Consider the following 72,089-nt stretch of genomic DNA (forward strand, 5'->3'; position numbering starts at 1 on the left):
TTTGAAAATAATTTGCACACAGATTCGGATGCGGCGTTTCCTACAGGTAACATTACGGATGGCTTTACATTTTTTGCAAAACAAATTTCGAGAAAAAAGTGCTGCAACTTCACAAGAACCGAAAAGGTGGAGGGATAACATTAAATTTCCATTAAAACAACGCCTTTATTAGGGGAGTAAGGAAATTTTTTTTGCAAATTTGACAATTTTGCGTCCTCCCCGAGAGGTTGATTCGCATTTTGTTTGTTGGTATTCGAGTACTTTCAAGTTTGCACAACACTCGAGTAAGTAGAGAAACGGTGTGTTGCTTAATGGCCTCTCATCTCGAAAGAGTAGGAACCTCTTGACTGCAGCTCACACACTGCCAAGCACGCTTTTCACACGTTAATGATCTTTCTTCGTAGACCCTCTTAAGCATTGATATTATCCAGCAAATTTTGTGTTGACCCAATTATTTATTTTCAGCCTTGAAAACCAAACTTGTCGTGCGAAAAATATGGCATTTGCTTTTCGTAAGAAGGTAAAAAAATGTTGGTGTATGGTTTATGTATTATAATCACTTCCCTCCAAAGCAGGCTTCTAAAGTTTCACCTCGGAAAATATAAATAAAATTAAATATTTACATTTAAATAAATTTCCGGACCAAGTTCGAAATGGTTTGTGACCAATTTACGACAAAATTCGTGACTTTCGACAAAACAAAACTAGTTCTTATTTAGAGGGCGAGTCCGCTCTAATTTCTGTTTAGAACAGAAAGACGAAGACGGGAAAAACAATATTCATTTGTAGAATGGCCTTAATTATAAACTTTATATTTGCTGGAAAATTAGAATTTTAGGTTAAAATAAGTAAAATCGTGTTAAGAAATCCTTCAGTTAAAGTGTAAGAGAATCTTTTCTCACGTCTCAATTTGTTAGGTGGTGAGAGAGAAGAGAGAAAGTTTAGAGTCAAAGTAGCAGAATAAAGCGTCGGCCGGCGTAATTATATCGTTGACAGGACATGGAAGCGCTAAATAGCTGCGATGCGAGTGGGTTCACCCCCGTCCGGGTAGAGAAACCAGTTAGCAGCTGCGTGATTATAACACTGAATAATGCGATTAAAATTTAGATGGAGGATAAGAGACGAATACCTGCGATTCCGAAAGGTTTTAATGAAAAGATTCCTCCTCCCCACTTTTTCTCCATTAATGACACACGTGAAAGGAAAATTAATTCTTGGGCGTTTGCCCATCGCAATTTAGCTCAGAGGGCCCATTACCACACTCGAGAACTCCACACGCAACGGTTTCAACAGCAAAGATCACAGATACTTTAAGCAAAAGTGTAATTTTTCACGAGTTTTCGTGTGAATGTAATTAGTTCACTTTGCACAGTAGAGCTTGATAAAGCGCCCAATTTTGATCGAATCGCGATCAAGAAAGCACTTAATGCACGGAAAGGAAAAGCGGTTTCTACAACGGAGCCTATATTGTTAATGTTTACGAAACGGTCCTACAACCGGCAATCTCTCACATAAAGTAGTAGTAGAGGCGTCGGGCCTTACTAGAGGAGGTCAGTGAACAGGAAAACATTCGCACAACTCCGTCCTAATAGCTGGGTGTGAGCTGCCAAGTAATTTAATTTTCTTAGGTGGCTTTAGTTTCTCACCTCTCGTCCACGTCCGAGTTCCGTGCCGAGGGGTGCAACTTATAGGCCTATACCTTTTTGACGTCACGCATCTAGCCTCTGTAGCACTACAGGCGCGCCTTTCTACGTAAAAGTCCGAAACTATAATTAAATTAGACCTCACCGATTTGCTTTCGATAATAAATTACGACAGGAATAACCCGGAATATTTACTATTAAACCATTGACGCCTCCGAGTGCCAAAGCCTCCCCGTTTGGGCGGAGCGTCCATAAATCTCCCAGGCCTTTTTTAGGCAATGGAGATTTTGTTTTTTCCTCTGTCCTCAAACGGATTTTAAAATTTTATACATCATTCACGAAAGAAGCTAAGCTGTCCAAGAATGCGTTCTTCTAGTTTCCAATTAGGTAGACATTTTTGTCCTCGGGACGTATAACGAGGATGCAACAATGCGAATTGGCTTTTTTGGAATGGCTAACTTTGGATAATTGTTTCCGAAGACAATCGAAGACGTCCGCTTGTCATTACTTGTTTAATGAGTGCAAACTCATCCGAGAGATAGCTACTATTTGTAGATAAATGTTCCAAATAAATTTCCAACGCAGGTGTGCTTCCCGCAGGTGTTCTTCCAAGTGACGTCGACACGCGAGATCCCGCGAAACGATACGAGATCCATGTTCATACTCATGTGTAACACTAGTTACGTACCGCAATGTACTCCCGTAACAGTACACATTCAGTACACTTTCGACTTCGAACCCGCATCCGAATCAATCTCGAATTTTGATTTATAAGTCTACAACAATTCCAATTCCTCGCAAATTTTAGGAGCAAAATGTCACGTGTGTTTGACCTTCCTTCCGGTTTTGGTAGAGCGTGAACTTTACCGTTATTAATTCCAAGTTAAATTCTTCTCCGGCCTTTTCCATTGCTTCTTCAAAGTCATTTAAGATTCGAAATTTGATTCGTTTATCTCTTTTATCGATCTTGTATCTCATTTTCAAGTTTTCGTGCCCTGACTGAAGTTCAACTGTCCAGAAGACGGAGAGGTAGAGGACAAAAAAAATATATATATTCTTTCACTCACCGGACCTGTTACTGTTAACAGAAAGAAGATTTTTCTAAATAAAAAAAATGTAGTCGAACGCAGGTGTACGGAGACACGTGTATTTAATTACTTCTGGTCTAAGAAAAAGCGCAGGTAGACTCCAATTAAGTCCGACTGCCCCGGGTTATAATTAGTGATTTTAATTAACCGATTGCCAGCCTGAAAGAAATCTTTAAAACGATGACACGTCCAGGAAAGAAGAAGATTCCATTCCAGGCATAAGCGCAACTAAACTAATATGGCCACGGGAATAATTTCCACCTGAACGGAGTAGCATATTCAGTTGTTAATGAAAGAAGTTCTTGTTTTGCTTCTGCTTTTTGCTTCGTTTAATAAATCGCCTTCCTAACAGACTCTACTTGTTTGAAGGTGGATGCAAACACCTGCAGCTACTAGCCTACCTACCTGGTCGAGTTTGAAGCACAATATGCCAAAATCTGCGAGGTTTAATTAACATTTCTTTCTTCTTTTTTGTGTTCAGTTTCTTCTACTAATTCTAAATCCCTATAGGCGTTTACTAAATGTAGACGAGGTGCGCGGGGCGTTGCTTAAGTAGGTAATAAAGTTCTTATCGAGGTTTATAAGGAGCAAAAATTAGGAGGCGCCGATGAACGTATCGGATTTGGTTGTAGATGCAGTAGATTGTTTGTTATTTCGTACTCCAGCTGGGAAGCTGTAGACTAAAAAGGATCTTAAATTATCATTTAGAGACAAATATTTAGTCTCCGTGTCCATTAATGTGCCGGTGCACGTTTCAGACAAGCAAACACCCGGCCACTAGGCCACACCGCGCAAAACAAAGGTACATAAATACGGTCGGATAGAAATGCAGCATCTGGACCGGATGTTGTTGCACATCCAGACGCGTCACGTGACGAGTGGCTTTGGACTATGTTTAGCAACTGGCAATTTAATAGCGGTTCAGGTAGGGAGAAGGGGAGAAGAGCGGCTTCGCTTGTGAACCAATGGCGCTTGTTTATATAGAAAGTGTCACGTGTCATCTGTAGTAGCTGATCCGCGATGAGGAAGTGTATTTCGCTTCTGATTAAAAACTAGATTAAAGTTCGCGAGATGCGAAGTTTTCTTGTTTTTAATTTTTTTCTGATTCTTTTTTTTCTATTTGTAAATAGTGGAAGTTTGGAACTCAGATGGAAAGAGGAGGTTACAATCGAAACGGAACGAAACGGCTTAGAGTAAAGGGAAAATCGCAAATTTCAAATTCTCGGTCGCGTTATCGGTAGCATTTCACCGCAACAGATAAGGCATTTGGCGGAGTATAAAGTCGTCTTTCCGGAGATAGACAGAGCATCCTCTGCACAGAGATATGGGATGAACAAAGGGGAAGTTGACGCTTTGATAAGGCGCAGTTGTCAAGTGCACCAGTGTGTGCAGGGTGACATATGGCGGGGCAGACAGGCGACGGATCTTTTGCTTTATTAGTTGTTTAATCATGCCATACTTTTCACAATCAGTATTCGAAATTAATCGTATGGTTATACCACACAATTCATTAATATTGCTGCCTTTTATCTCTGCTTCGATTCACCTTTATTCTACTTTTTTCTTTTCTTTTTTTTTTTTGTATTCCCCATCGGGCAACAGCTGTAAGCATGAAATTAAATGAAATTTTTTCCCCCTTCCCGTTTCAAATTGTGAAACCAAGCGTTGGAGACAGAGAAAGAGAGAGAGAAAAACTTCCATCGTATTTTTTTTACCCCTCTTTAATTCGCTTTTGTATCGAGATTGTTCTCAATCCCCAATTCCAAGGTGTGAGAAGATTCACTTCGTTTCTCCACTATCAAATCGGGAATTAAGTCAAATGCAAAAATGAAAATCTTTTTTCTGTCTTTTTCAAACGAAATCGATCGAGTTCAACGTCACTCGCCATCATTATAATGATAAGTTACAACTCTGATTTAGAATTTTCAGTTATTTATCTTCCTCCCGTTCCAAATTTTGATTCCAAAAAAGCTAAGGTTTTATTGACAAGTAGTTCATTTTTCAAAGGTCGATATATCATCCGACAAATTTCGTTTTGTTCCATTCACCTACGGAATGGAGTTTACCCTCACTCCAACTCCTCCAAAAATTCGGTTACAAACTACAGAAATACGTATGTCGTTGGAATCGGAACGGACATACCATAAAATCCAACAAAACGTAGTTCTAAAAGCCTATTTTACAGAATTATATGACTAAATCATTCTTTTATCCATAAACCACAATGCGATGAGCAAAGGGGTGATTTCTAAACAATTCTAATCGATGACAATTTCTCTTTCAGATCTATCAGCGCGTATTTCGTCACTCTAAGCCACGAAAATCGAAGTGAGTTGTATAGTGTATAACCTAGAAAAGAGAGATAAATAGCGCAATTAGTAGAAGAGCAGGGTGCTAATCTGTCAGCGGATATTTAGTTTAGAGGGGAAGGCCTTAACTGACTTGTCGACGTCACCTTCTTGATGTAGAATAAAGTAATCCCTGACATCTTTGTTGACGCAACAGAAACTCAAGAACAGTTAAACCTCGACGACAATAGCTTGCAAACAACACCCCACCGGGTCCAACATGATCTCCCCGGTGGTCTAAGGATTCAATAGACCTTCTATTTGACTGTATTGCTGTTTTTCTCTTCTGTCAGCTGCCCAGTTGGACAGTACACAATGAGGGACAGTAGAATTACCACGTTCCCATACTTCACCCCACCTCGGGGGAGCTGGAGATGAATCCCAATATCCCCTATCTTCCAGAGATCCCTTAATGCCCTCACGGGGGTTCTTTTTTGGTTAGCGTGTCCTACTTGCTCTCAATACGCTATTTCTTTCATCAGTTATTACTACTCCCACAATGGAAATGATTGTTTCTTAGGAATCTGTACAACTGTCGATCTGTTTATTTGTTTAGAAGAAAACCTCACCAATTCGGGCTACTAGGTACTGCAGGAAACCTGTTTGTATTTCCTGCTCTTAAAATAATGAAATATTTATTATTCATTACCCATAGACTCATCACATTAACTCTCTTCTCTTTTCTTTTTTCCTGCCCTTTGCACTACTAAAATATTTCTCCGTGACTTTTACATAGCCTCCGTGTGCCTTTTAATTCCTCTTTCTATGCCCTTTAGCAATAGAACTTGTAAATGTTTCTATTCTCTTTAACATCAAGTGCAAAATCTTTTAATTTTACATCTGTCAGTTTTCTGTGAGGGCTTACACCTATAATTAATATGTTCTTTATAAAACCTGTAGCAATAGTAATGACTTTATTAATATAATGTTAAGATCAGGTTAGGATCATTCGTTTAATCTAAACAATGAGAGTTAATAACGTTAACGTTTCCTTTAATTAAAAGTAATTATTTCTTTCGGTTAATAACGCAGCTGTTTGTCGCCATTTTTTAAAATATTTCTAATTTTCTAAAAACGTTTTAAAAAATAAAATAAAATTCCATTTTATGCATTTAACCCGAGGAAATACTTTCACAATATTCAGAAAATAATCGCATATAATACAAGAATTTTTGTTTTTTTATAGACATTTTTAAATTAAAATCTGAAAAATCCAATTTCTAAATTTTTTAATCCTAAAATATTGGAATTTTTGACCATTTTTGTTTTTTAATTTTATATATGTCAAAGAATATAAAATCCAATTTATGTATTGAATGATACTGAGTGTGTTTTATGAATGTGAGCAAAATTTTAAGTTTCTAGCTTAAATGGGTGTATAAAAATAACATATTAATCATGATAAGTAACAAAGTAACAGGTTTGCTTGTAAAAAAAATTATAAAAATATTAAAGAAAGATAAAAAAAAAAATATTCATTTTTCATTCTTTAACATTCATTACGTTTCTACAATTGATTCCCCAGAGAGATGGAAAACATTTCTTTGTGTTTGGTTTATCAAAAGAGCCAGAAAAATTGAAATTTTGCATAAGAAAAGGATAAAATCTGGCATATTATTTATCTCCAGTAACGCGTTAGGGACAGACTATATAGTAATTTAATTTCATAAAGTTTTTCTACATTAAAAATCCTCTTTTTTTGACCAAAAATATATATTTCTGAACCCTTATTTTAGTATATATTAATGAGTTTGTACGCTTATATATTTTGAATCATTATCTTTTAAACTACTTGACTCGTGACATTTTATATATTTTGAACCATTAATATACCAATAATAATATGTCAGAGATTATATAGAATTTTGCAGAATATATAATCAACGCTCTATAATTTAACTACATTTTGATCTTTCTACTGAGTAATTACGAAAAATCTTTTTTTTCCATATAAAGAAAGAGGGAAAACCAGAAATTTTGTGCTGCAAACAAAATTTCTGGTTTTTTTTTCATCTTTCTGATTGCAATCCCGGAAACTCGTGGCTCAATTAGAAGACTTCCTGCGCCTTTGAAGTGAACGTCGGCAATGCAGTTAGCTCTCAACAAATATTTCTCTGTAATTATCTGCAATGAAAAGGAAGTTCAAGTGGACAAACGCCAATCAAAACCCGACATTAAGTCGAATTAATTTGTTTATACAAACAAGAATGGTGAGAACTCGACATTTCTGATTGTTAAATTGCCTCACTTCCCACTTAAAATGGCCACTTCCAGAATTTTCTAGAAGGGTCGATTCGACGTCTGCCATCTGGTGCCGTCTTTTACAACTGATAAATTACTATAATTAAACACCGTCGTAATTATTAAACTTAATTACAATTTAATTTAATTTATTTAAATTAAAATATATATTCTCCATCCAAAATTAATAGTGGCTTGTCCCTGTACGTCNTTTTTAAAAATTAAATTATAATGTCGAATGATTTTTTAAATAGTTTATATATAGAAAAATAAATTAAGATAATTAAAAATATTTGGTATGAATTAAATAAACAGAATTTTTATAAAATTTAATAGTGCTGCCATCTGCTAGATTAAAAACTCAATTGTATACACGAATAATTTTCATAGTTTTTTTTTTAAATATAAAAAAATATCTTTTTTAATTATTAAAAACGCTGTAATAATAATAGTAATAATTTTATTGCTAAATTATAATTATTTAAATTTAAAATAATATAATTACACACAAAAACTATTCAAATGATTGAAATTACATATCAATTATTCTCCCTGTTTAATTACTATTATTTTACATTTAAGAATATTACATAAAAATGTAATCATTTCATTCAAGAAATAATACACTTAAAAATTCGATAATATTTTATAAACGTAGTCGAACGAGATGACATTAAAAAAATAACTATCTTAATGATAAATAATAGTAATTAACTAGGAAAATGTCTAGGCCAGTAATTTAATAACTCGAATAATTATTGTTATTAACTCAAATTATTGAAAACATTATGCGTATCGGCATGTGAAATAAAAGTTGCAGCAACAGGAATTACAATCGTAGAAAAGAAAAATGATTTTGTATGGAATAAATAATTGAATTCGTTCGTCATGAATGTCTGAAAGTTCCCAGAAAATTGTCATGTGAAATCGTATCTTTTAAATCTAAACAAGATTATAAAATTATGCAGGCCAAAGTACTTAAGCTTATAAAAATAATGCGTGGTGAAAAATTCCTTTACAATTCGCTTTACTGCGTTATATAACGGTAAAAAAAAGAGAAAGGGGTGACTAAAATTACATTATAGAGTACATTTCAATTTAAATTATGTCATCATATTAAATGAAACGCATACTAGTTATTTATATTAGCATTTATACACGTAATTTGATTTCAGAGAATAAATTCTACCTAGAAAATTGCTTTATAATGTTTATTTTCCACTTATTTCGAGGGAACAGACATTGACAATTTAGTTTTTTTATCAGGAATTTACCATACCGAATAATTATAGTTTAAAATATACTTTATGTATAGATTTACTAAATGTAAATTTGAATAAACCTGATTGAAATGATTAAAAGATTAAGTTTTTTGTTCGCTCTTTGATATTATCTACGACGTAATAGGCAGGAAAAAATGTCATTAGATATAATAGATATTTTAAAAATAATTCAAAGAAAACACGTAAAAAACTAGAAATTATAGATGAAAGAATGGACAACTGCCAGCTTATTTCCGAGTGTTGCGCAAATATCATGTCGTCATTCAAAATTTCTTGCAGAACTGTTTGTAATTACAGATATAATTTTTAAAATATTAAAAATGTATATATTAAAAAATAACACTTTAAAATAAAGATTAATTTAAACAATCGTTACATAATATTCATAATAACGTTTCAATGAGACAAGATTTATTGTAATCAATTGCGAACATGGATAAAGATTAAGAGCAAAAACTGTTAATTACTTCCTTTTCCTGTATTTAACTATTCTGAAAATAATATAAAACTGGTTTTTTAATATTTGAATAAGACTGGTTTTTTTAATATTTCAATACAAAAACAAGTTTTTTTATTGAAAATTATTTCTTTACATAAAGCCATTTGAATGGCTTTATGTAAAGAAAATATTTTACATTAGCTTTACGCAAATATTATTTGGAAATTAGTGAGTTTGTTTTTAAGAGATCTCAGAAACAATACCATATAAATTTTGAAAGCTCAATGATATTTTTTAATGGAAAATATTATTTTCTATAAAATATATATCATATAGGATAATAAGCTGTTAAGTTTAAATAATTCTATAATAATAATTGAATAAATAAGTATATAATGAAGTCTCTTCCCAGTACGAAAGATCAAGTTTCTAATCTTTTCTTCGCATATTTTATGAGTAACTAGGACCAGGTTTTCATTTGCTTCATTATCTATAATTATATTAGCAGGCTTCAATAGAAATCAGATTCTTCAAAACCGAAAACGACAGTACGATCAAACATATGACTAGGGATTTTTCATGTGATAAACTGAATTTTTTCTTGTGATTAACAATAATAAAAACAAATAAAATTTTATTTACGATTGATATTTAAAATATTAATATAATTTGTAAAATTTTTCAGTTAGTGATCCACTAAAAATTATTTCAACAGAATAAAATAAGTAATTAACCCATTAACGAATGATTACGATCAATCATCGTAACTTCGATTCCTTGAACTAACCTTGAACGTTCTTTATTATTTTCATTTGTCTCTCCCTGTGAAAGTTTTTTAGCGATATATCCATTATAATTTGTCAAATAAGTAGTCTACGTTTTAAAGTAGAAATACAAGTACTTTCATCTTTACGGTAAAACGTACTTTTCATAAAAATAAAAATGTTGCCTGCTATATATACGAAGTTGCCTCCAATATTATAGTGTAATATTACGTAATACAGGTAACCCCCGTATAACACGGCACTTCTATAGCACGGATTCACTCTAACACGGTTCGAGAATTGGTACCATCCCCCGTATAACACGGTACTTTTATAGCACGGATTCACTCTGACACGGTTCGAGAATTGGGTAAAACCCTCGTACAACAGGAAATGTAATAAATTTTTACATACTTAAGTAATAATAGTTCACGAAAATTATTATTTTCGTGAACTATTAGTACTTAAGTATGTAAATTTTCTCTTCTCGCCTTCTGTCGATACACGTGGTCCTTCTCGAAACTTGTTTCAATGTTGCCAGATCGCGACGCTTCTGCTTCTGATGTTGCCGAATGTTTTTCCCTTATTCCATACTTGCTTTATTCTTCATAAGTGCTTAGCACCATATAAGGAAATTTATAAAGACCTTTTAACTAGAAGCAAGCAATCTAAAATTACATACATTTTGCAAAAGGTAAAGCATGGATCTGAAGATAATGCAGAAAAATGCTCAGAGGATAAGGATAACTTGCCAAAAAGAAAACGCTCTCGGTTAATTAATAGTGTTTTTAGTGATGACGAAGAAAACATTGTTTAATTTATATTAATATGTATCACTTAAGAAAATTTTAATAAAGATATTTACCTTAATTATGAAAATATAGTAGCATGTTTTTTAATTTTTGGAACCTAACACTCCTTTTCGTACTAGTTCTTTGTTTCGTATAACACGGATTCGCATAACACGGCAATTTTTTGGAACGTAACTACCGTGTTATACGGGGGTTACCTGTACATATATTGTCACATTGTGTTTGTAATTATTTCATTTTTGTGTTGTTATATTTTTAACCCAAAGTGTTTCTTGTGACCAGTTAGAATAAAAAAAACCAAAAGATAACAAAAACAAAATCAGATGTAAAGAAACCATTTATTTTTATGCGTTTTTTGTGTAGTAAATTTTATTTTTGGATTTTGTAATAGTTCTATGTTGTGTTTCATATAATCTTACAGTAACAAAATGCTGTATTATTTTTTTTACCTCACAACATGAAGGTAATGTTGTCTTGCAGTATTTCAAGACAATATTTACAAATTCATCATCTGGATGATAGAATAATTCAATTTGAATTTCTGCATAGGTAGCATCTGCTGTCTTCACAATATCATATACTTTCATGCTGGGATATATTAACCAAAATATTTGATATTTTGAGTATGGAAATATTGCAGTATGGTGCAGTGTTTTATGGTGCAGTATGGTGCAGTGTATATTTAATAGTCACTGCACTATTAAATATATAAAATCATGTTATTGTTTCAACAGAAATATNCTTTCATGCTGGGATATATTAACCAAAATATTTGATATTTTGAGTATGGAAATATTGCAGTATGGTGCAGTGTTTTATGGTGCAGTATGGTGCAGTGTATATTTAATAGTCACTGCACTATTAAATATATAAAATCATGTTATTGTTTCAACAGAAATATAATCTCTCAAATATTTAAACCCTAGCATTCGAATTTGATGCGTTTTAGAACAGCACAGACCGAGAAGTTCAAATTGTTTGTAAGTGAAAGTGCTTTTTAATTAATCATTTTCGTTAAATAGTGTTTATATTTTAAACAAACTACTCAGTATTACGTTTTATTGTAAATCATTCAATGTTTAATTATTTCCAATGTAATGTGTGCATTATCGTTTTAAATTCATTAAAATTTAATTAATTATTGATTTCTTAACTCTATGAAAAAAATATAAAATTTTATGATTTTAAAGAGCTGGAAAAACAAGACTTATCAGAAAGAACAATAACGCTGCTTAACACGTGGTATGTATTATGAATGAATCGTAACGTTTAATTTTACAAAAATATATATTTTATCATCTGAAATTCGTCTGTTTTAAGTTAATGTATACCATATTCAATACATTTTAAATATAATTTAAACAGTATTCAGAGAAATTCAAAGAGAATATTCTAGAAAAGTTTCTTCTTCTTTGATTTACTCTTTATTACACTTCATTTCGTTTAAATATATTTCTTATTTATCAATATTTTAATTCCATAAAGTCTATATTATACTTACATTCGTGTAAATATTCAAAATTTATATTTAAAATTCGAAAAATTAAAGACATCGTCTGCAATTTAGTTCTAATATTGGTCACTAGAGGCGACATAAAATATATATAATGCAAATTCAATTTTCATAAAACATTTTTTAAAAATATAATAATGTCGGAATTAGTATTTGATATAAATCTAAAAATAAAAAAAATTCAATGAATTAAAAATACCTGTTTACGTCTACTATGCCTTAATTAAGCGGCCGGTGGCAGCCTACCGCTCTGGGGGACCCGGGCTCGAATCCGAACGGGTCGAATAATCCCCAGGAATTTTTCGGGGGTGGTCCGTTCGGATATGTCGGGCCCCGTCCCTCACCACCCGGCAGCCTCATTGTGGGCCTGGCCGAACCCATAATGGGCCTGCAAAAAGAGGCCCTCTTAGTGCCCACAGGGCGGAAAGAGTTAAAAAAACTATGCCTTAATTAAATGGCCGCGCGACAAACTCTTTTTTGACGATCCGTCTCGTCCCTACAATCATTCCAGCAATCAAAACCTTCTAACTACCGATGTTCCTACTATCGAATGATTGCTGCCCATCGATAGAAAATTGTCGAATGATTTGTATAAATGATAATACAGTATCACGATAGTGTAGTGAGTTTTTTTTTAAACTCTTTCCGCCCTGTGGGCAGTAAGAGGACCTATTTTTAGTAAGCCCATTATGGGTTCGTCCAGGTCCACAATGGGGCGGCCGGGTGATGAGGGACGTGGGTCGACGTATCCCATCGGAACACCCTCGAAAGATTCCTGGGGATTTTCCGACCCGTCCGGAATCGATCCCGGGTACTCCAGAGCGGAATGTTATCGCCTTGAACGATCGGTCATCCGGCCATAAATAGTGCAGTGACTATTAAACGAAGCGCTCGGTAAATATTGCCAATTTTCTTCCAGATTTGTTCGAATATGGCTGATAAAACCTGCAATAACCAAAACTCTAGCCATGATTGAAAAACACAGAAAAATTTTAATCTATTTTAGCTAAAACTGTCACGTAATCAATATTGCCGGGTTTAAAAAATTTCCTTGAATATCAAAAATTTACACACCAAAAATAACGAAGAACTGAAGAATTTTTAAGACTTCATAACACTAAATATTTTAAGAATTTTCAAATGCCGAGTTTTATAACTGGCTTGTGTTCTACTTTAAAAACTAAATAAAATTTAATTTTGAGTATTTTTGTTATTTTAAATTGCAAATCAGTTATTGTACTGGATGCAATAGGCCTGTACCTGTCTTACATTTTTATTATATCTGTCTTCGACGTGTAATTGTGCATCTTTATTTTCAGATATTATTGTTTATTGGTTGTCGAAAAATAACATAAAATGTGTTGTATGCGGAAATAGTATCTGTGCTAAGAGTCTGTGCCAAAAAATTTTCTCTCTCTGATTCTACAGACAACAGATCCTGTGTACTACATACACACCTTCTAATATATCTATTTTTTTCTCATTGAAAATGAAAAATTTATGTACAGATCCACTAAATCTAATACTCTAGATTTAAGACTGACACACATTATTACATTGTTCAGCTTGCCATCAGCTTTTTTTTTTCTTCTTGATATCATCACAATATAACTGATATATCAATAGCAATATAATGTAGTACATGGTTTAGATAAATTCTTGGTTTATAGACTGTTTTTATTTCTTTATTTATCATTTAAACAACAAACTAAATGAATATTAAAATATAGAAAAATAACGCAAATTCTGTCACATAAATGAACAAATAGCTCAGATCTGTTCAACACTTCTTAAAGTCGTTTCGAGTTGTTTTATTTCGTCTTCGTGTAAACGTTCGATCAATCTCGGGAATTTGTCGAATGAATATTTCATATCAATTGTCGAAGAAATGGACGAAGGTCGAGTGTTTTCCTCAACTTCGTCTGGTTCTAATAGAGGTTGTTGCTCAGGTTCGGGTGAGAGTGTTTTATCCGGTTTCCTTTTTTTCACTTTGTCTTGTCTCTGTCCGGCAGTTCGACGTATTTTCTGATTGGATTCATTGTAGCAATGTCGTTGAATCAACATGCCACAAAAGGTGATCGTTGTTATAAAAAACAAAATCGATAGCGACATTGTTAATGTTAAATATCGCCGTTTTATTTGTTCGTTGATGGATACGGTTTCTGGATTGTTCGTAGCTGGCTCTGTAACGACGGATTGTTGTGTCAAAATGAGATCTAATTCTTTCATCTTTTCATCCCTTAATTCTGTTAATTTAGATTCGGGCCAACTCACCGTGAAAATGAATCGTGGCATTGGTCGTTCGTACGAGGTAGTGATTGCTTTGCGAAGGAGGACATTAAAAGGCATTATCTTATTCCTCTCTGACTTGATCGAATGTCTTTGTTTCTTCATTATCTTAGGGTAATTAGGATTATGTTCAAATCCTGAATGAAGTGTAGATGCCTCCTTGAGCTTGTACAAAAATGGATTTAAATTCACTTCCTTTGCTTGAAGATGTGATTTCTGTTTAAGTCTTTCAAGAGGAAATCTTCTATATTTGTCATTGATAGGGCGTATATTGGAAAAATTGTCCATATCCGTGTGGATCCTGTTCGGTATCGATGGTAGCAAATCCATTGTTTTCGCTTCTACGATATATCGAAGGATCATGTTTCGTCCATCTACGACTGGTTATAGCAATAGTCAGAATTTCTTTAAATAATAACGAAAATACTAGAATTCGATACATGCGAAAGAAAAATCGCTGCGAAGAGAACGCATTCTAACAATGAAAACGTTTTTCTTCTATTCTCACTCAGATTCTTTAACAATATACAGTTAACACACCTTAATACTGAGAACGCACATTTATTCAGCTAAACAAACGTTTTCAACCCATTTCATGGGCCATCATCAGGTTACAGACGTTCGAATCCATGCCATTATCGAACACGTTCAAATTTAAATTATATTAGAACATATGTTGAAATTAAATTACGTAAACAAACATAACGAAATTAATACAATAAATACGAAAAACAAAATAATATAAAAAGGAATACAAAATACGGTAATTTCCCGCAATACAATATGTAAAAAATGTTTTTTGCACAATTATCAAAAGGTACACCCACCAACATTTAATATTTAATTACAATTGAACGACATCACCATCCTCTTCCTGTTCCAGCACTGTTATGTTAGGTTAGGTAAAGACTTTCATTCTTTCCTGTCGATTTTCCTCCTGGGATCATCTTTCAGACTTTTCCTATTGTATTCAACCCTTTTTAAATATCTTCTCGTCTATTTGTAGGCTACCTCACATCGTCAAATGTCTTATTTTCTGTTCACAAGGTTTCCTGGGTATATTTTTAAGGCCATACGTTTTATATGCCCAAACTGAAATACGAGGTACACAAACTTTACTTAAATGTGATATAAATGGCTTCAAATATCAATTTCAGTTATAATATGATCAATGTGGTTAGTTCAATCACAAACTTCCTCAATGTAAGCCGAAAGTTTGGGAAATAGAGAAAGTTTTACTTTGATAGATGACTCGAACTCCTCCAGTGTATTCAGGGGCGGATCTACATAGGGACTAATAAGGCTTAAGCCTTGGGCCTCAAGTGTCAAGTGCCCACAAAAATTGAATTATCATCATACATTTTTAATACTTTTTCATTAACAATGAGCGCTTATCGTATAGTAAAAATAGTTAATAATATAATAATAATGATAATTAATAGTATTATTTATTTTATTGTAATCAATGTAACGTAATTGGTCAGGTCACCAAGTTGCAATTTTAAATCCCAATCTAAAAATTCTTAACCTAACAAAAAATGGGGTCTCATTAGACTTTAATAAGCCCATGGCCTCGAAAAACCTAGATCTGCCCCTGAGTGTATTTGGACTGACTTTGTACACCATCTTCAAGATAAACCCATGATAATTTCAAGGATTTGGCTCTTTGTAAAAAGGAAAGCATTTTGATACAAAGATGATTGAAATTAAGTGCAAACACATCTTAATATAAGTCGATTTATTTGAACGATATTTGAGTAAGATTTGCATAATTCTCATTCAGCGGCAAGTTATCCTATGGGCAAAAAGAGCAATTGCCTGGGGTCTCCATCAACAAGCGGCTCCAAACCAATCTTATATTAACTCATTACAGTAATGAGTTAATAAAAGATTGTAGTAAGAATATTGAAATTAAAATTTGGTGCCGTATCTGGGGACCGCAAATTGCTGGTGAAATGCAGGCACGTTAAAAAAAAAAACTAACGAGTTTGGTGTCATGTTGTCTCGCATGCACCAGTTTTTATTTTGTATCCATTCCCTATCTTTATGTACAGTATTGGCAAAATTTTTGTTTCAGGGTTTGCATGCATTGGCAACACTATTATCTGGTGGTTTGGGGTATAAAAAACGGATAATAAAAGAACTCTGATTCTTTGTCTAGCCAGTGTCTTCCAGGAAAATGATTTACATAAATTCTCGATAAATAAAGAGATTCATTCAAACTGCATTGAATTGAAACGAGGCATAATGCTTCTGCAGAGTAAAGGAAAATTTGAGTTAATTTAAGTTTTGCAATGAGATATTCCCTGGATATCATTGGCTTAGGATCGATTAAATCTCATATTTATAATGTTTACATGAAGATAATATGATGTAACAATAAAAATGTGGTTAGAATTATTGCAACAAATAAATTGTTTCTGCAAATACTTTTGGTTCTTTAATAAAGTTTCTCGTTTGATTTGGCATCAAATTATTTCGAAATGATAAGAAATTGTTACTTTTTCTTTTGCTGTTTTAAATTAAAAATAACATTAGACTAAAGACGTTTAAAAGCGGTGTATTATTTTTGACTCTTTCAAGGATTCCTGTATCTTGAATTTAGGAATGACTAATAAAATACAGGTTGGTTATAAAGTTGACCTACTCAGATCTGTATAGAGCCCGTTCCGTTTGATGTATTTTGATAAAACTTCGTGTATACGTTATATGAACCATGGGGAAAGGAAAATGCAAAAAAATAATTAGTTCAAACTTCTACCACTAGGTGAAAAAATGGCGATGAAGAACAAGAAACACAAAATGGAAACACGCAAAAGGTTTTTATTCACGACATTTGTTCAATGTGCAATCCATTTGCATCAATCATATGTTCAAAGCGCTTTACAGCGTGTTCAACAGTAGCCCGATAGGTTTCTTGATAAATTGCAGCAATATGGCGTGTTATGCTTGCATTCAATTCAGGCAAAGTTCGTATGCCTCCTCTATAGACACAAGTAGAATTTGAACTAATTATTATTATTATTTTTTCCTTTTCCCCATGGTCTATATAACGTATATACCAAGTTTCATCTAAATACAGCTCTCCCTTGATAGTCCGACGTTTTTTAATCCGACATGCTCAGTAGTCCGACGCACCTCCCGTCAAGGTACCCGTCCCCGTTACGTGTCTGCTTACACAGAAGCATGTCGCGACGTTAATCTCCCCATCCAATTCTTACACGATGACACACATTTCGTGTGTTTTCTGTGAGCAGTTATGTTCGAACAGTTGGAGTAGGGAATATTGTAAGCTACTTCTAGCAAAACAATGCAAAATATGTAATCATTTTCGGTAATCCGGCCACTTTTGGTAATCCAACACCCCTTTGGTCCCATACCTGTCGGACTATTAAGGGAGAGCTATAGATCAAAGAGAACGGGGTCTATACAGGTCTGAGTAGGACAACTTTAATTACGAGGCATGTCCGGAAAGTAAGTACCGTTTTGGAAAAACTCGCATAAAAAATATTTTTTCAAAACAAAATTTATTTTTACATGAAAGAGCATGTCTCAAACTATTTTTCTACATAGTTACCACCATTGTACAGACATTTGTCATATCGGGAAACCAACTTGTCTGTACCCTCTTCAAAGAAAGATGCCGCCAGTGAAGACAGCCACTGCTGAACATCGGTTGTTGCAACAATCTCATGCAAAACAGTACTGTATTTGAAATTTGTGGAAACTCATCACAAAGCAATCTTATTGTGAACCGTCTGTTTTCAAGAATTTTTTCATTCTCTTTTGCAACCAAACCATCATTGACAACAGAAGGCCAGCCACTCCATGCTTTGTCATGAACATCAGTGCGTTCAGCATTGAATTGTCGAAACTACTTTTTAACCATTCCATCACTCATTACATTTTCACCATAAATCTCTACCAGTTGACGATGAATTTCAACTGGCTTAACATTCTTTGCGTTCAAAAACCGTATTACAGAATGCACTTCACAGTCGGCGGGATCGGCAATAGTCTTAAACATTTTGAACGCTCACTAACACGTGGAAAAACAACACAATCCGGCTGTAATGGCGTCACTGGACTGACAATCAACCAGAGAGACTTGAGCGCAGGCGCTGAACTGCGATACTACCACTGCAATGGCGGTAGAACGAAACGGTACTTACTTTCCGGACATGCCTTGTATAACCACCTGTATTTAGTAAATATACTATATTCTATAATATATAATATAGTAAAAACAGTATATTCATGATATACAGTATTAAAAAGTCTTATCAAAAGTAAAATAAATTTAAAATGTGACAAATGTGGAAGTAAATCTACGAGAAGACTACAAAATTAGCCATTTTCGATATGAAGTGAATTTTGTCATTCTGTCAGCATCACATTAATTTGATGATAAGAAAATTTTGAAATTATTTTTGCAGATGAACTACTATTTGTTATTTTAATGTAAACAGAAAGTTAAGCTTCTATATCAAAATTGAAATTATTTTTATATTTAATTATTTTTAAACTCATTCCAAGAATAGTCACATTGAAGTCGTTAACAGCGGTTAGCCTAACATCGATTTTTAATTTCCGGCTGTTATACATAACAGAGGGAAAGTATGACAATCGGTCAATAAATGACGCGCCAAGACTTTTACGTTTTTGGAATCAGGACACCTTGAAACATCGAGAAATTAAAAAAATCGTTCGGGTTTTTTTCTATACGTATTGATGTTAGTGTATGTTCTTATGGGATAAACGATTTTGTTCACCCTCTTTGAAGCTTAATAAATCCTGTTCTTTTTGTCGAAAATTTCTGAAATTTTGCAGGGAGGTTCGTTTATTAGGACGATTAATAGTATTAAATTTGATGCTTAAAAGTCCAGGGGTGAGGAGCTAAAGGGGGTCGTATGTATCTCCAGTAGGGTCAGAGTTAATGAGGATTTTACTTCTTAGCATTTACAATTTATTATAAAACCCTCTCCTACCCTCTAAATTAAGCATTTTGCCATTTTATAATAGTTAAAAATATTTTTAAAAATTTAATAATAAAATATCATAACAGATGGCACCACCAAATGTTGCCGGTAAAATTTTTTATTTTTATTTTTAACTCATTCCGCTCTGTGGGCACTAAGAGAATTGTTTTTCTATGCCTATCGTGGTTGTGGTCAGAGGCTTACCATATTTTTTTCCAAACCGAGACAAAAAGAGGACTAAGTAATAATTCAATTTAATAATTGTAATTTATTAATTAACTTATTATACAGATATCCCTCGTATAACACGGTAATTACATTCCGAAAAAGTACTGTGTTATGCGATTCCGTGTTGTACGAAACAAAAGACATACAGTAGAGCCTCGATTATCCGACCCCGATTAACCGACACCTCGGTTAACCGACCGTCCTAGTCGACAAATTTCAAATGCCTGCTAGTGATGTGGCGCTACAATATTTGGCTATGTCTTGGCTACTTTAATATTATTTTTACGTGTTTTAGCTGGCAATACTCATTCGACCATGAAAGGGAGCCAGTATTTAAACGAGGCTTAATTTTCTAATTTTTAACGATACAATAGCGACGATTATTATTTTAAAAAATTTTTGTTAGGCTTAACATCGATGAAAATTCAACGCGAAGTAGATTAATAGCGATATACTAATATACTAATTACATGGGATATAATAATATACTACACTAATAATGGATTTTTTCATACTTTTCGGTTATCCGACCAACCCCAGTCCCCAATTGAGTAGGATAATCGAGGCTCTACTGTTTCAAAAGTTAGCAAAAGCATACTGTTTTCTCGTTACTAAGCGAAATATGTTTATTAAAGTAATCAATAATTTATTTCCAAATAATAATTAACTAACAAACAATTAAAAGTACTGTATTACGGGATAATATTAATTTTACAGTATTTAAACGAGGGTGTTTTTTACAAAGTATTGTCATCTTCTAAATTTTTTTTTGGTTGTTGATCTTGATCAGAAATATCAGCAACGACTTCCTTTTTTTTAATGTTTACTATAAAATTTTTTTATGTATGACAAAATTTAAAAAAATGTTATTAATCGAAAATGTGTTCTAGTTGGTTGCGTTTGTTCAATAGAGGAACGGACGATTTTTTCCAGAATTTATGTTCGAATAACGAATTGTTCGAGTTAAAAACAGCTCGAGTACGGAGATGTCGCTGTATTTCGTTCGTCATTTTTACGAATAGTTACTTAAATTAATTAAGGTTAAAAAAAGTTAATAACACTTATCTAAGGATGTTTAAGTAAACTTTACTAAATATGAAGATTAATCTATAAAAACAAAACACAGTGGCGGTCTTAAAGATTAAAGCACAGGTGTTAGTCTGTGATTAAAGTCTGAAAGCAACGACAACGACACCTGGTTGAAAGGAAAGCAAGGACAAGGAAGAAAAAATGTTACTATCAGTTTTTATTATACCTGACGAAAAACAGAAAACATATTGAAAATTTCAATGTTCTAAAATTCATGTACAAATTTGAGATAATGTGCATGTTTACTCGAATAAAAAAATATTGAAGAAAAAAGTTTACATTAAAAGTTGTGAAATTTTGTATGGAAGATCTTCCAAACCGTGTTGTACGGGGATATCCCCAAATTTCAAACTGTGTTGTACGAGGATACCTGTATTGCAAAAGACAGAAGAGATCAAAAAACAAACAAAAAATTTTTATAATTATTTTCTGAGGATTAAAACTAATTATATTTATCGCCAGCATGAAATTATTTCAGTAACGGCTTGTCGTTTTTAATATTTTCTAAAAAATTCCGAACAGCTGATTTTCATTTTTAATTTATACACAATTAAAGTTGACAATGAAGAGATGTACTCTTACAAGGTGAACCGGGACTTTGAGACAAACTTTAAAACCGGAACAATCCCGGTTAAGACGGGACGTATGGTAAGCCTAGTCAGAACTAGAATGAGCAACCGGGTACCGGGTAATGAAAACCCATGGAGGGGATAGCCTATAAAACTTCCTTGGTTTGTTTGCGCAGTTTCGATTCTCGATTCCGTAGATTGATACCTTAAGTGTTTCGGCCATCTGGCCATCTACTAATGTCAGTTAAAATGTTGATTTCGTGAACGTCTCTTCAATCCGAAAAAAAGATTTTTTTTCGGATTGAAGAGACGTTCACTAAATCAACATATAAAACAGCTAAACCATCGGAAAATTCAGTCAGTTAAAATGTTCAATATGACCATTTTTAGTTAGTTTCACCGTGGTTATGAACTCCGACGAAATTTGAATTTTTTAAAACTGACCTATTGGCACTAAAAGGACCTTTTTTCAGTCACATCTTGGGTATGACCGAGTGGCGAGAACCGGATCCCGACATATCCATCGTCGAAACTGACTCCGTCGAAAAATTTCTGAATTATTTCAATCATCCGAATTCGTTCCCGGATCCCCGAACTATAGGCTGATGCTAGCAATCGTCAGAATTCGGGTTCATTGTTTTAGAACCGCAATGTTCCTGAAGATGGAAGTCTAACATTATCAAATAAATAACTTTTAATTTTATTCATTTTTAACAATTTTATAAAATAATAAATATAAAAATTATATTATAAATTATAATTTTAAAATTTATTATAATTCTGAAAATTTCAAAAGCATCGGTGCTGCCTAAACGATATAGTGGCAATTTAGAGAGAAGAGTGCTGTAGTATTTTTGAAAATGTTGTAAGTTACTATCGTACAATTTTGAATGAAATTGTTTAGTGAAAGTAAAAAATTAAGAGAGGTTGTATTGACGCACATTAGCATGGCTCGTTATGTCATCAGATACTCCATACGTTAATTCATTATTAATCTTAAGAACAAAAAATAGTATGTTGCCATGGAATACTGTTACACGTGCTTATATTACATATTCATGCTTCTATATCAGTTACCATTTATTTGATGATAAGTTATTATATAAACAATAATCTTGAAACGCTTAAAAGATATGAAATATACAAGAAAGATTATAGATTATTTAATATTATAGGTTCATATCTTTAGATCAGTACATTCTATTAGCAGTTGTAAAAACAGTTTTAAAGTTCTTGTATTGTTACTAAACCTGCAGTATTGAAAAATTAATATATAAAGCATTTATTATATTATGTTGCAATGAATTTTTTAATTTAGTTGAGTAGTGGAAAAATACCCTTCCTTTATTATCTCAATCAATCTTTATTAAATAAACATCTCCTTTATTATTTGATATAATGGGTGTTATTACAAAGGGGGTTAAATATCATTGTTAGTTTAAATTTGATACATAAACAAAAAATTTATATAATGTTAACATGGCAAAACTGTCACTGAATAAAATTTTATGATAAAAATCAGATGATAGTGTAGTAACTTGGATATCCAAAAGAATATTACGAGAATCAAGAAGGTGTTTTCTCATATCCCTTACTGTCATTCCACAAAAAGAATGCTCAGCATCGCATGAGACATTAATTATTTTACTGTTTAAGTTTATTGAAAACTATTTCCTTCTTTTATAATTAAAATGGCATTAAGAATAGAAAGTGTTCTTTTCAACAAATAGAACAATGGTCCTTGTTTTTGATTAAAGCTTCTTTCATATGGCATGTCTGGTCCCCTTGAGGTTGGCGATCATCTCGGAGCATGATTTTAGCTAAATAATGAAATTACATTTATGCATTTGTTTTTTAAATTAGATAAATTACAAGTTTTTCAAATATTGTATGTAAATACCAAAATAACTAAAATATATTGAAAGTTTTAAGTAATGTTATATACAAATGATTTGATAGAATAAATTTCAATAGTAGGAATAAAATAATAATTGTATTTTTACAATTTAATATAAAATAATGTAATTACTGTAAATATATTTTAATTTTTATTTTAACTATAGTGTCAATTTAAATTTGTCATCAAATGTCTCTTTCAGATAGAAATTTAAGTGAACATTATGAAGTAGTAATGGCAAATATTATTAGAATAAACAATGCAGGTTAGCAATTTTGTTATTTAATATGTAATAGTAATATAAGATATAATAAATTTATAAGATAGTTTATAATATTTAATGAAATAGCTTTTATGACTGGTTTAAAGTCAAATTTTGTGTATAATATGAACTAAACAATGAGATTTTTTTCATTTGAAAAAATTAATTTCATATTTTAAAATGTTTTCTTATTTCTGTTTTGTATATGATTCAGCTATTTTATAGAAAATTATTTGTTTCAGTATATGTTACATTGATTTAGAATTTGCTGTTTATAATAAATAGTCTTTCTATTTTCATTTCAGTTTAAAAAGTACTGATAGCTAAAATTTTTTAAGTAATGTTCTATATATTTGTGTAAATTTTATAAAAATGAATAATTTAAATTTGGAAAATACTAGTCATATTATTCCAGTATATTTTTTAAAACATAAATATTTTGTGAAAGTGTCTTTTTTGGATTGCAAACAAATAATCATTAGTTTAAAATAAAATGGAATAGTTAGTGAAGAATTTTTGAGTTTTAAACTAAAGCATTAGTTTCAAGTTCAATGGAAATGTTTTTTAAATTTTGTTTAAAATTAAATAAAACATAATTTAAAACAGATTTATATATATATATATTTATTTATTTATTTTTCAGATTTGAATTACTAATAACATTATAGATATTCTGAATATTGTAGAGCGTCGTTTATCCGAAGGAATTCCAGTCGACAAATTTAAATTTTTGCCAGTGCTGTGGCACTGTAACCTTTGGCTATGTCTTGGGCTACTCAAATATTTTACGTTTTTGATACTAAATTAACTTCTGAAGTATAATTTTTTATTGTTTTTATATTTTTCAATATATTTATTTTGTTCGTACAAAATAAAAAAATAATTTTTAACGATACAATAGTCTTCGTTAGGCTTAACATCGACAAAAATTCAACGCGAAGCGACACGCAACGGAGAAAAATTTCAACACAGGATAAATTAATATATTTTTTCATACATAATTGGTTATCCGAAAAATAAGTTATCCGAACAACCCCAGTCCCCAATTGATCTAGATAAACGACGCTCTACTTTATTTTTTAAATTTAACTATTTTAACAATTTACTAAAATATATTTTTAAGTAAACTAATTCACTGAGAATTGAATTAAATATGCAATTACTTATGAAAATCATTTGTGTTTTAGGAATTACAACCTAGAAAAATAATAGTTATTGGGCTGCAATTTTAAAAAATTACAGACCTGTAAATTCCCACTCTCATCTGTCTGTTTGTCTGTGTTTCCTTAATCTTGAGAATGGAGTTAGATAGATGAAAGACAAGACCAGATATGGAAACTTTAGGGGCAAGAGACTCCAATTAACAATATAAGAACTTTTGATACAAACAAGAAGTCATGTTATTTCAATTCAAAAATTTTCCCTGAAAGGTGTTAGATAGATGACTGGCATGACTTTATTGTTAAAGGAAAAATATGTGTACAGGGACAAGCCACTACTAATTTAAGCTACTACTTAATTGAGGGTGGAGAGCATATAATTTAAATTAAATTAATTAAAAACTTCAGCCTGGCATTTTGACAATGTCACACTAAATAATTACTCTTTTTATATTTAATTTTTTCAGGATTTTAGAAATGTATTGTTCCAGGTGCAATGATTATTATTATAGAATAATAGAAATTTCATATTCATACATTCCTTATTCATGAGTTATTCATGAAAAACTGCTACAAATATGAAAACTGTAAATACAGAGAAATATATTGATAAAATAAGATTAGAATTGAAAATAAGAAAATTGAGAAAAAGTATATTTTTAAAAAGACCATTATTTCTTTTTAATCTTATTTTTTTAATCTACAGTAAGACCCTGCTTAATGCTGCCTCGCTTAACGCTGATTCAATATAACATGGTCTGCTTGAAGCCTAAAAAAAGCTCAAAATTTACACCGATTTAAATTATTACAACATTTCATTGATTCGTATATATGTGTAATATCATCATTTACAAACACAAACCAATTAGAAAAAGGTAGCTAAAGGTGTACTTTCTTTAAATCTATGTTTGTTTGGTGCAATTTTGGAAAAAATGTAACATCATGGATACCATAGGCAATATTGGCTTCGCTTGGCAAGAATTAACTGATAAATGCACGAATGAAGTGTGGAAGAGTTATGGTTGAAAGTATCCAAGAATTCTCTACGAGAAGCGCTTACCACTGTATCATTAGGTTGACTAAATTGTCAACCTAATCAATACAGCAGGACTAGGAGATGTAGACGAGGAGCAGGAATTACTGCAGGTTTCTGATGAGAGTCTTACCAACGATGACCTTCAAGAACTGGCAGAACAAGGAATTCATGTGGAACTGGAAAATAGAGATTCTGAAAACGAAGAACCCAAAAAATTTCTTTACAAATTTCCTTAGTAAAAATTTGGTAGCGATAACCGAAATCGTTGATCAAATTGTAGTGAATGATCCAGATTATGAAAGGAATGCAAAAGCAAATCGAGGCATTTTGAATGCAATCTTCTGCTACCGACATTTGCTTAAGGAAAGAAAAAAGCGACAAATGAAACTTCATGACTTTATTGCAAAAGAACAAGAATTTCAGAAAAGTCAGGACCTTCGTTACAATTTTACATTTCTGTGTGCATATGTTTATGTGTTATTTAACATATACAGTGGTGCCTCGTATAACGTACATAATCCGTTCCAGGTGCACGTCTGTTAAGTGAAAAGTCCGTTATACAAAATGCATTTTCCCATAGAAATACATGTTAAAACATATAATTTGTTCCGCAGCATAAAATAATTGTACTGTACCATAAAAAAAATTAAAATGGAGCAGTCAGCAATTATACTGGGTAGTCAGATGTGAGGAGGAGGTGGAGGAACACTTTCTTCACACATTCATACAGATACAGACTTTTTACACATTGCAGCAGGTCTCTTTTTATTGTTTTGTAATTGGAGTCAGATTCAGGAGAGGCTACTGGAGCTTGCAGGGTCAACTCATCTTGTTCCATCCTTTGTTTTTTGGCAGTTGGCTTCTTGAAAAACATGTCCAAGGTGATCTGTTTCTCTCTCTTCTTCAACACCTGTTGGAAATGATGGGCAAGGGTGTCATTGTACAGATCATTTATCCTGTTGGCCTCAGCTCTGTTTGGATAATGAGTGTTGGTAAACTGTTGAACCTCTCCCCATTTGACAAGGAAGTTTTTGTCAACTTTCACTCCTTCTGATGATTTCTTGCTTTGTTTCAATTGAAATCACCTTTTTGTTTTTTTAGAAGCCATGATTTGCACAAAACTTGAATAAATGTAAATACCCTGCACTGAGGTGATGTACTGTATGTAATAAACAAGAGAGCAAGCCGAATCCCAACAGGAGCTCTGTACTTTAGATATACTAATAATATATTCTAATAATACTAATCTAGACTAATATTATAAAGAGGTAATGTTTGTAAGTTTGTTTGCAGCAGGTAATCTCCGAAACTACTCATCCGATTTCAAAAATTCTTTCACCAATATTTAGAATGGAACCTCAGGTGGACATAGGCTGTAAATTATTCCGTTAAACGTTCATATAAATTAAAATATATAATCTAGGTTAAGGCTTTTATGTCAACAGATGGCGCTACGAGTACCCTAAGTTTGCTTTTCTGTGAGGCATTATGCTTTTCTGTGAAAATGAACTAAAACAGATCATCTTCTATCTATCTATATAAATAAAAATGTAATGTTCGTTTGTTCCTACCGGTTCCTTTGAAATTTTGACACAATGCTGCATTCAAATACGCACGTGTTTTTATATAATATACATGTCGAAATCCCCCCCGGGGAGATGGACAGGATTAAGGCTTACCATAAAGTACTCTGTTTCTATTTATACTATTTTAGATGCAGTTTTTTGCATTTTTGATTGCGTTTTAATAGGGTACGTCAACAGAATATACACTACAAAGGGATTTTTCTATATTCCCCCCGTGGGTGAGAGGGACAGGATTAAGGCTTACCGTGAAGAACTTGGCATCTATTATACTATTTCAGATGCAGTTTTTTGCGTTTTAATAGGGTACGTCAAGAAAATGTACACCAAGGGATTTTTCGAAAAATTTCCCCCCACGGGGGAAGTGTTATACATTTATAATAGATACATTTTGAGCCACAACAATGCGTGGTGTGGTCTGCTAGTATATGATAAAAATAGCATATTGTCATTGGCAACGGTAAAAGAGTGGAAACATCATTCGCACTTGTTTGCCTCACGTAACTGCCGCACGGAAAGTTTGTTGTTCGCAGCCAGTCTGTTGCTCGAGTCACGTAATGGCCAAACAGAAAGTCCATTGTTCACAGCGTCCATTATTAGAGGCATACATTATACAAGGCACCACTGTATTATTATGCAAATCAATATAAAAATAACTTAAAATTAAAGTAAAATTTGTTTATTTTTTGTCGCGTGTTCCCCTATCCCTATTTACTCTATGTTCAAATGACCTCGTTTAAGGCTGTTTCCCTTATTGCTTTGTGGTCTAGGAACGCATCCTCTGCACTAAGCAGAGTTTTACTGTATTTCTCTTTTCTGTATTCACAGTTTGTATATTTGTAACACTAACATATGCTCTCCACCACAAATTAGTACTGTCTTGCCCCTGTACATCATACTTTTTTGCTAGTAATGGAGTTTTGCCAGTCATCTATCTAACTCCTTTCAAGGAAAATATTTTAATTAAAATAATTCAAGTTCCAGTGCAAGTCAGAAGTTCATATATAGTTAACCAGTGCCTCGTGCTCCTAAACTTTCCATATCTGATCTTGACTTTCATTTATTTAACTCTGTTCTTGAGATTAAGGAAAGACATACAGATAGACAACAGTGGGAATTTCTAGGTCTAAATTTTTTTCAAATTGCAGCCCAATGAAGACAATAGCTACAGCATAGTAAATAATGAAATAAGTAAAATATAAATCAAATTCTTTAAGTAAAAGAAATAATCAGAAACATAAAGTTTGATTTCTGATTTTATATTTTATATAATTTTATATTTTGTTTGGTATTTTGCTTTGTACATATTTTGAATTTACAACAATTAACTGTTATAGATAACTGATGTTAAGTTTACAATAAATATTGTTATTTTTTGATTTGATAATAAATCAAAAAATATTGTGCTAATTATTGTAGTAAGCAGTTCTATTGATATTTTTATGATGGAAGTTGCAAAGTAGGTTTTAAGAGCTTTTAAAAATATACAACTTAGAGTTACTATTAAAATCATTATATATGCAAATTCTCACTTAATGACATAGATAGGTTCTTTGAAACTGCAACATTAAGCAAAAACACAAAACTATATAATGAAAACAATTGTACTATAGACTAAATGATACAAGTAAGATATAATTTGATTAATATTATTCTTATTAGGTTGTGTTGGCAACTTCTAGCATTTATTTTCCACCTCAAAGAATTATTTTTACTATTTATAAAGAAAATTCAACAATGATAAATGTAAATAATCACAATGATGCAGAACAAAACAATGTTAAGTGAGAACTTACTGTATTTAACAATAATAATTATGTAAGAGAAGCCAAAATATGAATTCCTAACATTAAAACATTTGGTTGATTTTTCTTTTAGTTGACTGTTATAAATTAGCTGTTTATAAATTAATCTAATTTAAAATAAACTTCTTATTAATGTATAAGATATTTGTCAATTTTTAGACCAAATTAATTTAACAATTGAATTAAAAAATAACATGATAAAAAATTAATATACTATTGAAATTTTCTAAAATCAAAAGATATTATTTTGTTTATTCTAATTTGTATTATGGAATATTACAAATTAGGATAAACAAAATTATATTTGTAACTAGTTTGAGTTATAATTTCATGTATTCATATTCTTATATTGTTAGAAAAATTTAGACTGAATATTTTAAATATAATTTAAACAATTTTAATTTATTATTTAAATTGTTTTCACTTTTGTAAATGTTTTGTGAAATTATCCTTGTAAATTCTGAAGAAAAACATTTTATATAGTATTTGACTTTATTTTTAAATAATCTTTTACTATTAGTTAATTTACTGTGTAAATAAACTATCTCTTTTTGATAGTTTATTTACACAAAAGAGGAATTCACAAAAGATTTTAAAAAGATCATCATTTTAATTTTAGATATTTCTAGAACACAAAAAAATATTAAATGGTATATTTTTGAGTTTCTAGGAATGATTTTTATATATTATTTATGTTGTTATATACTATTTTTTATTATCCTATACATAATACTGATATAGAATGGTATACAGCAACAATGGGCAAACTAATGCAACAAACTGTGTATTTCTTAGGAGAAACTATCAGAGAAAGCAAACTGCAGCCTATCCTCCTATATGTATATATATAATTCTTATGTATTGCTAAATTCAGGGTAGGGGATTTCTCTGTTGTTTTTTGGAGAATAAATACTAATCATTTAAAATACTCACAAATGTTTTTACATAACTTAACTTTATACACTTTTTTTAAAATTGATAATTAGTTTCTATAAAAATATGAACATTTTTAGAAGGATATAAGATAGCAATACCAATATAATTATTTATATTAAGTGCTCTTTTTGTCACGTTTTTTAGATCTACCATCATATAATATGGTGATACTATCTTACATCCTTCTAAAAATGTTTATGTTTATATATATATACAGTAGAACCCCTCTAGTCCGTCCTCGGCTAGTCCGTCACTCCGGTTAATCCGACCGTGGTTGGAGTCGAGAAACTTGTCCTGACTCGTCGGTGACTCACCATCCGTGGCATTTTTCTGTGTTCGTTACAGTATATGCTTTACATTGTGTGTACATGTACAGTTTTGTGTGTGTTTTCAACATGTCAGAAGTGAAACGTAAACACGTTACTCTTTCATTAAATGAAAAATTAGCAGTGCTACAAAGACTGGACAAAGGGGAAGATTGTTTATTTTACTTTTTTCTGATAATCCGACGTTTTTTGCGTTCCGACCAGTCCCAAAGGTGACGGATTAGAGGGGTTCTACTGTATATATATGTAAACACATACGTATCCATCATATTTATTGGTATTATTAGTGTATACATTCTCCCTCATTGAAGGATATGATACAATACAACTGATACAGCAGAAAATAATTATAAAATAGAGGAAGACATTTTTTTGGATTGAATCTTAGCTATTGAAATATATAAACTGAAGGTTTCGTGATCCTCTAAAATGAAGAATGCGCAATATATAAGATATATTTATATAACTATTTGTTATTTTTATTTGATTTTATATATATTAAATAGTATTCACTATTTCATTTATATTTTTTTGTCTTAATGATACTTTCAGTATAACTTTATGCTGAGTATCAATATGATTAATAATAAATGTCATACAATGTTTGTTTTGTTTGATATATATCTTGTCACTTTAATTAATCACTTATAGAAAATTTGCTACATCTCTGAAAAGCTTTGATTCATTATTAGATGGATTGACATTTTTGGCTATTAAGTAATTTTGCAGGATTTTATTTCTGCCAGATAACATCAGCATCCTGCTAGAGTTACAGGCCCTTTCCATATGAACAAAAAAAGTCAAGAGTTGAATCATGAGTTGTTAAGTGAACTCTTTCAAGTGATATTCTCTGAAACATGCCTCCTGTAATGCTGAATGACTTGCAAAAACTCATAAAAATTTAAAATAAGAATGGATGAAAAATACTTTTGTGACAATGAGGTTTATTTTCAAGGTATTTTCAAGGCATGTAGTTAATGCTGTTTGTTACATTCTAGCAAGCTGTTTATAATCTGTATATTACATATTTGATAAGCTACTTCCTAATGAGAAATTGAGAAAATTTTTTTTAAAAATATAGGACCAACTTTTGGATTTAGCTAGAGGATTTGGACATAGCTAGAGGATATGTAACGAAAATTTTAGAGCAGGATATTCTTGATGAATAATTTCTGGTATAAGAATGTCTTACAGTTAAAAGTTGCTGATGTCATCCAGTAAGCTCACATGCTATTATAAATATAAAAATCAACAGTAATAAAGTGTAAAGAAGTTCAGACTGCTACAATACATTATTTTATAGTCTGTGGCTTATACAAGTTTGAGATTAAAATTTTACAAAAACTTAGAATAAATGCATTTTTTTTATTATTTGTTACAAAAGAATCCGTGATAAGTAGAATGATTTATTGTGATGAATTGCTATTTTAGTATCCTTTTCTTTATATATATGCAAGCAATATTTTAAATTAAATGCTAGAATCAATACTTCACAGTATTTTAATGAAAGTGGAATTAAATTTGTTCTTAAAATCAAATTCTTAAATATTTTTATACATTAACATTTCTTTGCATGAATGTGAAATTTAAAATATATGTGTTTGTGTATGTCTATACATATGCACATATACTTTTGTCAAATACTTTAAGAATTTAATGATGAAAGAAGTATTGAATATAAAAAATTAATTTCAATAAAGAAAACTTTAATTAATTTATTTTATAGAGAACCAATTTATGCAAAATTATTGCATAAACTGGTTTTGTCAAAAGAAATTGATGAAAAGTAATTCATTCAGAGCTATTAAATTTTTGAAAACTGAGATATGATTTTTGATTTTTCGTAGAAGCTGCAATTGAATAATTAATTTATTATGGATGCAGAATTTCCCTTTGGTGTTTATCTTGATTCTGATTTTTATGATCTGTTTGATTCAAGCGATAGTGAGGTATATTCTAGTATTAGTGAAGATAATAGTGAAGAAATTGACTCATTTTCTAATTCTGAGTCAAGCAATGCTCTTGAGTCAGATATGTCCTCTGCAGAGAATGAGATTCCAACACCAGACCATGAAAGTGAAAGAAGTTTGTCAGATGTAGATGAACCAATGCATGTAGAGACAGAACCAGAAGAGAATCCTCAAGTACCCACAGAAGAAGTTAATGAAGATCCTAGTGAAATAAATGAAGAACAAAGTGATGCTTTACCTGTAACGACTCCAGTGACAAACACACAAAATATTTCAACTCAGAATAAAGAAGTTCTTACCACACCATCATTAGTTAAAAGATCAAACACTGCTGTTTCTCCTGGTGCTGATGATGATGGTCAAGTAAGAATTATTTCAAAATAAAGTAAATAAAAAGTATATGGCATAGGTCTATGACTACTTTAAGAAAACAAAGTTATATGAAGAAATTTCAATAATCATTAAATAAAAATTATGTATTTAATGAAAGCTTAAACTTTGATTTTTACATAACTACATCAATATCTATGCAGACTTCAAATATACAATATTGCACAATATGTTTAACAATACAATATTCCAGGACACATTTCATTTCATATAATGGAATTACTTCATAATTGCTGTGCTGTAATAGATAAGTAAAACTGAAGTTTTTTAAGCTTTGTTTGTAACCTTTTATCGTGTGAAACTTCATGAAAAAGTTGAAGAATATAAAGTCTGAAATTTGAACTCTGGGAACAAATAATGCTATAGCATATATTCTAAGCTATATAAAAGTTTGAGTTTTACAGAGAAATTGATGTACTTAGGTAGAAAATCAAACTTTAAGTGTGCATTTATAGGTATTTGTTCTATATGATTATTATTTTGAATGCTTTTTATGTAACTTTGTTTTTCTTAAAAGAAATGAATTTTATAAACATTCTGTATTTTAATTAAAGACATTTAAATGTAGAATTTAAAATTTAAACTTTGTAATATTTGAATTACATATATATAATATAAAATACTATAAAAATTATTACATTTAAAATTTTTTAATAAATATTTATCTACAGGTATGCTCAATATGTTTTGAATTATGGACAAATTCGGGTCGTCATAGATTAGTTTCTTTAAAATGTGGTCACTTATATGGTCACAGGTAAATGATGGTTGAATAATTTTTTTATCTAAATTAAAATTAATTATATTTTTATTAATGGAATAAAATAGTTGCATAGATAAATGGTTGAAAGGTCAAGGATCAAAATGTCCACAGTGTAATGCTCCTGCTAAACGTACAGATTTCAGAACAATATTTGCAAAGAGCTTGAAGGTAATACTTTTTGTTTTTGTATATAAGATATTACTAAATTTTAATAATAATGTATTAAATCTTTTGCAAATTTGAGTATGAAAAATTATATCATATAAATACTCTTTAATTAGTATTTTAATATTGCAGGTCTTAGATACCTCAGAAAGAGATTCAGCTCTTAAAATGCTAGAAAAGGAAAAAGAATTGAGAAGAAGAGCTGAACTGGAAGTTGCACAAATCAAGGTAAAATATCAAATGGTACTTCAAGAATGTGAAAGAGTCAAAAAAGAATTAATGGAACAAAAGCAGTGGATTCAAGCAGCAAAGTAAGTTTTATAAATTAAAAGTTATATATTTATTTTTTACTATTTTTCAAAATAGATTTATGATCCAATCTGTAACAAGTTTTAAACCAAGTCAAACTTTGTTAAGATCATTTAGACTTTTTTAAAAATCTGTTACATTACATGCAGATAAAATTAATTAATGTAAAAATTGCAAAATGTGTTATTTTATAATATAACTTGGTTATTCCCAATTGGTTTAATATAGATTTCTGTGGTCAATGAAATTTTGGAAGGGGTCAGTTGGGGTTGATGAAAAAATCAGATACTTATTGTATTTTTTTAAGAATTTCAGATAATTTTGAAGTAAGAATAATATAAATCTTGTGGGAAATTCATTAACTGATTTAATAATTTACTTGATATTTTATGCAAAATATTGGAAAATAACGAAAATTTTAAGGCAGTCAATTGAAAAGAATATTTTCTGTATGAGGGTCAATGCAAGATAAAGATTGGAAACCTCTACATAACTAGTAATATACAACTTTACAATGTACAGGATTCAAAAGTGATGGATAAAACTTTATTTCTTAAACCTAAAACTTTATTCTGTAACTTGGTTATTTTTGAGAAAAACCTTTATTTTAAATCAGTTTACTATTTCAACATTAACTAATGCAAACTACCACAGTCATTATTAATTGGTTTAGAAACAAGTTACATTTAGTTAATTAATAGTTAAAGAAAAATTAAATTTGCAAGAAATGCTTTCACTAGCTGTTTAAGTTTCACATCTATGGATAATAAGAGCATATACTGTACATTAAGAAATTGTTTGAATCTTTAATACATTTTTGTAGCAGATTCATAGCAAAACTAGCTCTTTTGCAAATAATGACAGCAAGCAAATTGTTTGTTTTGTTGTTTTTCATTACTAATTAGACTTAAAACTGTGAATGATTTGAAATAAAAATTTTTCTCTGTAACCTAGTATATTTGAGAATCTGATAGATGTGTATTAACATTTTTACTGTAAATTTAATAATTGACAATCCCATAAATTTTTGAATCACTCTGTATATGTATAAAATTTTAATATGCACCATACAAATACAGACAACTCCCATATAACACTTTACTTGTATAATGTGGTTTTGCTCTAAAGTAGTTAGAGAATTATGGCAAATCTCACATAACCATGGTATTTTCAAGCTTTGTGCAAATTTCCTTTTATGTTGGATATAATTATTCAGTATTTCTATTTATTTACTACTTTCCCAGTTGCTATATATAACAGAGGAAAGGTATGATGATCAATCAAAAAATGGTCCCCCCAGATTTTTACATTTTTACTCAGGAAAGTCGAGAAATGAAAAAAAAAATTTGGGGTTTTTTCCTTCATGTATGGATGTTAGTGTATGGGGGAGGCACGATTTTGTTCACCCTCTTTGAAGCTTAATAACTCCTGTGCTTTTTGTTGAAAATATCTGAAATTTTGCAGGGAGGTTTGTGTATTAGGGAGATTGATAAAGGCTGAGGAGGTGGAAAAATAAAGAAGGTCATGTGTATCTCCAGTAGGGTCAGATTTAATGACGATTTTACTTATTAGCATTTACAATTTATTATAAAACCAAAATTTTTGCCAAATTATAATAGTTAAAAATATAAAAAGTTTTTAAATAAAATATAACAGATGGCATCACCAAATATTGTTGGATTTTTTTTTTTTATGAATCTTGGTGTTATATCTGCCATTAAAACTCATTACATGAGAAAATCATTAGATTTTAGAAAAAATTTAATTCAAAATTTATTGAAATGATAGAAGCATGAAATAAATATTTTTCAATTATAGACTGTCAAATTCATAGTTTTATTGCTCAAAGTAAAGCCATCAATATTTAATGTATGTTGGAAAAATATTTGGCCAAAGTTAGTTCATTCAGGAAATTTGACTAAATCAGTGCAATAATAGAACTTTTTACTAAAGTTGTGGTGCAGATGTAAATGTATTTAAAAAACAAACTTATAAAGCATTAGTATGTTAATATCATGTTTTTTAAATAGTAAGAAGAGAAGGTTTTGATGATATGATAACCAAATATATTCAAGAATTACTGGTGGAAAAAGCTGCCAAGTGGATTTTGTGGAATGATGTCAGAGATGTAAAACAAAATTAATTCATAGTGCAGATGACAATTCTGAGGTATCAAATTTTATACAAACAAGCATACAGAAATGCATAAACAGCTGAGTAATTAGAATATTAGAATCTTATTTTTGGATGTAAATCCTTCAGCTTAAAAAGAGCACAAAGTTCAAAAGAGTTTTTAAAATTGTTAGCTACATACCATGAAATTATAAAGTTTCACCAAGCAAGAACACATAACTCAGATTATGGTTTTTTTAAAGAGAGCTGAAGAAAAACAAAATCTAGATGGTACAGATGAAAGTTCTCAAGGCAAGCATATTTTGCAATAGAGAAAACGTTCATATTTAACTGTGTTTAGTAGTGACAAGGAAATAAAAAATTAAATGAATGCATATTATTTGTCATGTTTATACCTTGTGAGACATTTGTTTAGTTATTACTATTATGAAAAAATTTTCAATAATAATAAAAAGAAACTAGCATATTTTTATTAGCTTCTGGGTGTAACCTCACTTTTTTTCCTGGTTCTTATAGTTCACATAACACTGTTTTTTGCACTATGTAAAATTTTTATAGAAACTTAACCACTATATTAAATGATAGTTATAAATACTATGTTTTAAATAAATAAAGTTTTTTTATTATTAAATATATCTTATTTTTGTAGAGCAACTAACAGGATAGATAAACGAGATATGCTAGCATCACAAAGTTCTTCAATAATTTCACTTGTTTTAGAGAAAACGTTAGATTTATGTAAAGATGGTGGCTGTAGAGTTCTTACATCTTGTGATATATTAAATATGCTAATTGTTTCACAGCCAAGTGTTAATAATCTATTTCCAGGTTTTGGAATTAAAAAAGTAAGTTGGAATTAAAAAAGCAAGAAGAATGATTTCTCATTTGTCATTTAATAATAACATTTTCATTATGTTTTATAGATTTCTACTATGGACTTTAGAGTTTCAGAATTTGTTAGCATTCATCAAAAACCAATTAAAGATATTGCCTTTCACAGAAGTGATACTTTGGTGCTAACGGCTTCTATGGATCGATCAATAAAATTAACAAATGTTTTGAGTAATAGCATTGTTCAATCGTAAGTGCTACATTAACAATTCTTAAACTGCATAACTATTTTAAATCAAATGAACTGAACATTTTAAATTTCAGTTTTATCTTATTCACAGTATTAATAAAAATTCTATTGTTTTAAATTAAATTTAATATAAAATTTGCAGAATTATTAATTAAAAATTTTTTTAAGTTTTTGTATTTTATGAAAGCTTTTTGCATGGTTTTAAAATAAATAATTGTTTAAATAATAAATAGAAATAAGCATATGTTTGATAAATATTATAAGTCTAAAAATTAGTTTAATGCTAAGTATTTTTTTAAATATTTTTGTGCTGTGAATAACTATTTCTTATAAGAAATGTATCATTTAGTATTTCTACTTTTACTTAATACTTCAATGTCACATTGCTATTTACAGTAAAACACATTAATTGTATATATTTTTAACTCTGTCTGTCCTTTGGGCACTAAGATGGCCTAGTTTTTCAGCAAGATTATTATGGGCTTAGCCAGGCCCTCAATGGGGTGGCTCGGTGGCAAAGGATAGGACTGAACATATCCAGATGGACCACCATCCCCCAAAAAAGTCCTGGGTTTTCAACCCATCTGGATTTGATTCCAGATTCCTCAGAGTGGTAGGCTTGCCACTCAGCCGTCCTGCCATCACATTAATTGTATTTAAACATATTACAAGATTATGTTTTGGTCTTTTCAGATATTTTGCTTTTTATAAAAAAAATAGAATAATTTAATTATTTGCTAATTTTATGATCTATATTTTCTTAAGTGACACTTTTTTACTAATAGATTTTTGTTTGTAGCAATATTCTAAATAATTTGCTAGGTTAATAATATATTTTAAGTGTCTGTANTTTATCAATCTCCCTAATACACAAACCTCCCTGCTTATTAACCTAGCAAATTATTTAGAATATTGCTACAAACAAAAATCTATTAGTAAAAAAGTGTCACTTAAGAAAATATAGATCATAAAATTAGCAAATAATTAAATTATTCTATTTTTTTTATAAAAAGCAAAATATCTGAAAAGACCACAACATAATCTTGTAATATGCTTAAATACAATTAATGTGATGGCAGGATGGCTGAGTGGCAAGCCTACCACTCTGAGGAATCTGGAATCAAATCCAGATGGGTTGAAAACCCAGGACTTTTTTGGGGGATGGTGGTGCTTATGTTAACTTGTATGTTTAGATGTACAGTACCTCCATACTATAAGAATGTACCTCCATACTATAAGAAAATAATAGACCACTAACAACTCTAATCTGGTTAATTTTGGCTTTGCTTTTACAGTAACTTATTTTCAGGTATCATCTTACCCATTGACTCCCCTTTTTGTCTTATCTCATAAAATACAGCTAGATTTCAGAGTTATGAGATTAGGTTACAAGTAGCAGATTGAGATGTTTATATGGATCTATGCTACTAGATTTGGGCAACTTATCACTCTTTGGGCTACATTTCAAGGATTATGCTTTACTTTTTATAAAACCTATCTAGTAACTTTACTTGTGATGTTTTTGCTGAACGTGTACTCTTTACCTACTGTTTATTTATATTATTATTAATAATTAATTAATGAAAGTAACATTCGCTATATTCTCATTTGCTTAATACCAGGGTAGCCAAGCTCCTTGATAGTCCGAGCCATTTTTCAAAATTTGAAATTTTTCGCGAGCCGCAATTAAATACGTATTAAAAAGGTATGCAAAAAATTCCAGATTACAAATTATATCCGTAGCAAGAGTGATACAAATTGTTTCCTCCAGAGCACAATGTCAACTGTCCATTGCAATGACAGTTTACAAATTCAAAATCGGTCTGGAGTCGGTCGATAACGGACGATTACGCCACTGTTTATGTTCGTTCGCGCAGTTTTCGATGAGTCATATCATTCTTAACTTGGACGGAAATGAAATTTGTTACAACGTTGCACTTAGTCTTTCATATTTGTTGTTAGTAATTTAAAAGACATTTTGAAACACATATGGAATGATAATAATTTTTTAAAATATAATAACACAAAAATGAAAAGGGAACTTGGGTACATTTATCGAGAGCCACAAATAATCCTTCAAAGAGCAGCATGTGGCTTGCGAGCCGCAGGTTGGCCACCCCTGGCTTAATATATTACATCAGTTATGTGGCATCAGGCATATTGTACAGAAATATATAAATATCAGATAATTTGAAGTAAAGATTATTGGGCTGCAATTTGAAAAAATTGTAGACCTATAAGTTCTCACTGTTGTCCATCTGCCTGGCTGTTCTTCCTTAATCTCGAGAATGGAGTTAGATAGATGAAAGTCGAGACCAGATATGGAAAGCTTAGAGGCAGGAGGCCTCGATTAACTATATACAAACTTCTGGTTTGCACCAAAAGTCATGTTATTTCAATTGAAAAATTTTTTCCTGAAAGGAGTTAGATAGGTGACTGGCACAACTCTATTGTTAACAGGAAAAGTATGATATACAGGAGCAAGACACTACTAATTTGGGGTGGAGAGCATATACTGTATTTTAAATTAAATAAATTAAAAGTTGTAGCCGAACATTGTGCTGATAAATAATTGCATATTGTTCCTTGAATTTCAAAGTAATAAGTATTTCCTGTAGTTAAACAAGAATACTTTTGCTTTAATAAAATTCTGTAAAGAATTTGCATGAATATTGTTGAATTGTTGAAAATATTATTGTATTTTGAAAGCACATTATTTTTTTTAATTGATTAATGTAACCAAATTTTTAAGTTTGAATATTTTGTTATATTTAGATATATTTTTATATAATTAAGTTTAAATATATCTAATTAATATTTTAAACAACTTTAGTTATACATTACCACTTGAAGCCTGGAGTTGTGTTTGGAGCAAGGATGATCCCAATCAATTTTTTGTAGGATTGAAAAATGGTAGTATTTTTCAATTTGATACAAGGATGACCAATAGTCATATATTTCAACTTCCTGCAGTTGGAATGAAATCACCTGTTATAGGCCTTCAGTACATACAGAAACAGTTAAATTCTGGTTCCAGGTATTTATTTAATTTTATTACAGAATTACAATTGTGATTTTTTGATAATGATTGTGAAATAAAGTATTAATTTATTGAAAAAAAAATTTGAATTAGATTTTAAGCAAAATTTAATATTAATCTGTAGTTATGCTTGCTGATGTAGGATATTGATCTGTTGTATATGTACTGATTTTGCTATTTAACTATTTTAATTATTGAAAAATATTCATTAATATTACTGAATATCTCACAGAGAAAAACATAATAATGTAATCCACAATACTAAACATGTTCTTTAAAAGACAATATTGAACTAAATTAATTAATTATGTGACTGGAGGGTTGGCATCTTTTTGGTGCCCTGTCAGGAATGACATCACCATGTCCCACTTGACACGGAAGCTGCAACGACAAGTTGATTAGAAAATAGGTCATGCAAGAGGTCACGTGAATGAGCAATCGGATTCGGGATGAGGCTGAGTTAGCAAGCAGGAAGGGACACATGCAGAGACTAGGTTAACTAAACAATCATTTATTTGTAAAAGAATTAGATGATATATACATTGTACTGTATTGAAATAACTGACCTATACACAGTAGGAGGTTGTGAAAGAGAGAGAGTTTACAATAGTTTGTGAGTTGATAAATACCTGGAGTAAAGGGTGTCCTAGGGGATGGAGTAGAGGTTTCGTTGTGACAAGGATGACAGGCTCTTAAAGTTGTTTTGTTTAGGATTATCGGGAAAGTTCCAAATCACTGATAGTTTGTCTTTGAAGAATCACTTGTAGGCGATGTCCGAGTTGCAAGAAGGTGAGATATCCAATCGGGTAGGATCAGGCACTGACACGATTACAAGTTGGAGAAATTTGTGATGACTTACTCCTGGAGGAACAGGCGATGACTTCTTTAGTTGTGGAGATTAAAATGGCGACTGACTCTTCAGCTGTTAATTATGCTATAAGCACGATATCGCCCGGCTAAGAGGTCAGCAGGTTACAGGAATGCATCGTTTTTGCTGTCGAGAAAGTGTAAGTGGAGATTCTCTCAGGTAGTAGATGACAACAATTATTAAACAAGTATGACGACATCGACGATCGATTTTTGTTAAAATTCAGATCATCACAATTACAAAGCATTTTTACTCTTATACAATTTGAGCTGCTTCAGTTGATGCTGTTCTGAAATGAATCAAATTCAAATTCATATTTATTTATGAGATTTTGATATCATGACTTTATGTAATAATTAATTATTTTTTGTTTCCTTAAGGAAGAGTTAGCAGGTATTGCTTTGGAAGTGATGACAGTGTGAAGACAGTAGTTTGACTGTCAACGCAAGCAACAAAATACATTCTATGAGAGAAGTATCCAAAAAATTTGTGCCACAATAGAAGAAATATTTGGCCAATTTTGGAAACTGTGGAAAAATAGGGCATGAACTAGACATTCAAATGTATATTTTGAAATTCTGAAATAACCTTCAGATTTCAAGAAAAAAGCAGTTGGCAAAGAATTTTGATTTCCTTTCCTATTAAGTGTGTTATTTCAGGTATTAAAGTTAGAATAATATACTTTGCAAATTATACAAATGTTTTGATAAGTTGAGTAGAATATTTGAAGACATTCATATAGAGCCATGTGCAAGATCCCAGTTTTGATCTTTAGTTGTAAAATAGTTCTCAAGAAAACTCATTTTTCTTGAATATTTCTATAAATTTTAAACTGGTTTAAAAGTAACGTTTTTGTTATTCTTAAAAAATTCTATTTGCCATGTCTGTGCAAAATATCCACAAAATCCATGTCTGTTTTAAAACTAGAGTAACTTAATTTTTTTATATTATATGTCAGGTGGTGTCCACTCTAGTTTTACATAAGGTCAATGAGAGCCTCATACCGGTTTTTCATATATTGTAAACAGCCAACCATATTATTTAAGTACACAAGAATAAATACATATAGTCAAATTTTATCTAACTTTATTAATATGATGACATATTCTACACAAGTTTTAAGTGCTGTATAAAGTATATATATAAGAACTTTTAACCTATCCCAAGTTGAATTTTTGTTGATGTTAAACCTAACAAAAAATTTTACATTTTTAAAAAAAGTAATTGTGGATATTCCAAAATTATTTTTTTATTTTCACAAACAAAATAGATATATTAATAAATATAAAAACAAAAAAAAAATTATATTTTGGAAGTTATTTTTAATAAAAAAATTATAATAACTAGCAATATCTAGTTTTAAAAACATACCAATACTGTAACGAGATATCTCAGGTCAAATGCTCAAAGTTAGAGGCCATGACCCCAAGAATTGTCGGGAATAACACAGGACAGGTTAATTAAGAGAAAGAAATAAAATACAAAATAATTTTTTTATTCACTAACACAAAGTGTGTTTTTATTTCAACACTTGGCGATGTTCCATCTTTATTCAGTTGATTTATTTACAAAATAATTATTTCAAAATTTTAAGAATAAAAATAAAATATAATAATAAATATTCATTTAAAAAAGTATCATATTTAACAAAGACCTTTGGTCAAATCTTTGAAATTTGGCATATAATTCATTAAAGATGTTTGCAGCAATTCTGTGAGATGCTGATTGGTCAACAGTGAACGATATTTCAACTTCACAAACCTCATTGTGGAGTACAATGATTCACAGTACCAAAAATTGAAATTAGATGGCAAGCAGCTTTCTTTAAGTGTTGATATTTTGATCCTGACATGAGTTTCCAAAATTCAATTAGAGAACTAGATTTGTGATGCATTTGCAATGCCTGATCTCCTTTCATCTCTAATAACTCCAATTCTCCAGCCACTTTTTCAACAAGTATTATTTTAGAAATTGGAAATCCATCTTCAATAATATCACAAATGAATGGGTTCATAAAATATGCAAATATAGATTTAAAACTTTTTAAATCTTTGAATCTACATTTGAAATCTGCTTGCAATCCTTCCAATTTTTCTTCTTTAATATTAATTATATAGGCTCTTAACCATGGAAAAAATGTCTAAATATTCTGGACTTAAGATTGTGCACAAAAAGCTGAAGTTTAGCTTCAAAACTAATTACAGTTTGTGACAAATCCACTAATCATTTTTTCCTTTCCTTGTAAAGCCAAATTAAGTGTTTGCAAATGTTCCATGATGTCTGTAAGGAACATGAAGTCAGAAAGCCAAGTTTCATTTTCTAATTCTGGGTATTTTTTTTCTTTTTCTTTTAAAAATGTTATGATAGGATTTAGGAGTTCTACAAAATGGCTCAAAACATTGTAAGTTGACAGCCATCAACAGATCATAAGGAGAGATGACTGATCATCTATTTTATCATTCAACCCTTCTAAACAGTTCTTAAATTGACAATGTGTTTTGGCATTTGTTCTAATTAAATTTACAATCTGCAAAACAATCTTCTACATATTTTCGTATTTTAAGTACTTTGCTATGAGATGCTTTAATGCATTATGCATTGAAGAGGTACAAACAGTGGAATTTTAGAATCATTGTTTAAAAGACCAATAAGACCTAGGTTTTTCTCTGTCATTGCAGGGACGCCATCAGTTGCAACACTTACAAGTTTATCATGAGACAATTCAAACCTGTTCATTACCTCATTAAGTGCATTTTTGACATTGATATCACAAGCTTTTTTCAGTAAGAGCTACTGGGTCTAACATTTTTTCTTTCACATTTACGTTTGCAGATACATAGCAGACAAAAACAGCCTATTGTGGATCATCCTAAATGTCTGTAGACTCATTGAGAGCTAAACTGAATGCTGTACAATTTTTCAAATCGCATATCAAATTATTTTCAACATTTTTACTAATTTCACTAATATGACACTCAGTTGTATGGCATGACATAGAAACTTATATGATCAGTTCATACAGTTTTGTATTATCTGGATTCAAAACTTTAACCACTTCTTTCAAGTTTCTTTTAATAAATTCTCCTCCATATGGACATTTGGCATGAGCAATATTCCAAGCTATCAAAATCTAGCTTCATTGGCTCTGTTATCTTTGCGACTAAAAGAAGACAAGAGTCCATATTGCTTATGAAGAACTGATTGCAATGACTTAAGTTTCTCTATTTGCAATTTTAATTGAGTGGATATTCAGTTGAAAAGTGGGGATGACTTACTTTGTAATGTTGACATAAATTGCTTAGTTTGCAATTGTAACTTTACAAATAAGACCATTATTGTCAATAAAAGCAAATTTTTCTACCCATTCGTTCTGAAAGCTTCTATTTTCTTGTTCATATTTTCGTTTTTTGATGTTTTTTGAGGTCATTTTAACAAAAAATTTAAGTAAATTTATTTCCAAAGTCTGAAATTCAAACAAAAATAAGTAAATAAATAATTAAAATAAAAATGTCTAAATATTAATTTTTTAAAAGATTCATAAATGGTGCAACAAATTGTCAAAGAAACAGGGTTTCTTAAAATAAAATAAGAGTAAAAACAAATTTAGAATAATTAAAGCAATTTTGGACTATATTTTTGGTTAATATTTTCTTGATAATTCTTAAACATTGTTTTGTTATAATTTACTACCAAAAATAGAAACAACATAACCAAAATCAAGCCAATGCTTTTCAGTTTTATTTTCAAAAGTTTTAAGTAATTGTTTAAAAAAACATGAAACTCTAAGTGCACTAATTGTAAACAATTAAAATAATTTTCTTAATCTGTATGTATGTCTTTAGAAAGCTTGTCCCAATGTTGCGGAAAAATTACACATCATAAACAAGTTTAAATTACTAAATAAAACAGTCTACTTACAGATTTTTTGAAAAAATGTGAAATTAGACACAGCTGATAAGAAGACTATCACTGAAATATACAACCACAAAATTGCACAAATCATAAATATACATGTGATCACTCCATACGTGCATGTAGTAATTTTTATAAGATTTGGCAAATGTTAACGACATTTACCAAAAATTGTATTATTTGAAAAATTTTGTAAATTTTGTAAATTTGAAAATAGTATGTACTACATGCAAATTACATACATGATGTAATTTGTAATAAAATAAGTAATAAAAATGTTTGATAAAAAGTTCTATCATATTAAAAATTTTTGTGCAATAAAACAAATTCCGAAATAAAAATGAAATCAGATTTCAGTGGGAGCTGCATTTGCCCATCATTATATGTATTCGATCTGAAATTACATTTCAAAAGTAGTTGATTCTATTTTTTAAAGCTTGTAATCATAAAAATGATTAAAATTTGGCTTAATTTCCATTATTATTAGTGGAAAACATAATATGATTTTTAAATTTTAAAAAGCACGTTCCTTAGTTGTGTTTCAATTACAGTTGTAATTGCATTTGTGAGTGTAATGTGAATTTTGCTTAAAAAGCAAGGTTTTAAACACACTTTTAATATAGTGCTGTAGAGAAAAGTCTAATAGAGATAGATTCATATGTTTAATGGAATGCCAAATTAAAAATTCTTATAAAATTTTTGCAAAACAATTTAACTAAACTTTTAATTTGTAATGTTAAATTGAAAATTTAATTTTACACAAAAAGGTAATTACAATTTTATGAACTATGCAATCTTATACAGAAAATACTATCTTATCAGATCTTATAGTAACTATTTTACAGTTTTTATAATTATATATAATTACATTTTAATTGAACATAATGAGAAAAAAAAATGTATTTTAATTTCTGTTACTGTGAAGTTTTGTCTGTTATTTTGATTTCAATGATTAGATTGGGTTATGGTAAGTTATGGCTCTATTCATTCATTCATTCACTACAATCTAAGATTTATCATGATAATTAAAGCTTCAAATCAGATATAATTTTTAAAATGATACAGTTGTGACAATGTGCAAAGCACTCTCCTATGCTTCTGCACCACGGGACCAAAGGGTAGGCACCTCTTTGATGCCACATCAGGACTGACACTACTGTGTCTCAATGAACACAGAAATTGCTATACCATTAAGATCATTTTTGCACATGTGGTCGTGTGTGGGTGCTTGAATGGAGGATTGGGAGACAGCCAGTGGAAGAAGTGCTCTCAACTACAAACTTAAAATTAAACAATACCTGTTTATTTACATATGCATTTTACCTTACTGTACATAAGTTATTTAAGGATCTTAGCTAGATGCTAATTTTATAAGGATCTCTACAAGATAGCTATTATCATTAATATCATGGGTCCCTGACTGTGAGAGTTCTCAATAGTCTGTGAGTTGATAAATACCTTAGTTAAATTGGGGTTGGTTCATTTGGGAATCAGAGGATTGGTGAATCGATGAACTTCTGGTATGCCAGGTGATTTGTTAGAATCTTCAACAAGTCAAAAAAGTGCAAAAGTCTCTTGATGTCTTGAGACAAGTAGATGGTAGGCAATGGCTTAAGCAGTATCCAAAAAGATTGGGCAAGAACACTAGTCCAAAGATGGCATACTATCAATGGCAATGAATGGCTTGCAATCATCATTGATGCCCTTCTTTTTATTAGAGGGTGGCATCCTTCCAGTTTCTCCTTACTCCCTTATTTGGAAAAGTTATAAGTCATGGTCAATGGTTGAATTTTGATCGTAGGTTCCGGGTGATATATTCATTGTGTCACCTGGGAATGGGAAGTGACTCCATTGAGAGATAATTAATAATCATGGAAAAAATTATAGCAACTTTTAATTAATACATTTCAAAAATAATTTTGTTCAAATATTTATCGTCAAATCCGGGCTCTCACACAGTTATTATTTTATAATTATTCATTATTTATTGCATTAATTTATTTTTCAGTTTGAATGGGTTGTTGAGTGGACAGTTATCTACTTGCTGTCTGTATGAAATGAAAAGAGAATCAGATTATAAGCTTCATCCACTACCATTAGAAGGTAGTTTTACTTCACTGAGTTATGAACCAGGAACTGGTCACGTTTTAGTGTCTTGCCGTCCGTCCGGAAAGCATGCATCAGTTACTCATATGGTAAATTTAATTTTGATTATTTTGATATATTATATAGTAATTTAAAATTATTTAAATTTGATTTTTTCTCAAAGCTCTGTGAATTAGCCATTGATGAAAGTAGCAGGGATTCAGATGTGGGAAACATTTGTTCTTGCAGTATTATACAGAGTTTTTCAGGTGGAGATAGTCAAGTACAAATTTCCAAATCAAATCTCTTCCTGCATCCAAAGAATGAAAGTTGCATTTTAGCATGTGCTGGAGATGAGAGAGCGCAAGCGGTAAGAATTTGTCAGTTTTCAAAAATATCTATTTCAAAAATATTTAGAATTAATCAATCAAATTAATTATTAAAAGGCTTTAATTTGGGATGCTTGCAATGGGGAGAGACTTCAACAATTGAAAGTTAACGATCCTCCAGTTTTGGATGTTCAGTTTTTTCGACTGGATCAGAATTATTTCCTTGGTACACTAACAGAAAAAACATTACGTCTGTATAAATGGACAAATATCTAAAATTATTTTATCTAAGGAAATATTTGTAAATAAGTAAATTCAAGCATATAATATTATGTATAATAATTATGGTCTTCCGACAAAAATTCTGAAAATTATTTCAATCAGATTTCGATATTTGTATTGTATAAAAGTTGTAAATAGATATCTGCATTTATGCATTAATTTCTCTTTTTTACATTTGCCTTTTCTGTAAAAGTTGGAAAATGCTTTTTTTATTTAAAAAAAGTTGTATTTTGGGATTATTCTCACCAGAATTAAAATTGAATAAAAATAATTTATACCCAAATGTTTTTAAAACCTTTTAGAAATAAAATGAAATAATTTTTTATTCTTGTAAAACATTTTTATTTATTTTTATTTATATGTGTTAGTTATGATATGTGATATTTATGTGACATTTGCTTACAGAAATTTGGTAAACTATCAAGTAATTATATTTGATAATTTATTAAATTATTTTCTAATATAAGTCTTCAATTGGATAGAATTGAATTGGTTTGTTTTAAATTTGACTTGCAGCTTTTCATACATTTTTATTTGAAACAAAATGTAGTTGCAATTGCATTAGTCACAGTAACAACATACAGTGGTACCTCAGGATACGAAATTAATCCGTTCCGAAACTGAGATCGTATCATGAAAATGTCGTAAGGTGGATCATCTTTTCCCATACGATGACATGTAAAACCAAATAATTCGTTCCAACGCGAAAAACATACTCAAATTAAAGCCAAGTAATACATTTAAAAAAATAACTGTAGTAAGAAAAACAAATGAAAAATGCGAACTAATGTAACGTCGTATGGTGAGTTTTTGTTCGTATCGTGGAGCAAAAATATGTTCGAATTTCATGTCGTATCCTGAAAATTTCGTATGCTGGGGCGTTCGTAACCTGAGGTACCACTGTATTTATTTTGGCAGCAGTTACATGAAATGACAAACTTTGGTATTTATATTGTTTAGAAAATCAAATAATTTATTTTGAAAAATTTTACTCATTTCTAGCTACAATAATAGCATACATTGAAGCTATTTTCCTATATTGAACATAAATGGTAAAGCATTTTAAAATGAGAAGATTAGTAGAATTAATTATTTTTCTTTTCAAAATCATAACTGTTTCTATTGAGGGCAAAGTTTTAAATGCGAAAACGTTACATCGGACGTTCAGCGCTGCTTTCCTGTAAGCCTAGAAGTTCAACAATGGAATAGTCAGTGGAATCATGCTCGACATTCCAAACACCATTGTCAAACTTCTAGGCTTACAGAAAAGCAGCGCTAGACGTTCAACGTACACGTTTTCAAACTTCGGCCTCAACCTCGCTATTATCTGCTTTGGGTAATGTCATCACTTCACTTTACTCATCGTGAAATGTGTTTCTTTTATCACTCTTGCTATATTCATAAATAATTTACAAATATAGCAAGTATGATAGATAGCAAAATTAAATAAAATATTCATATTTATTAAATGAAGTGTTAATAGTTATTATGTTATGCTTCAATTACAGTTATTAACATAGTTAACACAGTCTGAATTATATAATACAAATTAGATAATTTTTAGACCAGTGATTTCAACCTTTTCTAGTACATATATCTCTTTCATAAAAATGGAAAATTTTATGTAGCCCTAAATGTCCATAAATTAAAAATAGTTAAAGAATATTGTCAAATATAACCATTTGACAATATTCTTTAACTATTTTCAATTTATATAATATTATTCAATTTATTATAAATATAACATTATAACACACTTTTTGTTCTATGTTAGCAAGTATTATTATTCTCCAATTCCTTATGCTTAAAAAGTATAGAAAATGGCTATTTTTTCTTGAAACTTTACTTTTGTGACTAGGATAATAGTATTTTGAAATGTACCTATTTTCTAGAACATTTACGATTGATTTAGCAGTGAATAAATTCTGAGAAACTTACATAATGTTTGAGAACATTCTAAAATTTTCAACCACGTTACAGAAATCATTAGAATTAGTAACATAAATATAGGGGCCATAAGCCCACCAGTTCAGTTTAGTTCAACTAAATGATCTTGACATTAGGTTCTCAAGTAGTGAACTTTTTACATAAGTGTGCATGCCACAGATCAACTTTTTCCAGTTTCTTCACTCATCAAGATATGCTCTTCTGGCACAATGTGACCAGCCATGCAATTGGAATTGGCTATATCCTGAACAAGTGGCACTTCTTCATTGACAATTCATCCAGGAGCTTTAAAGCTGCGCTGTTCCATAATGGAAACAAGCACCATCTCTTTCCCTGGCTAACTTGGTATACTTCAAAGCAGAATACAATAGCATCGAGACCTTGTTACATGCCTTGAAGTATAAAGAGCACAGCTGAGAGGTCATTGTAGACTTCACAATGATAGCATTCCTGATGGGTCTCCATGCAGTTTTATCAAGTTTACCTGCTATCTTTGCTTCTGGGACAGCAAGGAAACACAAGCACAAGAGGGATTGGCTATAGCAGAGAGAGTTTTCTATGGGGAGAAACAATGTCAAATGGAGAGTCACTGATGGACACCTGGAAGGTTCTGATGCCACCATTGCATGTCAAATTGGGCCTGATGAAACAGTTTGTCACAGCTCAAGATAAGGAATCAACATCCTTCTGTATATTCAAGACTTCTTCCCTAAGCTGTATACAGCAAAGGTCAAAGTCAGTGTCTTTGTGGGATCACATATAGAGAAGATCATGGAGTGCAAGGACTCCACAAGAATCTCACTATGATGAAAATAATGGCTTGGAACAACTTAGATGAAATGATTCAGAGTTTCTTGGGCATTCACAAGGCCAAAAATTATGTGGAACAGGTTGAGACTGGTGAAGAACTATGGCAAAATAGGCCCTTAAGGTCAATTACCAATGCTCATGATAAATTCAAGAATAACATGAAAGTGAACTTTGAAGAGTCTGGCAAACACTTCCACTAGGATGTATGAGACTTCAGATTCTGCTACCCATGCAGTTCAACAAGAATGATGGGAGCCTGACTATATTTGTGAAAGTGATTTACAATATAATTGTAAATCTCAAAAAAAACCACTCACTTGTAAATCTTTTTTAGTCATTTTTATTACATTTTCAAATATTACTGACCTAGTTAAGAAAGGAAAGGACTATTTTCTACACTTTTTAGGCATAAGAAATTGGGAAATAACAATTTCAACACATGTTATTTCCCAATTGCTTATGCTTTGTTATTAATTTGCAATTTAAAGTAGTTTAGTAATGTAAACACAAAGATAGTTGATAAAAATGAAAGATTAAATTAAAATGAACAGAACTCCTTCAGAAATGTATAAAGTATAAAATCCATTAAAAAAATTTATCCAAGTCTATAAAAGCTTTTATCTTTTATACACTTAAATTTAGAAAATTTTTGAATTATATATAAGCTTTTTGAAATAGAAGTTGCTAATTTAGATAGTATAAATTTCAATTTTGATACATTCTGAATATTTTATGAACCTAATATTTTTTTGTTTTATTAGCTGCAATTTGCAATTGGAAGTTTTGAACTTCTGGAAATTCAGTTGTATTCATTTTTCAATATTATAATTATTGAGAAACAAAACACCTTTTTTTGCCGAGAAATAAATATAATTGTAAAAAACAAACATTTTCAGCCCAATTAATAGGCCATCTTCAGGTCGAAAACGAAAATGGAACGTAAATGTTCCATGAATAGAACATAAAAATTTTAAATCAAAAATTTTTTACAAGAGGAAAACAACGGAAGAATATATAAAAATTAAAATAAAACAAATAATAAAACAAAAATAACATAAATCTTTAATGTACTAATTCTGGTCCAAGTTTCTAGTAAATTTCTTAACCAAGTACTTCCATGCCGAAGGCAGGCTCTCAGCATCCCTCACATTTAAACAGCCTTCTCCTATCCTACTTTCTCCACAAGCATATATATTAAACCTACACACACCCCGTTGTATATACCCTCCCAGTCCATGGATCCATATTGGTATAAGATGGCAGCCTTCTGAGCTTTAATAAGGAGAGCTTATTTATATTGTGACCGAGTCGGTGACAGGGCGAAGGAGATTGATAGAGTAATGCAGGTGGCCCGGACCCTGGGTTACAGAAAAAGTGTAATTGTAGGAATGATTAAGAAGTATGAAAGGGGCATAGTAAAAAGAACCTTAAGTAATGTTCCTACTAGGCTCACGAAATTTACTTATAATAGTAGTATGAATATTGTTATGAAAGAAATTGCTAGTCGAAAGGAATCAAGAATGGTTTTAAGAAGAGCCCCTAATTTGTATAAGATCTTGAGAAATGATAAGGATAGTATCAAAGCGGAGGAGAAAGCAAGGGTGTATAAGATACCTTATGAGAACTTACAACTGGATGTTAAAAAAGATTATATCGGCGTCACCACAAGAAACTTGGGAGTAAGGCTCAAAGAACATAGATATGCCATAAGAAAAGCGTCTAATTCAACGATTTTGTCCCAAATGGCGCAAGCCCAAGACTCTGAGATAAAATGGGACGAGGCAACAATCATCAAACCTCTGTCTTCCCCAACGTTAGCAATGACGGCAGAGAAGATTGAAATATACAGAAGTAGGATAGGAGAAGGCCGTTTAAATGCGAGGGATGCCGAGAGCCTGCCTTTGGCATGGAAGTACTTGGTTAAGAAATTTACTAGAAACTTGGACTAGAATTAGTACATTGAAGATTTATGTTATTTTTGTTTTATTATTTGTTTTATTTTAATTTTTATATATTCTTCTGTTATTTTTCTCTTGTAAAAAATTTTTGATTTAAAATTTTTATGTTCTATTCATGGAACATTTACGTTCCATTTTCGTTTTCGACCTGAAGATGGCCTATTAATTGGGCTGAAGACGTTTGTTTTTTACAATTATATTTATTTCTCGGCAAAAAAAGGTGTTTTGTTTCTCTTTATTTAATTGCTGAGCGCTTTTGATATTATAATTATTATTAAACTTTAGTATAAAAATGATTAAATCTATGAATAATAAAATGTTCAACTACTCAAAAAAAAAACAAAATTTTTAAATGGGTATAAATATTATAAAGTCTGTAAATCCGCACGAAAAATATTTTTCGTGAGGATTTACAGAGACTTTATAATATTTATATATAAACAGCAGTCATAAGAAATTTAATTTTAAATGGGTCTTTTGTGTGTCGATCAGTTTTCATTTCACCAAAATAATTTTTATTAGTATTTTTGTATCCTCTCATCTTCTGGTTAAACAGAAGACAAGTGTGCAAGGAAAAAAAAAACAACTCAAGTTGTTCAGCATCTCGGCAAAGAAACTGATTTAATAGCTTGACTATAATGCTGTTTGCTAACAGATAAACAAAGCCTTTTCTGAGAAACTATATAAATCAGAAGTGATGTAAAATATAACCAAACAACTAGTATTTGTTTGGCTATTTGAAAATGCATTTCTATTAAAATATTACCAAGAAAAAATGTTATTTTCTGAATATACTTTTGTGGGATTCTAAGTAACATTTGTTTCAGTTCTTCACATAAATATTTCATTGTATAATTTTGTAATATATTAACTAATTTGTTTATATTGTTTATAAAACTTCATAAATAACAACAATTCAAATAGTTTATTTGAATAGTTGTTTATGAACAGTTTTCTAAACAATATTTAGTGTTATTAAACAGTGAAGTAGACTTAAAAGAATGGTCAAACCAAAGAGTTAATTTGGTAATTCATTACTGGCCACCAATTATGAAGAATCCTTTAAAGTTCTATTTTATTGAGAATTTAATTGGTAATTTATTTAGTTTGAAAACTCCTCAATTTTGAAAACCCATTTATGTCAGTTAAAATAGATAATTCTTATATAAATGAATGAATGAAAAATACTTTTAACATTAAGAAATAAGAATACAAAAATACACTTAAAATTTTTTTAATGATCTTTCTATTTGTTAATTACAAAAACATTTTCTTATATTGGTTCTTTTATTTATTTTTTTTTGACAAATAATAATGTTTATAAAACTTAAACGTCTATCATGAATATTTACAATCTTTAAAAATAATAATAACAAAAATTCTACATTTTTTTTACTAAAAAAACTTCACTTTTGTATATAAGTTACTTCAATTTTAATAATTTTTTTGGGTATTTTTTCTTTTTTTTATCCAAATTCGATAGAATCTTAACCGTTCAGGTTTTTCCATATCCGTACGAAAAATCAAGAATCCTATTCTTGGCTCTCCCTCATTTTTGCATCCATTCCTTGAATCCGTACTTGAAAAAGGCTATTAAAAAAAATTAAGATAAATTATTCAGACATTCGGTCGTTTGACCGTAAAATCTAAAATTATGTACTAAATAAACTCTGTGTGGATTACTTTTAATATTACGGAGATATTCCTTACCATAATTTGGCAAGAAAACAGGAAAGCCAATGATATCTTCGTAACTAAAAATGGACGTGTGTTCTGTGTGTCTGGATATTACCCAGATTCTTATTTATCTTTTTTTTCTTACTTTCAAAAATGCTATTTGAATAAGTTTGAGACTTGAAAAATTATATGTAATTTTTGTTTCTAATATGAAATCCTGTTTATTGAGCTCTAAATCGAAAGTAATATTTAAAATGTATTACCTCGTTATAACAAACAGCATTTAAACCGTTCAGTTAGTGTTAAAACGAAGTATTTCAAACTTTAAACTTTTCGATAATTTGATGGCGATAGTGTGATAGAGGTTGCGGCCTCAATATACCATTCTGAGGGATCCAGGAACAAATCGGAAATATTTCGCCTCAATATTTCGGATAGGGCATGACGTATCCAGGATATTCCATGGATACGTCATGCCCTCAGCACCCAGCCGCCTCATTATGGACCAGGCCAAACCTACGATAGGTCTGATAGCCCTCTTACAAGTTAGTGCTCACAGGTTGGAAAGAGTAAAAGGGGAGCAATTTTGGTATCAAGCAAATTTGCCTTGATTTAAGAATTGTCAGACTTACCTCGATTGTCCTTCTTCATTCTTTAAAAACTGACGAATTATCATTTTACAACTGTAAAGGAAGAAAGAAAATATGTTAATACTTAATACACTTATATTCACTGATATTTTCCAACTTGTATTAGATTACATTATGGTACTCACTACACTAGACAATATCCAGAGAGATCCTAACAATACAATTAAGATGGAATAATTCATGACGAGGTAGAAAGTTGAACCGTGTTTATCGAACAGACCCATTTCAGAAGTGGAAGTTTTGAACAGCAAAGAGAGACAATTGACTCTTGTCAACTTTGGATTGTTTCTTAAGGGAACCCGAGGATGAGGGTCTTATTTATTCAAAACTCGAACCAATAGGAGGAAAGATGGGTCGTTACCCAAGAAGAATTGCGTTATTATTACGAATTCCGATGGCTTCCCCCGCAAAGATTTCGAAAGACCGTTTTAAATTAGAAAATAGGATCTGGTTCCATGCCGAATAAGACAACGAGATGAGGTCAGAAAGTTAAGAGCGGAGGTTGCGAGTTCGAAGAACTCGCGAAAAAAAGTAAACAAGAGTAGAATGCGACACGTCTTTTGTTGCTTCTGGAATCGTGTCAGATCATTTATAATGGTGCCACGTACAGCGAACCAAGGAAAAAAATCACTTTAAAAGTTTTCCATTCATAACGAAAACTGGCAATTCGAATATTGCATAAATTTGCGCGTAAAACTGATCATATTTATATTATTACGGTAAGGACTAACAGAATAAAACAAGAAAAATAATTGTGGTTTCCGTGGTTCTCAGACTTTTCGAAAGCCAATTTTGCGATGGTCTTTGATAACAATTGATTACAATTAATTAATTAACGTGCTTATCATTTGAAAAATTAAAACTGGAACGAGATTAATTAGTCGATCCAGTAGAGTTCGGGTACGAGTTCTTATGTCCTGTTTCGAGATTATTTAGATTATTCTGACCTCGGTTTTGAAAATAAATGGTGATTCTCGGGATTTTATAATTAGAAAAAAGTTTTAAGACTATTTATTCATAGCGGAAATGTTTTCGGCTTATGTTCACGTCTATACTTTCACATGCAAGAAGTTTATTTTTTCATATCTGGATCAAATCCAGAAATTTCGATCGCAGAAACTCCGCGAGGAGGTCGGAAATGACGCAATGACCTAATATAACCCAAAACTAAATTTGGAAATCAACATTTCCCTTTAAGCATAATATTCCCTTAACGAATTTACTAAAATTTATGGTATTTAATTTAATCATTCTTGCAAAAATATTAAACATTTGGTTAATTCTTTTAAACCTATAAGTAATTACAAGAAAAAGATTAAACTTATTAAATGGTAGACGAGATTAAGTAATTAATTGTTTCGCTCATCGGGACCGAGATTAATTTATATTAATAATCTCGAGCACGCTATTTATTACGAGATTAATCGGTCTGAAATCTTGAATACATAATTACGTAACGAAACATATTTGGCAACACTACAAAATGTTCTGTCAAAAGAAAAATAATATATATGTTAATTACTACTACTGACATGATTTCTATGATTATTGCATTGATAATCATTTTTTATGATCGATTAATTAAATTATATTTTGTGTATTTAGTCGAGAAGTTTAATCGCCCATGATGCTTATCAAAAACTTTTCAGTTTTATCCCTAAATTCCTTGAAATCAAAGGATTTAAATCCTTTCGGAATCGAGGATTTAAATATTTCGAAATTAAATTCCTTAAGATTTAATGCAATTTTGAAACATAAATTGTACTTTATTATGATCACCCACTTACGATTTTTCGGCAATGATTCAGGTTTCTTGGCTTTCGACCAGGTTATGATGTGAATGACACTCGAATAAATTTGAACCTGAAGATTTTTTGATTGATAAAAGGTAAAAGCAGAAGATAAATATTCTCAACCATCTCGATTAGTAATGATTCATTTATATATTAAGTTGATGAAGTACAAGCCAGCGAGATAACGAGTGCTTCAACTAAAATTTTTTAAATATTAAAGAACAATTCTTGTCTGTTTTATTTGTACAATTTTATTCGATAATTTTTAATAATGATTTAAAAAGTAAATATTTTTCAATAAGAGTTTAATGAAAAATTTATCATTGCAATTCGCTACTGTCCGTCTGTGAAAGCAAACTAAAGTAAGAATAATTAGGAAATTCTAGTAATTAGTTTATTTTTTATGGACGTAATAATAATAACAATATGATTATGGCCTTCTAAATTATTTCATTTAAAAACGCACATATATTGGAACCAGTAGCTATCTTCATGCATAGTCACTAAAGATCAAGATTTATTAATTAATTCTTCGCCATATTTAGATGTCTCAACTTTTCGCGATTGCAAGCGAGCAAAATATAAAAGTTCTCCTCGACTTAAAAGAAACTTACCCCGGTATAGAGAACCCATAGTATAAGTAGGAGGACGATCAAAACTACATAATTAACAACCAAACTCATTCCTTCTTTGTCGGCCATCTTTTTTTCTTGAGGACTTCTACGGAGGAAAACCGAAGACGATGAAGATTCCTGAAGGATTGATGGATTTTTTCTCCGCTTCTCGTCTGCGTCCGACAAGTATAAGTTTTGGAGCCAATCGGAATACAGTCGGACCTGTCACCCACACAAGGACACCGAAAATCTGCTGTAACTATAAATAAAGTCAGAATTCGACTCGGCACTTCCATCAAACTATGTTTATTAAACTGTCATCTTTCTTGTAGTAGGTGTTCCTGATACACTGCAGTTTTCCAGTCTCCCTCTTTTTCCAGTTTTTTCCACCATCCTCTCCGAATTACCAATTTAAATAAAGTTAACTATAGATCTTTCGAATCTACAAACAGATTTCTCTCATACAGTTATTGTAGATCAAACGGTGTCTGTCGGTCACGCTCTTTATCTCGGGATCTATTCCCGATTGAAAATGTGGTTGACGGCATTTGTTTCTACACGAAAGCAATTCCGTTAATACAATTATGTTATTCCTCCATTTTGAAACAAAATGGCGGGCTCTTAAAAGGGTAAGAATTGTGAATTTAATTAATGATTTCTAGTTATTAAGCCTATATCGTGAATTTCAAATGATAAAAAGCGTGTCTTAAAAGATACTTTTTGTAAGAAAAATTCAAAACAAGCATTATTAAAATATACAAAATTTAAAAAGTATCATCGCGTGCGATGCTGTTTTTTTAAAATTAAGATTTTTCGCATCGTCACACGCGTAACAATGTGACGCTACGCGAAAAATCTATCTAAAGGTTTTAATTACGTATAATTAGAAAAATTACTCACTAAAGTAAAATTCAATTGAACAGAATTTTATTTTTAAACATAAATCAACTTCTTTCATCACCGTTCATTATTTTTAAAAGAAAATGGCGGTTGTTAAAGAATACGGCGACATCACGTCGCGATGCGCATTCGTTTGCAGTTTTATGAACAATTACCGAAAAAATAAACAAGAAACCCATTAAAAAAGTAAAAAAATATATTAAATTTTTTGTCTTTTTAATACAGGAAACCACAGTAAAGATAGTAAAAAAAGAATAAATAAGGAGCAAGATCCACGAGTTTATAACTATTGCACGAGAATGTTACTGCTAATTTGCTAGTTCAATAAAATGCTAACAATTCATTTTTTAAAATAGTTTTATCAATGGAAAGTCTTGCTTAAACATCTGGGATGCACATTGCTAACGAAATAGCTATTCTAATAACTAATTCTTTAAACACACATCACTGTTAAGTTATGTAAAAAAATCTGCGAATAGTTTTTAGTGAAAAATATGAATTTCTTTGGCATATTTGTTTCTCCTAAACTAGAGCCAATTTCTTAAAATAGAAAAAGGAATCGTCGGAAAAGGAGAAGTTATTCTTAAAAAAATTATTTTTAAATATATAATTTGCTTTAATGAATATATAATATAACATTGGATCAATATTTCTGTATATATATTTAAGTGAAACAATGTATCAGTAGCAAATTTTATGAAAATTTATAAAATTGTATTTCATTATTACTGATTTTAAAGCTTGCAAATGTCCTAAAATAATGCAATTTTCTTTAATTTTAATATGAATTTATGATGTAAAACATTATTATATGTATATTATTTTATTTAATTTAAATTATTTGTATCTTTTAATATCAATGACAACTCACAAGTCTCTACGATATTGAAAAGTTTTAAAAGAAAAATTTTGATTGGTCTATTATTCTAACCGATGATAACATTTGCTACTTCAGGTGTAAGTTACGATGAATTGTAACCATTCACATTCCCCGAAAGTTTTTCTCATATTCAGTTTCTGAATGAAAACTTAAAAATAACTTCGCCATTTTTTAGTGGTAATGAGTATTTAAATTTTTGAGATAATTTTAGTTGAATGACGTCATGTTTTTTTTTTTTTTTAATTTTTGGCTCATTCCACCCTGTAAGAATACCTTTTATCCTTACCCAGCATGACTCACAATGAGATCTGTAGGGTAGTAAGGGATGGGACACGACATATCCAGGGATTATTCCTATGACAAATTCCTTAATCCGGCCGTCATATGGTTTTTCATTGATGAATTTGAATTAAAAAGTCAAGAATTCAAATCTTAAGAGTATTTCCTATAGATAAAAATCATGCCAAGACTATCAGATTACGAGATTTCATGCTAAAGTTACATTATACAGTATGATACTTCAGCTTAATTGATTTATAGATATTTCTTCTATTAATATAAATTGAATTTCTCACTTCAATCGTTTTCTTATTTTAACAAATAGATTTAAAATTATCCAAACTTAAAATCTGTTAGCAATTTTCTAAATAAAGAACCATTCGATAAGTGAAAATACCTTCTAACTCTGTAGCTACTTGGCACTGTTTTGTATCAATATCTAAACATAGAATGTAAGCGCACGATTCGATTTATCTGTGATTTTTCTTATAGAAATTAAATGATAAAAATCAACTTATTCGACATTTCTTAATAAAAAAAAATCATATTTTCCCTTTAAAAAATCTCCCATTATGTGACCCAAAGAAAAGTTTGCTATTTTTACATTTATATCGGACAAAACATAGAGACGTGTCATCTATTTATATCATTATTCCATCCACTTTATTTATTTTTCTTACGAAACAAATAAAAAAAGAAAAAGGAATTGGCTGACAAAAATAAAGCGGAAATTTAGCTGTTAAGTGCCTTGTATAAAGCTGTTAATTACGTAAGAAAGTGCCAAGAAGTACGAAAGTGTTTAAAAGTCATTACTCTAACGCGAAACGGATATAAAAATTTCAAGATAATGATAAATATCGTGTATATTATTACCAAATAAAATCTGAATTTTGTTTTAAATACATCCAGAAACCACTATAATATACGAAAACTGTAGAAAGTTGTAAAATAATTCAGTCTAATCGATACCAGGGTCGAACTTGAGATGCATAAATTGATCACTTGTTAGGTCAATGTGATACGATATTTTGATTTCTTAGAAAATAATCGAAATCAAATGAAGTTTTCGATTTTAATTTTAAAAAAAAGTACTGTACTTCCAGAAATACAGATTACAACCAACACAAACCAATTACGTAACACAATATAGGTTTTATAAGGCTCTGTTAATCGAACTGTATAAAATTTAAGATGTAATTTTATTCATTTATCGATTAAAATCAAGCATAAATAAGACTTAAAAAATGTTTTAAAAAATATGAAATTTGGAATTAGATATATTATTGTCATACGAAAAAAGAAATTCTTTACGATTTTAGCTAGGCGACCCGAATGTAGTTTAGTTTATGTTTCATAAAAAAACTTATTTTCTATAAACAGATGCACTAGAATTCTATTTTAGATTATCATCTACAGCCGATGAAAAACAATTCAGCTCGTAACTAGTCCAGAAAGTCACTTAAAAAACGATAAATAATTAACAATAAATAATAATTATTTTGAAATTTTTTACTTGCATTCATTTAAATTATAATTGAGTTTATATCATTTAATTACAAGCAGGGTCGGATTTACAGATAAGCTAAAAAAGCTAGGGCCTCACATTTTTACACGTATTTGATGGAGGAGAAGGGCCTGTTGTAGGCCTATATTATAGCTTAGCCCACAACAAGCCCTTACGTAATTCTCAAGAATTAAAAGTATTAATATAAAAATTATTCAGGCTTTCACTCAATAAAAACTTAGAAGTTAGCCGATACTCATTTATATTGTATGTTTTAACAAACAAACGTTTTAACAATAAAAACATACTGTTTAAATAATAGCTTAAACTATTCTCTCATAGATTTAAATTTTATTTACAAGTATTTTTATACTGAATTTAATAAAATAATATTTGTAATAACTTTCCTAAACACGACCTTTCAGTTCAAGTAACGTTGTAAATTTAATCGTAACAGAATGAATGTATTTTGCTTGATTAATGATATCCTTGTATTTGCAGCAGAAAATAAAGAAATTTTAAACCAATGACAGCGTATAGTTTATCATTTAAACAAGTGGATTTTGTTAGAAAATAAACATATTACGACATAAGATACATTTTAAGTTCCTATATAACTGACTCCAACTAAGTCGAATGGAATGGCTTCTCTGCTGCGAATGCAGTTTGTTCGAAGGAAAAGTTGTCATACATTCATCTAAAAAATTATTTTTTGCAATTGTTTTAAGTTAAACTCTCGATATTTTCATACTAAACACGTAGAAAGGACTTGAGATTTCATTTTTAAACATTTATGTTATATAAAAATAGAAATTAAAATACAATTTTTCTGTCATTTCATTTAAAATATGAATGGATCAGATCACATATAATACAACTAATATATATAAAACTTTCTTAATTAAAAGGATTTTTAACCGGGAAAAAAGTTGTTCCGTTATCTGTTTAGTCAGAAAATAGTAATGATATATTCGAAAATAATTGTTTACGTTGTTTTTACTTGTCCTTTTTTTTCGGAAACTGCATGAATTATGATAGCGGAATATATCCTATTTGGCACAATGTTGGCAGAGTCTGAAAAATTGGCTCTTAAATCAACAAAAACAATTATTTTATTTTATGAATAACTAGACGAAAAAAATTACCCTTATTCCAAAAGATGATATAAATTTTTAGAATTTCTTAAGTTTTTTTAAATTTTCTAGATACCAGCGTGTACATCTATGATACATTAATAAGTTAGTTTGTAGTTTAAAATCACTATAGAAGTTATATGTCGTTATCAGAGGGTCGATATACGAATTTTCACTTACACGTCGTTGATTAGGGACGATAACCTCGGTATAAATACAATATATTTGCACTTACATTGCTTAAACAAGAAAACACGTGCATATTTCTCTTTTTCTCCTTCTGTATTTAACGTCATAATTACACAATATAAAATATATACAGTATGTATCAAAACATAAAGCTATGCAATAGCTCACGTTTCCTGTTTTAGGCAGCTCTGAAGAGAAAAAGAAGACATTGCTTAGAAACGGGTCTGGACCCTTATATTAGACCCGAGAGCCTTTTTTTAAGGGGTTGAGAGCCCCTTGAGGAGATAGAGATTTTACCGGGTCCCGTGCGGTCTCTCAGGGGCTTATGTCAAATTAAACATAAGTGTTAAAAAAGACCTACGCCTAATTTTGTAAGATTAAAGGGAAAGTATTATAACCGGATGTAGAGTAACTTAATCAAATCTAATTTTTAAACTTAAAAGCTGTCCATAAATGACGTTCCACAATGGGAGGGAAGGGGATAATTATTTAAACTCAGTTATTCAATAAACGTTTCTTTTATTGTTAAACTATTTATAGTTTTCCTTCAAATCCCATATAAGCGTAATTAAAGTATTACCTATTCAACGCTATCTAAGAGACATTTAGTAGTCCAAATGCAACCCAATTAGGTACGTATAGTGACGTTTCAAGATTTGTGGAAGACATTTCTGTAAAAAAAAAAAAAATAGTCACAAAACTTACCACTGTGGCATTTTTGGCGTTTTGGATCTTAATCCATATGATTTTTATTGTGGAGACACTTGAAAAGTATGGTTTATCGAGGGTATGTTGTAAATTTAGCAGCCTTGAAAAACATTATTACATTATATATGAGAAGCATCACAAACAATCAATTATTGTCGACCGTCGAATATACTGTTCATTGTGTTTTACACCTTCAGAACGGAAACCACATTGAGAAATATCCTATGCCTTGCTGAGGTCTCTTACAGTATAATAAGTATAGTATGAGTGTCATAAAACATGGTTTGCATTGACTTTATAACTTGTATAACTTATATAAAACGTATAGGCCCACGTTTTATAAATCACGAATCGTATTATTAGATCGTAAATATAATTATTCATATAAAAGTGAATTTCAGTACATTATAAATAATATCGGCTTGATTGATTTTGTATGTCGACATTGTGGAGAACGAAGTTATTACGGAGCTAAAAATTATTTTAGACTGTTTTATATAAATCTTTTAGAAATTGGATATAGGCACAATTTAGAAGATAAATGTAGCGAAATTATAAAAGGAATGCTTGTGTCTATTCTGCAGCTGTTCAGATATTTCATAAATGATTTAAAACATTTAGAAAACACTCTTAAAATAAAACTTACGGACTAATTTTTTCATAATAATTAAAATTATTCTATTAAATACCATACAGAATAGGAATAAAACGTTAGAATACAGAGCATTAACTATTAAATATCAATATTTCAATTAAGAAAACTTCAACATAATTATTATTTTTGTTAATAATTATCGGGCTGCAATTTAAATTGCATACTTAATTCCTACTGTCGTCCGTCCGTCCGTCTGTCCTTCGTTAATCTCGAGAACGGAGTTCGATAGATGAAAATTGAGACCAGATATGAAAATCTTAGAGGCCAGAAGTCCCGATTAACTATATACGAAGTTCCGGTCGAGATCGAAAGTTAAAAATTAAAATATGATTAAAATTATAGCTCGGCATTGTGACGTCACAATAATATATACAGGTATACCTCGCCTTACGTCGGTAATTGGTTCCAGGAAAACGACGTAAGTCGAAAAACGACGTAAGTCGAATTTACCTGTCTCCGAATCTACTTATCACTAGGAAAGCATTTTAAATAATATATGGTTAATAAAAATCTATTTTAAGCTTACAAACAAATAAATTTTAGTTTTTAATATAGTACAAAAAAAATAATCTAAATTTACGAATGCGTGTACTGTAAATACAGTACATACTTGTATATATTTTAATATGATTTTATGTGCTTTAAACGTTTATCTAGTGATATTACGACTTCAATATTTGTGGCGGACAGACGTAAAGTCGNTCTATGATACATTAATAAGTTAGTTTGTAGTTTAAAATCACTATAGAAGTTATATGTCGTTATCAGAGGGTCGATATACGAATTTTCACTTACACGTCGTTGATTAGGGACGATAACCTCGGTATAAATACAATATATTTGCACTTACATTGCTTAAACAAGAAAACACGTGCATATTTCTCTTTTTCTCCTTCTGTATTTAACGTCATAATTACACAATATAAAATATATACAGTATGTATCAAAACATAAAGCTATGCAATAGCTCACGTTTCCTGTTTTAGGCAGCTCTGAAGAGAAAAAGAAGACATTGCTTAGAAACGGGTCTGGACCCTTATATTAGACCCGAGAGCCTTTTTTTAAGGGGTTGAGAGCCCCTTGAGGAGATAGAGATTTTACCGGGTCCCGTGCGGTCTCTCAGGGGCTTATGTCAAATTAAACATAAGTGTTAAAAAAGACCTACGCCTAATTTTGTAAGATTAAAGGGAAAGTATTATAACCGGATGTAGAGTAACTTAATCAAATCTAATTTTTAAACTTAAAAGCTGTCCATAAATGACGTTCCACAATGGGAGGGAAGGGGATAATTATTTAAACTCAGTTATTCAATAAACGTTTCTTTTATTGTTAAACTATTTATAGTTTTCCTTCAAATCCCATATAAGCGTAATTAAAGTATTACCTATTCAACGCTATCTAAGAGACATTTAGTAGTCCAAATGCAACCCAATTAGGTACGTATAGTGACGTTTCAAGATTTGTGGAAGACATTTCTGTAAAAAAAAAAAAATAGTCACAAAACTTACCACTGTGGCATTTTTGGCGTTTTGGATCTTAATCCATATGATTTTTATTGTGGAGACACTTGAAAAGTATGGTTTATCGAGGGTATGTTGTAAATTTAGCAGCCTTGAAAAACATTATTACATTATATATGAGAAGCATCACAAACAATCAATTATTGTCGACCGTCGAATATACTGTTCATTGTGTTTTACACCTTCAGAACGGAAACCACATTGAGAAATATCCTATGCCTTGCTGAGGTCTCTTACAGTATAATAAGTATAGTATGAGTGTCATAAAACATGGTTTGCATTGACTTTATAACTTGTATAACTTATATAAAACGTATAGGCCCACGTTTTATAAATCACGAATCGTATTATTAGATCGTAAATATAATTATTCATATAAAAGTGAATTTCAGTACATTATAAATAATATCGGCTTGATTGATTTTGTATGTCGACATTGTGGAGAACGAAGTTATTACGGAGCTAAAAATTATTTTAGACTGTTTTATATAAATCTTTTAGAAATTGGATATAGGCACAATTTAGAAGATAAATGTAGCGAAATTATAAAAGGAATGCTTGTGTCTATTCTGCAGCTGTTCAGATATTTCATAAATGATTTAAAACATTTAGAAAACACTCTTAAAATAAAACTTACGGACTAATTTTTTCATAATAATTAAAATTATTCTATTAAATACCATACAGAATAGGAATAAAACGTTAGAATACAGAGCATTAACTATTAAATATCAATATTTCAATTAAGAAAACTTCAACATAATTATTATTTTTGTTAATAATTATCGGGCTGCAATTTAAATTGCATACTTAGTTCCTACTGTCGTCCGTCCGTCCGTCTGTCCTTCGTTAATCTCGAGAACGGAGTTCGATAGATGAAAATTGAGACCAGATATGAAAATCTTAGAGGCCAGAAGTCCCGATTAACTATATACGAAGTTCCGGTCGAGATCGAAAGTTAAAAATTAAAATATGATTAAAATTATAGCTCGGCATTGTGACGTCACAATAATATATATTTGAATTTTTAAATATGAAATTATTATTATTATTATTATCATTATTGATAGATTGTATCCTATTCGGTTGATAACGGTACCTAGTACTATGCCGGACCAAGATCAAGGTATAGATGACAAAAACTTTTAATTTGTTTGTGTTAGTGTATATACAGTAATATACAAGTACTTGTACTTAGAATTTCCTAACTACATGATATGTGCTTATTATTATTATTCTGTCAATGAAAAATAGACATTATCGGATTTTCAACAAAGCAATTTTTATCAGTCGGGATTTCGTATTTTATCAGAAATCTAAAACATAAATGTTTGAGTTAGACAATAACACAGGGATTATACAAGAAAGCAAACTGTTTTATTTCTAAAAAATGCATTTGAACAATTGCGCAAACTTTCTAGAAAACTTGAGCCATGCAAAAATTGTTTGTTTAGTTTGTTTATTGGTATATGGCAATGTGACATATGCACATTCTGCCGAGGGAGGATGCCTTCCGGGAGGAGTTTCTATGAGAAACTGACCCCTATTTAGGAGTTATAAACGTGAATAAAACCCGGAAACCGTGGTTGTGGATTAGCTCCTCGCCACGACCAGTGTTCAGTGATTTATCCAGTCGGCCCAAAAATTGTCTAAATTAGGATAAAGTTAGAGACAATTGTATTCAGAATTGTACTAAATTGTCAATTAAATTTCAGTGTTACCGTATGAAATTGAGTTGCATTAACATTGCATAAATTATATTTTATAAAATTAATATTAAAATCTTCAAGCAAGGTAAATAAGAAAATTCGAAGAATGAATATTCGTCTTTCAATTATTTATTGCTTGTTTTCAGATGAAATAGGAATATTTATATCTTTTAACAATTACAAATGGTGGCTTTCTTTCACACCTAAATCTACATTATTTGAATTTAATCTATCAAATTTTGGCAATGTTAAACCGGCATTTTTTCGCATTATTTATATATTTATCAGTATTTCTCCTAAATATTTAATATCTTAAGATTAAACACAACTGCTTGTAATAAACTCTTAGGTTTTTGTTTTAACAAAAACATGGTTTGGTGTCATTTATTATTAATATGTAAAATGCAGTGCATAAACAAATTATAAATTAACGATTGCAATAACCATATTATCGTATCCAGACACGTAACTTTAATGTTTGCATTAATGCTTGCAAAGTTACAATAATGTTAGGATAAATGTTTAATTATTACGTTAGAGCGGTAGCGTCATGCCTAAACGCTTACTGATACAGAACCATTGTTCTTGTCTTTTAATGCTCATAAAAAATTATAGATTTAAAAAAAATTGCAAGTCCTTTCAATTTTATTTCAACATAAATTTTCTTCAGGACTATTACAAATAAAACGCAGTTTCACAATAATCTTCTTTTACAATATAAAGGCTCCATTACATTTTCAAACCTTTTATCAATTTTGCTTCCCTCTAAATTATAACAAGAGAAAAACTCCACCATTTAATGCACTGAAAAACTTTTTGTCGAGATAACGTAGCATGATATAGTTACATAAACTATAAAAAAAATAATATACTTTCCCCTCATGAAAAAAGAGAAATACAGTATTTAAGAAAATGAAATAAATTATGTAAATGATGACAAACTGATATCAATGATGGCCAAACAATGTATTTTATGTACTTATATGAAAATAAACTTACACATGCTTTAATGATTTGGAAATAATAGAAACATTAAGATTACATAAATAGGAATATAAAAATGATTCAGTATATACAAACAGTATGTATTCTTATCCTTGTAAACGTGAGATTAAGACATAGGTACTATACTGTACATATTAAGATCCTAAATAATGCTTCAATGATTTCATACATCGCAAAAATAATAATTTTTCCATAAAATGGGTAAAAATTTAAAATCAATCCGAATATTCCGGAAATCCGAAACGGCTAAATACGGCTAATTTTACTGTAAACTTCTGTATTAGTATTGAAGTAACCAACAAGTCAAAGATTTTAAATTTGATGCCGCAATAAATGTAATTAACGCCTATAATTTTAAACGTAAAGCCTGTGTTATAAATTATTTAGAATGTTTCAAAGAATATCGCAAGAACCAACTTATATTCAAAATGATTTATTAAAACTAAAATAGAAGGTATTCACCCCTAATTCGATTTTATCTAAACTTAAAGTAATATCTGAAATTGCTATTTTTGGTATGGGTATTAAATATCCATTGTAATATTGTTATACTGCTATTTTAATTTTAAAAATATAAAATTTCGAATGTTTAATATATAAATCTTTGAATTATCTAATTAAATTGGTATTTTAAACGTTTTTGCATTTTAGAAGAGCGTAATATACTCAAAAACACGGTCGTAACCCTAGAGATTTCGTGCACTACTAAAACGTACTGATTCATTTAATTGCCATTCAATTAAGGGAATCCACAGAATTACAAACTGGAATAATAAACAAACCAATATTATATAATTATGGATTTTTACATCGACCTTGGACGTTTGTTTTATTTATAACATCACATGCATGTGCCATCTTCGTGTCACGAAGTACCAAACTAGACCAACGACTACTTCAAACACGTATTATCATCAGTTTTCTCATAATATTGGCAGTGAAACAACAATTTAAATGGCTACCAAGATAATCATAAGTTAGGGTCTTTTCGCAAAAATAGATTCGGATGGCATTACCAGGCGAAAACACTTAAAAAGTTTCCTTCTTTTCATTAAAGAAAATATATTCACTTTTAGAAAAGTATATAATAAAATTGAGATTTAGCTAAGTTAAAATGTCTCCGAATATCATTAATTATCTATTTCATGAAAAGAAAATTCCTAACTTTGCCTTACCACCTGTCGATCGTTTTAGTTTCCAAGGCAACTATTTTCATAAACACTCATAAAGGCATAAAAATATAAAAATTTAGATAATAAGCTTATCTATCAATAGTCGCTAGTCACTTTGAAATTTACAAAAATAAAATATCCCAATTTCTAATCCTTAAAATTAAGCATACTCACCCCAAAATATAAGGCCCATAATATAAAAAGCAAACCGATCAAAACAACATAATTAATGAGCAAACTTTTCGCTTCCTTATTCACCATTTTCATCCAGCAAATGAAACAAACGAAACACAAGAATTGCCGAAATCCCCAGTGATGTCAGCAATTTTGAGAATCTTTGACCAATCAGAATCGAACAAAGTTTTTTCGGATTATATTTTATATAAATTAGATATTGTTTACTTACGCTAAGGTATAAAACCCAAAGAATGGCCAAAAGAACGACCAAGATGAAATAATTAATGAGCAAACTCTGCGCTTCTTTATCTACCATTTTCTCTCGATTCTCGACACCTTTCTTCTGTTCACGGATCTCGTGGGTCCAGCACTTTATTCGGCAATTGCACTTGATCCACTCTTATCGGAAGGTAAATATAGACGGAGATGCACCCCTTGCATTTTTTGCTATTTTTGTAACCGAATAATCAAAGGATACTTTTCATCGGTCTTTCATCTAGGGATATTTCTTCAAAAATCAATCTCTGTTTTAAAAATTATACATATTTTTGTCGTATTTACATTAAAAATAGTCACATTTTTTTTTATTTAATTTCATAAATACGAAAATTTCTTCCAAACTGTTTGCCCTCGAATCCCACCTACATGATTAAAAAGTACCAGAAAAGTCAATTACTCTGTAGTGATTTAAGTTTATTTTCTTTACAAATGCTGTGAATGTTTACTTTTGAGATATCTAATTTGGTGTCCAACGAATAAATTCCCATTTCTTGTAAATAAAATGATAAAATCAAAAGTCACTTTCTATTTAAAAATATTGTATTTATGCAATATAATTTAAATTTCTTAAAGGAAATGTACTTTGCATTCGAATATTGAGCAAAATACATAAATAAATTCATGTGTAATGATTGATTATCATTTATCAGAAGATATTCAGTTTGAATTTTGAGTTTTAAAAATATACAGCATTTATACATTTACTTATAAAATACATGTTGGATATTGAAAAAAATGGAATTGCAAACACTTTTTTTTAATAACAAAAAAAAATTATATAAAACATTCTCAAACTTCAATTTTCATATTTAACTGTGATTTTCATAAGTTAACTTCCTGTTATATATAATGCATATATAATTTATACATAGTATAAATCATATAGTCTAACTTTACTATGAGTAAATTAAATAGCTTATTTATGATCAGTATCAAATCTTGCAATATTTGTATATATTAATAAATATTTCTTCTGAGAATACACTAATAAATTTAAAGTTTTAAGTAAACTTTTTACAATAAAATATTTTACAAAATAAATTAATATATTGATGATATTACAGTATACGTTTTAAGTTTTTTCTGAGTCATCTTTGAGAGCCTCAAATTTTGCATTGAGGTTTGCATTAATTGCACACCTTGAACTTATTCTTTATATATGTTAATTACAGCTGGACTTGTGGCCTAAACTACACCATATAACAGGTCTTTTCCTCTAACATGCATGTATCATTGATGGAGGTGAAGGCCTATTATATGGTGTAGCTTAGGACTTCACGTTTTTATATGTAAAAATGTGAGGCCTTCAGCTGGATTTGCACATAATCTGCAGCTTGTTCGGCTTATCTGCAAATCCATGATGTTAACCTTCGAATTCTATACAATCAGAGCTGTTTATATTTGAAATTTGTCTAGAATCTTAATCTTTGTTAAAGATTCTATCAAAACTTATTGATTTTTGCTTTATGATAATCAATACTATGAGATAGCTTATTAAAAACTATTCATTTTATAGTTCACTTTTTAATGCTATATATTATCTTTCTACCTTTTAACTGCTTCTTCTGCATTAAAATTGATGAAAAGGGTGTAAAATTTCATACATAACGAATTTCCCAGAATTTCAATACAAAGTTTGTAGTTGGCTCTTACGTTGTTATGGTAACCGATCGATACATTCAATTGTTTTACTACTTAAGAGACCTCTGACGTCCATTTTATTTACATTGCTGGTTGTGGGACGTTTCAGGTTAGTACCTCTTTTAATTTCTATAATCTACGTTTAATATCATATTTAATATTTTATCTATCATTAAAATTTTTAGAAAAATAATAATATTAATCCATACTATATTTTTTGTAATATTTGATAAAAGTTTCTTACTTAATGAGCATGTAATAGGCCTATATTATATAGACTAATCGTATAAATAATTTTTTGCTATTTTTTATATATATTTTATATATTTATTTATTTATATCAATAATTTAGAATTTAATTGTGTTTTATTGCGTTTTAGAATCGATCGAAAGTAAGATAAAGAAAATGGAAAAATTAAGAGCACAATGCTTGGAGAGAGGAGCGCACGGAATTAAAGGATTTGCCAGGTTAGCGTCGATTATAATATCTAGTTTTTAATAATGATTGGGAAGTTATCAGCGCCGACTAATTTATTACACTCGTGGAGAAATTTCATTAATTTACTATCAGCTTTTACCGATACTAATTACCGTTATCGATCCGAAATTAAACAGCTTCGAGTACAAAACAACATAATAACTGCGTTATCATTAAGGACCTTTCAATTTTTCTAATTACTTAAAAAAATGTGCTTCCCAACAGGTAGATTGCGATCTACTAGAGTTTACATAGACATTTTTTTAAAACATTTAAAATTCTAAATTAAAAAAATTGTTTATAATATTTGTGTTTAGATTGATTATAACTGATTATAACTTAAAGTGTTCATGAAAACTTATAATATGTGATTTTTTCTTATTAAAATATCAATAGAGAATGAATATGAAATTAAATTAGACATTTTGAATTTTAAATAAAGAAAATTATAGGATTTATTTTTCCTTCCAGCTGCATAAATAAATTATGCAATTTATAAATTATGAATGTAGACGACGGAATTATTCGACATATCTTAAATTTAATTGGAAATTAAAATAGTTTTTCTTCATTTTTAATGAAGATTTTTTATTTTAAATATCAGATTTTTTAATTTTTTCTCAGAGATTATTTCAATATATTATTACTACATTTAGGCCTAAATATTTAAAAAAAACATGTTATAGCTTTATGAGGCCCAGGCGAATTTGAATTAGGGTGCCCCGTGTATACATTGACTTCAGACATTTTTTTTCGGGAAAATTTTGAAGGAAAATATTTTCTTATAAAAAATT

General features: G+C 30.2%; 1 protein-coding gene and 2 long non-coding RNA genes across 11 annotated transcripts; 1 reads left to right on the forward strand and 2 right to left on the reverse strand.

Annotated features, from left to right (window-relative positions):
• Positions 1-6,764: 6,764 nt before the first annotated feature.
• LOC111625285 lies at positions 6,765-12,185 on the reverse strand. 2 transcript variants are annotated; one of them, XR_002756705.1, is made up of 3 exons: positions 12,120-12,185; positions 7,283-7,417; positions 6,765-7,203 (listed from the first exon to the last, which is right to left on the reverse strand). It is a non-coding gene; the product is annotated as an uncharacterized LOC111625285 (long non-coding RNA). The 2 variants fall into 2 exon arrangements; XR_002756706.1 differs by having other exon boundaries at positions 7,279-7,417.
• A 9,891-nt stretch (positions 12,186-22,076) lies between these two features.
• Positions 22,077-47,915, forward strand: LOC111625293 (E3 ubiquitin-protein ligase RFWD3-like). 8 transcript variants are annotated; one of them, XM_023368406.1, is made up of 12 exons: positions 22,077-22,150; positions 23,385-23,447; positions 32,138-32,623; positions 33,322-33,407; positions 33,479-33,581; positions 33,711-33,889; positions 36,670-36,865; positions 36,944-37,101; positions 39,935-40,138; positions 46,930-47,116; positions 47,191-47,376; positions 47,453-47,914. In XM_023368406.1, the coding sequence occupies exons 3-12, from the start codon at positions 32,165-32,167 to the stop codon at positions 47,609-47,611; spliced, it is 1,917 nt and encodes a 638-aa protein (XP_023224174.1). In that variant the 5' UTR covers positions 22,077-22,150; positions 23,385-23,447; positions 32,138-32,164; the 3' UTR covers positions 47,612-47,914. The 8 variants fall into 8 exon arrangements, with proteins under 8 accessions (XP_023224174.1, XP_023224178.1, XP_023224180.1 ...); XM_023368410.1 differs by having other exon boundaries at positions 22,088-22,150; positions 32,337-32,623; XM_023368412.1 differs by having other exon boundaries at positions 22,102-22,150; positions 32,305-32,623.
• Positions 47,916-53,792: 5,877 nt separating this feature from the next.
• LOC111625295 lies at positions 53,793-57,386 on the reverse strand. Its single transcript, XR_002756708.1, has 3 exons — positions 57,067-57,386; positions 54,642-54,692; positions 53,793-53,922 (listed from the first exon to the last, which is right to left on the reverse strand). It is a non-coding gene; the product is annotated as an uncharacterized LOC111625295 (long non-coding RNA).
• Between the last annotated feature and the right edge of the window lie 14,703 nt (positions 57,387-72,089).

The sequence above is a fragment of the Centruroides sculpturatus genome, unplaced genomic scaffold, assembly GCF_000671375.1.
Source record: "Centruroides sculpturatus isolate CEXI.00-Female unplaced genomic scaffold, Cexi_2.0 scaffold303, whole genome shotgun sequence".
NCBI classification, from domain to species: Eukaryota; Metazoa; Arthropoda; class Arachnida; order Scorpiones; family Buthidae; genus Centruroides; species Centruroides sculpturatus.

Excerpts from the sequence above, each read along its gene's own strand:
- LOC111625293 (XM_023368406.1), top strand. The coding sequence starts at position 32,165 with ATGGATGCAGAATTTCCCTTTGGTGTTTATCTTGATTCTGATTTTTAT. Across the intron at positions 37,102-39,934 it reads AGTAATAGCATTGTTCAATC|TTATACATTACCACTTGAAG; the intron begins GTAAGTGCTACA and ends AAACAACTTTAG. Across the intron at positions 47,377-47,452 it reads GAGATGAGAGAGCGCAAGCG|GCTTTAATTTGGGATGCTTG; the intron begins GTAAGAATTTGT and ends AATTATTAAAAG.